The 72089-nt window shown below is 39.2% G+C and overlaps 1 long non-coding RNA gene and 2 pseudogenes across 3 annotated transcripts; 1 reads left to right on the top strand and 2 right to left on the bottom strand.

Moving 5' to 3' along the window:
* Window positions 1-6014: 6014 nt before the first annotated feature.
* LOC112673094 (uncharacterized) lies at window positions 6015-45484 on the bottom strand. 3 transcript variants are annotated; one of them, XR_007409244.1, is made up of 4 exons: window positions 45214-45484; window positions 40827-40886; window positions 17092-17201; window positions 6015-7990 (listed from the first exon to the last, which is right to left on the bottom strand). It is a non-coding gene; the product is annotated as an uncharacterized LOC112673094 (long non-coding RNA). The 3 variants fall into 3 exon arrangements; XR_007409246.1 differs by lacking the exon at window positions 40827-40886 and adding an exon at window positions 41083-41221; XR_007409245.1 differs by lacking the exon at window positions 40827-40886.
* Window positions 45485-46845: 1361 nt separating this feature from the next.
* On the top strand, window positions 46846-54274 carry LOC112673203 (60S ribosomal protein L35a-like; annotated as a pseudogene).
* A 1699-nt stretch (window positions 54275-55973) lies between these two features.
* On the bottom strand, window positions 55974-56751 carry LOC112673202 (polypeptide N-acetylgalactosaminyltransferase 12-like; annotated as a pseudogene).
* Window positions 56752-72089: the final 15338 nt, after the last annotated feature.

Genomic DNA, 72089 nt, shown 5'->3' on the forward strand with positions numbered 1-72089 from the left:
GCAATCCTATGCCTGCAAATTTGAACCAGTAGAGGGAATGGCCAGATTCCTTGGAAGACACTATCAAATCTCACACGGAAAAATAGATAACCCGAACAGTTATGTATTTATGCCCAGGGCCCAGACTTTTTCCTTGGTGAATTCCAAACAAACACTTAAAGAAAAAAAAATGATTCCAATTTTCCACCATCTCTTCCAGAATGTAGAGGCAGAAGAACATTTCCTAACTCGTTCTCTGAGGTCTGCATTTCCCCTAATAGCAAGACAGACAAAGATGATGCAGACCATGATCTCTCATGAACATTGTCATAAAATCCCTCAACAACACATCAGCAAATCGAATCCAACAATGCATGCAAAGAACTGTACACCACAAACAAATGACATATCTTTCAGGCACACAAAACCAGTTCAACATTTGAAAATCAACAAATGTAGTTCACCACATCAACAGGCTAAAGAACAGAAATCATATGATCATATCAATCGATGCAGAGAGCATTTGATAATTCAACAGACTTCATGTGAAAAGCTCTCGGTAAACTAGGAATGGAGGGGAACATCCCTAACCTGATGAAAAAGATCTGGGAAAACCCTACAGGCAACATCAGGCTTAAGGATGACAGTCAGACACTTCCCCTCGAGATAAGTCTGCTGTCATCACTCCTATTCAATATGTATTAGAATCCCAGCTTGTTACATAAGAACGGAAAGAGGAATTAAAAGGTGTACAGATTGGAAATGCTGAAATACCACAATTTTTATTTGCAGCAGACACAATTATTTACATAAAAAATACCAAGGAATCTACAAAAAAACCGTTGCATTAATAAGGGAGTTTAGTACGGCCCCCACGATATAAGGTACAATATACACATGGCAATTCCTTACCTACATATGAACACTGAACAATCAGAATTTGATAGTTTTTTAAATTACTTAAAAAAATAACTCATCAGGTCTTTAACATATCCATTTCTGAGTCTTTTCTCACTTATAGTTACTAGGTGTTGCGTTTTTTGTTTTTTGTTTTTGTTTTTGTTTTTGTTTTTTAGTTCCAGTGTAGTTAACATACAGGGATATATTAGTTTCAGGTGTACAAGAGAGTGATGCAACAATTCCATGTATTACTCAGTGCTCATCAAAATAAGTGTACTCTTTAATTCCCTTCACCTATTACACCCGACCTCCACTTGTTAATAGTCTGTTTCTTGGTTTGTCTCTCTTTTTTTCCTTTGTTCATTTGTTTTGTTTCTTAGATTCCACATATGAGTGAAATCTATGATATTTGTCTCTCTCTGACTGGCTTATTTCGCTTAGCATAATACTCTTTACATCCATCCATGTTGTTGCAAATGGCAAGATTTCATTCTTTTTTATGGCTGAATAATATTCCAGTGTGTGTGTGTGTACATGGATTCTTCTTCTGGGGTTCTGTATAAAACACACACACACACACACACACATACATAGTGTATGTGTGTATACATACATATCTTCTTTATCCATTCATCTATCAATGAACATTTGGGCTCCTTCCGTAATTTGGTTATGGCAAATAATGCTGCAATAAACACAGGGGCACATACATCCCTTTGACCTAGTGTTGTCATATTCTTTGGGTAAGTACCCAGTAGTGCAATTACTAGATCATATGGTAGGTTCTATTTTTAATTTTTTGAGGCCCCCTCCATACTGCCCTTCCACAGCGGCTACACCAGTTTGCATTCCCACCAACAGTGCTAGAGGATTCCTTTTTCTCTACATCCTCGCAAACACTTGTTGTTTCTTATGTTTTGGATTTTAGCCATTTGGACATGTGTGAGGTGATAGCTCATTCTGGTTTTGATTTGCATTTTCCTGATGATGAGTGATGTTGTGCATCTTTTCATGTGTCAGTTGGTCATCTGTATGTCTTCTATGAAGAAATGTCTGTTCATGTCTTCTGCCCATTTTTTAATTGGATAAAGGGTTAGTATCCAAATAACACCCCCTGCCCCCAAATAACCGTTTACAATAGCAACCCTACATATGAAGTACTTAGGTATAAATATAACAAATATACGCAGGATCTGTTTGTGGAGAACCACAAACAATGATGTAGAAATCAAAGAAAATCTAACTAAAAGGAGAGATATTTCATACACATGGACTGGAAAACCCATACTTGTTAAAATTTCAATTCTTCCCAGACTTACCTATAGAAACAACAGAATCCCCATCAAAATTGCAGCAAGCTCTCTGAAGATATTGACATCCCAATCTAAAACTTGTATAGAAAACCAGAGGCTCTAGAATAGATAACACAGGGCAGTCCTGGTGGCTCAGTGGTTTAGCGCCGCCTTCAGCCTGGGGTGTGATCCTGGAGACCCGGGATCGAGTCCCACCGTCAAGCTCCCTGCATGGAGCCTGCTTCTCCCTCTGCCTGTGTCTCTGCCTCTCTCTCTGTCTCTCTGTCTCTCATGAATAAATAAATAAAATCTTTAAAAAATAGAATAGATAACACTTCTTTCTGGAAAAGAAGAATAAAGGTCCAGGACTCATATTATCTGATTTCAAGGCTTACTATAAAGCTGTAGTAATCAAGACAGTGTGGTATCACCAAAGAATTGACACAGAGTTTAATGCATCACAGCAGCAAACCTGTAACAGACTTGCACAAATATGACTTAGTTGAACTTGACAAAGGTACAGGCACAATTTGATGGAGAAGGAATAGTCTTTTCAATAAATGGTGCTGGAACAATTTGGAGTCCAAGGCCATAAAAGTTTAACCTAGCCCCAGATCTGACACTCTTACACAAATTAACTCAAAAAGGAACAAGAGCTTATATTTAAAATTCAACTATAAAGTATCTTCCTTCCTTCTGAAGGAAACATAGGAGAAAATCAACATGACTTTGTGTTTGCTGCTGAGCTTTTACACAGAACACCGTAAGTAGAGCCCATGAAATAGAAGAAAAAAGAAAGAAAAGAAAAAAAGAAGAAAGAAAGAAAGAAAGAAAGAAAGAAAGAAAGAAAGAAAGAAAAAGCAAGCTGAGTTGGACTTTATTAAAAATAAAAAAACAAAAAAAATTGATCTCCAACAAAAAAAAATTTTAAAAATAAAATGTAAAGGATGACTCTGGGTGGAACCACAGAGTGCCATAAAAGCCAAAAAAAATTAAAATTAAAATTACAAAAAATAAGAAACCTTGCACTCTGCAAAAGAGGCTGTTAAGAAATGAAAGGCAATCCAGAGACTGGAAGAAAAATATTTGCAAAACTCATGCCTGAGGGATGCCTGGGAGGCTCAGCCATTGGGTGCCTGCCTTCAGCTCAGCTCGTGATCCCGGGACCCAGGATCGGGTCCCACATCGGGCTCCCTGAAAGAAGCCTGCTTCTCCCTCTGCCTACGTCTCTGCTTCTCTCTCTCAGTCTGTTTCTCTCATGAATAAATAAATAAATCTTTAAAAAACAAAACAAGGGCAGCCCGGGTGGCTCAGCGGTTTGCCTTCAACCCAGGGCATGATCCTTGAGACCCAGGATTGAGTCCCACGTCAGGCTCCCTGCATGGAGCCTGCTTCTCCTTCTGCCTGTGTCTCTGCCTGCCTCTCTCTCTCTCTCTCTCTCTCTCTCTCTCTCTGTCTCTCATGACTAAATAAATAAAATCTTTAAAATAAAAATAAAACAAAACAACCCATGTCTTGTTAAAGGACTTGCGTCCAAATATACAAAGGACTGATATAACGCAAAGACTAATTAAACAAATAACTCAATTACAAATGGACAAAAGATTGGAACATACACCTCACCAATTAAAATATACAAATGGCAAGTGAGCATATGAAAAGATGATCAAGATCATTTGGCACTTGGGAAATGCAAATAAAGTAGTGATGAGATAATGCTATGCATTATTCAGATGGCTAATATCCAGAAAACTGACAAAACCAACTGCTGGTGAGCATGTAGAGCAACATTCATTTGACTGTACAGCAGTCATTCATTTAAGGTTGGAAGCTCTGAATCATACAGCAACTTTAGAAGACAGTTTTGATAGGGTCTTACCAAGTCAAGACTCTGGTCTTACCAGAGTCTTACAGTAATAGGAGCCAATAATCGTGCTATTAAGTATTTGCCCGTTTGATTTAAAAACTTATCTCCTGTCAAATAAAAAGCAACCTCCAGAACTAATGCAGAGGTAGTAAGGAGAAACTGTTCAAAGGATTATTGTAAGGAAAAGGGGTGGGGAGAGGTACTATTATAAACAGAGAGAATACTCTGACCATAAGATCAGCAAGCATCTCAAGAGTTAGGCCAAAAGGCTCTTTATTTTCTAGAGAGGACACAGGGAACCCAGGGTGGAGGAATGGAATGAAAGGGTGGTGTGAAAAGACTGGGAATCAAGGAATGCTTCACCCTGAAGCCAGCCTACTCCCAGAAGGGGCTGTGTGCTGGCTCTGGCTGCCAGTGGGTCAAAGTTCAGAAACCCAGGGAAAGGACAGAACTTTAAGCAGAGTCTGATTAACAAGTATTTTGGCTCCAGTTTTTCAGTAAACACAAGTAGTTTGGCTAATCATTTACGAGTTGAAGAATGGGAATTTGGTGGGACCGTGTCTGGTTTTGCCACAGCAAACAAGGGGGCACCTGTGGATTCTCCTCTGAGTCATATGGGGAAGGAAGACTCCTTGCAGGAAGCAGTTTCCTGGAACACAAACTGGGGAGAGTTCTTCACCTTCTTTGTTTTCCAGGATCACAGGGCATCAGCAAAGTCCAACATCATCAGTTCGCACAAAATCCTACACGCCAATGTCTATGGCGCGTTTATTCATAATTGCAAAACAGGAAGCACCCAAGATGTGCATCAATAGGTGAATGAATAAAATGATCTTGGTGCCTCCATACGATGGAGTACTATTTGGCAAAAGAAAGGAATGATCTTTCAGGCCATGGAGAGATATGGATGAATCCTAAATTCCTATTGCTAAGTTTAAGAAGCCAGTCTCAAATGGCTACATATATGTATGTGTGTATATTTTTTCCTCTCTGTGATCCAATTACAAGAAATTGTGGAAAAGGCAAAACCAGAGATAGTGAAGTGGTCTGTGCTTGGCAGGAGTTGTGGGAGGGGAACTTGTATAGATAAAGGGGCTTTGAACCTCGTATAGATGTGTGCTATGCACTGAATATTTGTACCCCCAGCCCTCAGAATTCATATGTGAATTCTAAGCCCCAACGTGATAATATTTGGAGGTGGCCATTAACTAGGTTTGGATGAGGGTATGGCCCTCATGATGGGAGTAATAGTATCTGTAAGAAAAGGAAATGCCCAAAGCGCACTCTCATTCTGTCAAGTGAGGGAGGACATAACGAGAAGGAGGCCATCTTCAAGCCAGAAAGAGTATACTCATGGAGAACACTCTGGTGTTCTGGTATCCTGATCTTTGCCTTCTCAGTCTCCAGAACTGTGAGAAATAAATATCTGTTGTTTGAGCCACTGAGTGTATGGTCTTTTGTTATAGTAACCTGAGCAGACTAAGACTGTGTGATGTTTGATTGGTGCTCACATGACACTATGTAGTTGTCACAATCTATAGAGGCTTACAGCACACAGAATGAAATTTAATGTATCCAAAATTTTAGAACATCATTAAGGAATTCAGGAATATCAGGATGGAACGCAGAGTGTGACAGAAACTTCTAACCATATTTTGAATGCATGAAAAAAAAACTCACTGAAGGTTGTAAGGGAAACAGTGTTAACCTAAGCAACTTTGGAAATGAAAGAACGTGTTAAAATGACGAAATGACAAACTACATCCTTAGAGAGAATATTTCAAACCACACATCTTGAAAAGGATTAGTACCAGAATATATAAAACCTCTAAACTCGACAACAATAGCATTGAAAGAATAAAATACTTATGAACAAACTTAACCAATGAGGTGGAAGTTTTATATGCTGAAAACTATAAAAAAATTGCTGAAAGAAAAAGTTAAAGGACACAAATTAATGGAAAGACATACCATGTTCATTTATTGGAAGATTTAACATTATTAAGATGTCAATAGTACTCAAAGCATTCTATAGATTTAATGTAATACCTGTCAGAATACCAATGACATGTTTTGCAGATATAGAAAAATCCATCTTATAATTCATATAGACTCTCAAAGGGACCCCAAACAGTTTGGAAAAGAATGAACAAAGGTGGAGGATTCACACTTCCTAATTTCAAAACTTACTACAAAGGTACAGTAATAAAAAAAAAACAGTGTGGTTCTGGCATAAAGACAGACATATATACCAGTGGAATAGAAGAGTCAGAAATAAACCTTTGTGTATGTGGTCAGTTGATTTTTAACAAAGGTGCCAAGGTCATTCAATGGAAAAAGGACAATCTCCTCAACAAATGGTGTTGGAGAAACTGGAAGTCCACATGCAAAGGAATAAAGGCAGGCCATGAAGGTAGGCCATGTGGTGTATACGTACAGTGTAATACTTTTCAGCCTTAAAAAAGAAGCAACTTCTGCAATGTGTGACAGTATGCATGAACCTGGAGGATATTTATGCAAAGTGAAATAAGCCAGGCCAAAAAAGTACAAGTACTGCATGATTCCACTTACAGGAGTTATCTACGATAGTTAAATTCATAAAATCAAACTGGAATGGTAGTTAACAGGGACTCAGGGGGAGGAGAAAATAGGCAGTTATTAATTATTAGGCAGTTATTAATCCACAAGCATAAATTAAGTAAAATGAATAAACTGTAGAGATCTTCCATACAACACTGCACCTAATGTCAACAATAACATGCAGTTAAAATCTGTTAAGAGGCCAGATTGCACGTTAAGTGTTCTTATCACAATAGAAGTCTGTCTAAAACTTGCACTTCCTTAAACAGTCTTACTTGTGTTGGCAATAAATGCTGAATAAGCATTTATTCAGCACTACTGTGTGGTAGGCACTATGGATCTCAAAATCCAGTCCCCTCAAGGACCTCAGAGAGATGGAAGAGATAGTTGAGGGAGAGTATTCCAACAGAACACTGAGAGCATTAGGATAGCAATAAAACACTTTGAGCACTAGGAAAGCACAGAGATGGAGCATTTAACCCAGCCAGGCCATCAGGAGGCTACAGAAATCTTCTTGAGTAGATGGCATCTGAACTGTATGGAATGATAAACAGAAATTAGTACAGTGAATATCATTTCAGGTATAGGAAAGAATATTTTTTTTTTTTGGAAAGAACATTTTTTAAGTGCCCAGAAAGGAGGGTGGGCATGGTGCTTTCAGACAACTGGGATATTCCATATGATTCACGGCTCATAGGGTGTCAAGTTTGGAGAGAGTAGGGGTTGAAAACAGATAAGGCTGAAATCGTAGGAAGGGAGTATGTCCTAAAGGACTTCATATTCATGCTAAGAAGTTTGGGCCATCCTGACACCAACGGGAGTCACAGACTATTATGGAGCAAAGGAGTGCTTTTGTCCAGGTCTGTGGTGATAAAAAAAAAATCTCACAATCATTTCTTCCATTTCTAGATGTTCCCATAATGTGAATTTTGTGGTTGTGGAATGAGAGATTTGGGGATATCATACTTTGTTCTACTTACACATCTACTAGGTTGCCAGGCATTATGCCACAAATTTTTCATATACAGGATCTTATCTAATCTTCCCACTGTTGACAAGGTGTTGTTATTCCTGTTTACAGATCAGGAAACTGACGTTCAGAGAGGTCAGCAGATGTATCCACAGTTTGAGAGGTGGGAAGTAAAAGGTACGTGATGGAGGCCATCATTCCAGGTGATGTGCTCAGCCTTTCCTTAGACCTTTGCCTCTGCTATCTTCTAATTCATCACAACTCTTGTGTTCACCAGAGAGGCAACTTGGTGGGAAGCCATGGGTAATGAGGTTGAGGGATACTTTGGTATAAGGTAATAGCACTGGCGCCAATTTAGAAAACAGTGGCTAAAATTCCTGGGCTGCAGGGGTGGTTCAATATCTGCAAATCAATCAACGTGAGACACCACATTAATAAAATAAAGGATAAGAACCATACAATCCTCTCAATAGATGCAGAAAAAAAGCATTGGACAAAGTACAGCATCCCTTCTTGATAAAACCCTCAACAAAGGTAGGGATAAAAGAACATACCTCAAACATCGTAAAGGCCATATGTGAAAAAGACCCAGAGCTAATATCATCCTCAATAGGGAAAAACTGAGAGCTTTCCCCCCAAGGTCAAGAACACAACCGGGATGCCCAGTCTCTCCACTGTTGTTTCAACATAGTACTGGAAGTCCTAGCCTCAGCAATCAGACAACAAAAGAAATGAAAGGCATCCAAAAGTCAAATTTTCACTCTTCGCAGATGACATTGATACTCTGAAGTAGAAAACCCAAATGACTCCACCAACAAATTGCTAGAACTGATACAGGAATTATGCAAAGTCTCAGGATATAAAATCAACCACACAGAAGTCAGTTTGCATTTCTATACTCCAATAATGAAGCAGCAGAAAGAGAAATCAAGGAATCGATCCCATTTACAATTGCACCAAAACCATAGGATACCTAGGAATAAATCTAAACAAAGAAGTAAACGATCTATATTCTGAAAACTATAGAACACTTATGAAAGAAATTGAAAAAGATTCCAAAAAAATGGAAAAACAACCCATGTTCATGGACTGTAACAGATATTGTTAAAATGTCTATGTTACCCGAGGCAATCTACACACTCGATGCAATCCCTATCAAAATACCACCATCATTTTTCATAGAGACAGAACAAACAATTCTAAAACCTATATGGAACAAAAAGACCCTGAAGAGCCGAAGGAATGATGAAAAAGAAAACCAAGGCCAGAGGCATCACAACTCCAAAATTACAAGCTGTATAATAAAGCTGTAATCATCAAAACATTACGGTACTGGAGCAAAAACAAACTGACCCATGAATGGAACAGAACAGAGAACCCAGAAATGGACCCACAAATATATGGTCAGCTAATCTTCCACAAAAGCAGAAAGAATATCCAAGGGAATAAAAGACAGCCTCTTCACCAAATGGTGTTGGGAAAAACGGGACAAGCGACAATTCACAGGAATGAACAAACTGGACCACTTTTCCTATACCATACAAAAAAAAAAAAAAAAAGAAGTCAAAATGGATTAAAGACTTAAATATCAGACAGGAAACCATCAAAATCCTAGAGGAGAAAACAGGCAGCAACCTCCTCAACCTCGGCCGCAGCAACTTCTTACTAGATACGTCACCCGAGGCAAGGGCAGCAAAAGCAAAAATGAACTATTGGGACCTCATCAGGATCAAAAGCTTCTGCACAGTGAAGGAAACAATCAACAAAACTAAAAGGCAACCTATGGGATGGAAGAAGATATTTGCAGATGACATATCGAAGAAAGGGCTAGTAGTATCCAGAACCTATAAAGAATTTATCAACCTCAACCCCCAAAAATAAGTAATCCCGTTAAGATTACGGCAGAAGACATTTCTCCAAAGAAGACATATAAATGGCTAGCAGAACACGTGAAGAAATGTTCAACATCACTGATCATCAGGGAAATACAAATCAAAACCACAATGAGATACTACCTCACACCTGTCAGGATGCCAAACGCTAACGACTCAGGAAACAACAGATGTTGGCGAGGATGCGGAGAAAGGGGGAACCCTCCAGCGCTGTTGGTGGGAATGCAAACTGCTACAGCCACTCTGGAAAACAGTATGGAGGTTTCTCAAAAAAGCTAAAATAGAACTACCATACAACCCAGCAATTGCACTACTAGGTATTTCTCTGAGGGATACAAGAGTGCTGATTCAAATGGGTCCATGCACCCCAACGTTTGTAGCAGCATTATCAACAATTGCCAAATATATGGAAAGAGTCCGAATTGCCCATCAACTGAGGAATGGATAAAAGAGTAGTGTGTATATGTGTATGTGTGTGTGTGGTGTGTGTGTGCACAATGGAATATTACTCAGCCATCATTAAAATTAAAATCTTGCCATTTGCAGCAACATGGATGGAACTAGAGTGTTTTATGCTAAGCAAAATAAGGCAGTCACAGAAAGACAAATATCCTATTATTTGACTCATGTGTGGAATTTAAGAAACAAAACAGATGAACATAGGGGAAGGTAAGGAAAAGTAAATAAGATAAAAACAGAGAGGGGAGGCAACCTAAAAACAAATGCATAAATTCCTAGGAACATAGCTTCCAAAACTGAATGAAGAAGAAATAGAAAATCTGAACAGATCAATTACTAGGAAAGAACTTTAATTGGTAATCAAAAACCTCTCAAAAAAAAAAAGACTCTCAACAACCAAAAGTTGAGGACTAGATGGATTCACAAGTGAACTGTGCCAAATAGATATATTATTACAAAGAGTTGATACCTATTTTTCTCATAATATTCCAAAATTAGAAGAGGAAGGATAGCTTTCAAATACATTGTATCGGGCCAGCACCACCCTCATACTGAACTGGACAAAGGCACTACAAAAAAAGAAATCTAGGGCAGCCCCGGTGGCACAGCGGTTTAGTGCCGCCTGAAGCCCGGGGTGTGACCCTGGAGACCCGGGATCGAGTCCCACGTCAGGCTCCCTGGATGGAGCCTGCTTCTCCCTCTGCCTGTGTCTCTGCCCTCTCTCTCTCTCTCTCTCCTCTCTCTCTCTGTCCTGTCTGTCTCTCATGAATAAATAAATCTATAGGCCAATATCCTTGATGAACATAGATGCAAATTCCTCAACAAAATATTAACAAACGGCTCTCAACAATACATTAAAAGGATAATTCACCATAATCATGTGGGATTTATTCCAGGGATACAAGGGTGGCTCAATATTCATAAATCAATCAATATGATACACCACATTAATAAAATGAAGGCTAAAAATCATATGATCATCTCAATAGACGTAGGAAAAGCATTTGGCAAAACTCAAAATCTGCTCATGATAAAACCCTCGACAAAGTAGGTTTAGAGGGAACACACCTCAAAGTAATAAAGGCTGTCTGTGACAAACCCACAGCTAACATCATACTCAACAGTGAAAAAAATGAGAGCTTTTCCTCTAAGATCAGGAACAAGACAAAATCGTCCACTCACACCACTTTTATTCAACATGATACTGGAAGTCCTGGCCACAGCAATCAGATAGAAAAAGAAATAAAAGGCATCCATATTGGTAATGAAGAAGAAAATGGACACTATTTGAAGATGGCACGATGCTAAGCAAACTCTAAAGACTTAACCAAAAAACTGTTAGAAGTAAACAGATGAATTCAGTAAAGTCACAGGACACAAAATTAACATACTGAAATCTGTTCCATTTCTATACACTAAAAAGGAAGTAGCAGGAAGAGAAATTAAGCAAACAATCCCATTTACAATTGAGCCAAAAATAAAATACCTAGGAATAAACTCAGCCAAAGATGTGAAAGATCTGTACCCTGAAATCTATAAAACACTGATGAAAGAAATTGAAGACAACACAAACAATTGGAAACGTATACCATGCTCATGGATTGAAAGAATGAATAATGTTAAAATGTCCCTACTACCCAGGCGATCTACAGATTCAGTGCAATCCCCACCAGAACACCAACAGCATTTTTCACAGAACTATATAAATAATCCTAAGACTTGTACAGAACCACAAAAGACCCCAAGCAGCCAAAGCCATCTTGAAAAAGAAGAACAAAGCTGGAGGCATCACAATCGCAGATTTCAAGATATGCTACAAAGCTGTAGTAATCAAAACAGCATGGTACTGGCACAAAAAGAGACACATAGATTCAGAGAGCCCAGAAATAAACTCACCCATATATGGTCAATTAATCTATGACAAGGGAGGCAAGGATATATGATGGGGGAAAGACAGTTTCTTTAATAAATGGTGTTGGGAAAAACAAGACAGCTACACGCAGAAGAATGAAACTGGATCACTTTCTTACACCATCCACAAAATTAAAGTCAAAATGGACAAAAGACCTAAACGTGAGACCTGAAACCATAAAACTCCTAGAAGAAAAGATAGGCAGTAATTTCTTTGACATCAGCCTTGGCAACATTTTTCTAAATATGACCCCTCAGGCAGGGTAAACTAAAGCAAAAATAAACTATTGTCACCCTATTGAAATCAGAAGCTTTTGCACAACAAGGAAAACAATCTATGAAAGGAAAAGGCAAACTACTGAATGGGAGAAGATATTTGCAATTGATATATGCAATAAGGGGCTAACATCCAAATATATATGAAGGATTTCTACAACTCAACACCAAAGAAACAAATGATCCAATGAAAAAATGGGCAGAGGACCCGAATAAACATTTTTCCAAAGACAACATGGGAATAAGAGGCACAGCATAAGAAACGTAGTCAGTGATATTGTAATACCCCTGTAAGGTAACAGATGGTAGGTATGCTTGTTGTGAGCACAGCAAAATGTATAAACTTGTTGAATCACTACCTTGTACACTTGAAACTAATGTAACATTGTTTGTCAACAATCCTGAAAGGAAAGAAGGAAGGAAAGTAGGACAGAAGGACAGAAGCAAGGACGCAAAGAAGGACGGAAGGAAGGAATGAAGGAAGGCCATATGATCCAATAATTCTACTACCAGGCATTTCCCCTACGAAAATGAAAATACTGAATTGAAAAGATAAAAGCACCTCTATATTTACTGCAGCATTATTTGTATTAACTAAGACATGAAAGCAACCTAAGTGTCCATGGATTGATAAATGGATAAAGAAGATGTGGTGTAGATAGAAAGATAGATAGATATAAATGCACACAGGATGGAATATTACTCAGCCATAAAAAGAATCAGATCTTGCCATTTGTGACAACATGGATGGACCTAGAGGGTATTAAGCTAAGTGAAATCAGTCAGACAGAGAAAGACAAATATCATATTATTTCACTTTATGTGGAATCTAACAAACAAAACAAATAAGCAGAAACATAGCCATAAATACAGAGAAACAACTGATGGTTTCTGTGCAGTGAAGGGGGAGGATGCACAAAATGGGTACAGGGGAGCAGAAGGTACAGGCATCCAGTTGTGGAGTGAATAAGTCACAGAGATGAAAGGTAGAGCATAGGGAATACAGTCAATGGTACTGTAATAGTGTTATCACTCGTGGTAAGCATAGAATAACATATAGAGTTGTCAGATCACTATATTGTACACCTGAATCTAATGTCATAGTGTGTCATGACTCTACTTCAATAAAAAGAGAAGATTTCAAAGAATTGACAAAAATAAATAAATAAATAAACAAACTCTGGGAACTACTCAGCAACTATAGCAAGGTTGTAGAGTATAAGGTTAGTACACATAAGTCAATTTATTTCTTATATACCAGCAATGAACAATTGGAATTAGAATTAAAAACACAAAGCCATTTACTTTAACAACCCCTTCCCAAAAGAAATACTTATCTAATAAATTAGGTACAGGATATATAGGGAAAACTACAGAGGTCTGACAAAGAAAAATAAATATCTAAATAAATCTTTATTGAGAGATATTATGCGTTCATGGATTGTAAGACTCAATATTGTTAACATATCAATTCTTCCCAACTTGATCTGTAGATTCAATGCAATCCCTATCAAAATCCTAGCAAATTATTTTATGGATATTGAAAAACGGATTCTAAAGTTTATAGGGAGGGCCACCTGGGTGGCTCAGTCGGGTAAGCATCTGACTCTTGATTGCAGCTCAGGTCATGATCTCAGGGTCCTGAGTCTGAGCCCCACATTGGGCTCCACACTCAGCAGGGAGTCTCCTTGAGATTCTTTCTCTCCCTCTCCCTCAGCACCACCACCCCCCAGCTCTCTCACTCTCAAAAAAAAAAAAAAATCTTTAAAAAAATAAAGTTAATGAGGAAAGTCAAAAGATCCAAAATAGCCAACCTAGCGGTAACAAAGAACAAAGTTGAGGATTGATACTACCTGACTTCAGGATTTACTATAAAGCTACACTAATGGAGACTGTGTCAAGTATCTGTCAACAAAGGAACAAAGACAATTCAATGGAAAAAGCAGTCTTCAACAAATGGCGCTGTAGTAATCGGATGTCCACATGCCCCCCCTCCAAAAGGATCTAGATACAGATCTTACATCTTTCCCAAAAATTACCTTAAAATGGATCATAGACCTAAATGTAAAACCCAAACTGGAAAACTTATAAAATATGGTACAGGAGAAAAATCTAGATAACCTTGGGTTTGGTGAGGACTCTTTGGATACAACACCATGAAATAAAAATTTGAGAAGTGGGACTTCAGTAAAATTAAAAACTTCTATTTTGTGAAGGACCCTGCTAAGACAATGTAAAGACAAGCCACAGAGTGGAAAAAAATATTTACAAAACATATCAGACAAGGACTTATTTCCTAATACACAAAGACCTTTTAAAACGAAACATGAAGAAATCAAATAATGCCATTTAAAATGGGGAAATGATCCAAAAAATATACCTCACTAAAGAAGACATAGATAAGGCAAACAAGCCTATGAATATGAAACATCATATATGTCATAAGGGGACTGAAATTTAAAACAACAAGGACATACCCCTATACATCTACTGGAGTGGCTAAAATTTTTTTATAAAACAACTAATATATACAAAATGCTGATAAGGGCATGGAGTAACAGGAACTCTCAGTCATTGCTGGAGGAAACGCAAAATGGCACAGCCTCTTTGGAAGACATTTTGGCAGTTCCTTACAAATTTAAACATAGTTTTATCACATGATACAGAAATCGCATTCCTTAGGTATCTGCCAACCCAACTGAAAACATGTCAGAATGAAATCTTGCCACCTGCAATGACGTGGATGGAGCTAGAGTATATTATGCTAAGCGAAATAAGGCAGAGAAAGACTAATACTATGTGATTTCACTCATAATGGAATTTAAGAAACAAAACATATGAACATATGGGAAGTGAGGAAACAGGAGGTGGGGGGAAACAAACCATAAGAGATTCTTAAGGATAGAGAACAAACTGAGGGTTAATGGAGGAAAGTGGGTGGGGGATGGGTTAAATAGGTGATGGCACTTAAGGAGGGCATTTGTTGTGATGAGCGCTGGGTATTGCATGTAAGTGATGAATCACTGAATTCTATTCCTGAAATCATACTGCACTGTATGTTAACTAACTAGAATTTAAATAAAAATTTAAAAATGAAAAAAAAATGAATTCAAGCTTTAGAGTCAAAGCTGGGTTCTAGGGGCAGGAGGAAATTTTTGAAGGTGATAGATAAGTTTATGGCACTGACAACAATAATAGCTTCAGAGGTATATACAGATCGCCAAATACATCAAGTTGTAGACATTAAATATCTATAGCTCTTTGTATGTCAATCATAACCTTCATAAAGCAGTTAAAAAAGAGAAAACTTATGTCAACACGAAAAGCTACACACAGCCTTCTGTCAAAACTGGTAAGCAATTAAGATGCCCTTCTATAGATGAATGGATGAACGAAGTGTGCTAGTCCACGCGATGGGATATTATTCAGGGATAAAAAGTAATGAGCTATCAAGCCATGAAAATACACGAAGGAAGCATTAATGCATTTTGGTAAGCAAAAGAAGCCAGCCTGGCAGGCAAGAATTCTACTGAACCACCGATGCCAAAAGAAGCCAGTCTGAAAAGGCTACGTATGACTGCCTGATTCCATCTATATGATATTCTAGAAAAGGCAAAACTTATCAGTGGATAGCAGTGGTCCAGTGTAGTGGTGGTTGGTAGCTGAGGGATGAATAGGTGAAGCACAGAGGAATTTAGGATAATGGAACTATTTTGTTTGATACTGCAATGGTGGATACATGACTTTATGCATTTTAAAATTCCACTGAACATACAACACAAAGATTGAATGTCATTGTAAACTATGGACTTAGTGAATAAGAATGTCTTAGTATTAGTTTATTAATTACAACACATGTAGCACACTAACACAAGATCTTAGTAACAGGGAAAAGTGTGATGGTGGGGGGGCTATCATAGGAGAATCCTCTATGCTATCTGCTCAAGATTTCTGTAAATTTAAAACTATTCTAAAAAAGTAAGTCTATTAATTAAAAAATATGGAGTTGTGTGTCACATTGACATAACACTCACTCCCATCCCAGAGTGTGCTGGCATGTCCCATCTCACAAGGAAGTAAACCCAAACACTTTTCACAAGGCTCTGAAAAAGAAGGGGAATGGAAGGAGAATGGAGATTTTTTTTTCCAGTGATACATTCCCAGAAATCCCATTGGTTTGGCAACATCTTTGAAGCATCAGCCTCCATTCCTACTTAGCCTGATCTAGGACTTGGCCTGACATAGTTCTCCCAGTCATAGATCTGGTCAACACTGCAGACGTCCCCCTGGCTCCGCCATCTCATGCCCCTATGCCTCTCACTGTTTTGTCACAGGGCCACAGCTTATACTGTTGCTGTAACGTGTCAGGCTCTTCCTCTCCTGCCTTCATCTGCGGAAATCTTACTCATTGCTAAGACCCAGTTGAGATACCATATTCCCTAAAGCTTTACACCATTTCTCAACACAGCACCTGCCACCTTCTCTACCTCCCCTTGACATTCCAAGCTTGGGTGATAGCATCTGACACATCGCTTGGTGTTCTCCACGTAACCTTTGTTCATTTCTCTCTCCTCCCATTAAATCATTCATCCTCCTCCCTAGATGGAATGGACAGCAGTCAAGAACTCGTTGAAGATCAGGATGTTGAATCAAAGATTCTCACAACATACAACTGAAGGAGAAAATAAAATGAAAACTATAGAAAGCAAGAAATTTTGAGGTGGCTCACAAGAACAGGAGAGAAAAAATGAGGAGGAGACATTTCAGTATTTCCAAAACTGAAGAAATACTTCAGCTTTTGTAAAAATAAATAAATAAATAAATAAATAAATAAATAAATAAATAAATAAATAAAATAAAAACAATAAAAAAAGAATCCCCCAGGTAAGCACCAGAGTTAATAAAATGGGATCCACACCAAAAAATACCCTAGAAAATGTACTATTTCATAATTTCTTCACTCACTTGGTCAAGTGCTTTGGTCCTCTTCATCCTGAATTTCCCTTACATCTGGAATCCACGGCATTTCTCTTTTTCTTGCAGGCAGATCAGCTGAGGTTTAGAAATGGAAATTCCTGTAAAGAGAAAGGAAACATATAGTTGGTTAGGCTGGGAAGAAAGTACTGCCAGAGGTCAGTTCCAGCTAATGGGTAAGCAGAAACAAGACAGGAAGAAAAGAAAATATTCAAAGGGAAAGACCAAAGGAAAGGCAGAGTCTATGTGAGAATGTCTAGGTTCCTGCTATGTCTCCAGGCAAGAAGCTTATCATACTAATACTGGAACTACAAAGGACTAAACAAATATAATCAAGTGTTATAAGTGCTATCATACAAGCCAGAGACAAGATACAGACTAGCAAAAAAAGGAAATAAAATGTCCGGTAGTTCTCAAATGCTGGCCCTTGGGCTGGCTGCATTAAGACTCATGTGGAGCTTCTAAAAACAGTCTTCTGGGCCCATCAGCAGAAATTCTATTAATAGGTCAAGAGTGTGGGCTGGGAATCTTTTTTTTTTTTTAATTTTTATTTATTTATGATAGTTACAGAGAGAGAGAGAGGCAGAGACACAGGCAGAGGGAGAAGCAGGCTCCATGCACCGGGAGCCCGATGTGGGATTCGATCCCGGGTCTCCAGGATCGCGCCCTGGGCCAAAGGCAGGCGCCAAACCGCTGCGCCACCCAGGGATCCCTGGGCTGGGAATCTTTATCGGCATTCGCAAGCTCACCAGGACCACACAAAACAAAGACATCTTTCCATTTATTTGTGCTTTCTTCAAGTTTTTCATCAATGTTTTATACTTTTCAGCACACAGCTCTTTCACCTCCTTGGTTACATTTATCCGTAAGCATTTTATTGCTTTAGGTGATATTGTAAATGGGACGGTTTTCTTAATTTCTCTCTCTGATAGTTCATTGTTAGCGTATAGAAACCTACCTGATTTTTGTATATTTATTTTGTGTCCTACTACTTTACTGAATTTATTATTTCTCACAGATTTTTGTCTCTTCAGATGCATAATGCAGGCTACACGGAAGACTTGACCTTCAGGGTGCAGCTGGGAAAGAGTTAGGACATTAGATGCACAATTCGGCCCTTATCAGGGAAAAACTGAGAGCTAGTTGTTTATGCCTACTCACTCTGCTGAGCCAGAGGGAATAGTCGCTGGGAGTGCCTTTGTGCCCATGTATAATTATTACTTATACAATTTTAGGAATTTTTAAAAAGCCGAGAGATTATGGGACATGATAGAGGTATTAGCTAACACTGCAATGGCAACCATATTGCTATAAATGTATGAAATCAACATGTTGTCCACCTTAAACTTACATCATGTTATATGTCAAATATAAGTTTCAATAAACTGAAATAAATAATGTATTTTTTAAAAGCTGAGAATTTTTTAAAATTCAAAGAGAAGTAACAACTGATGTAGCACAGTAGTACAAGGGATATTAACAGACTACTATGAAAACTTAGATGCCAACAAATTGAACAGCTAAAACAAATGCATAAATTCCTAGGAACACTGTAAAGAACTCTCATCAAACCATGTCCATATTTGAGTCTTTTGTCATTTCTAATGTTCTGATGCTCTCAAAAAATAGGTTTCAGCTTCAAGGTGATTCATGAAAAGGACTTCTGAGATTTACAGATTTCTGATACCCTTTAGATCATAAAAGTAAACTGAGTAAGGATTTCCAAAACTAAACTTAATGGGAAAACTTCATTTAAACAGAACAAAAATTCATAACATGGGACTAAATGAATTAAGGAAGATGATTATAGGTTTTTATGACTCTTGTTTGAAAATATTGCTGGTTCTCTAATGTTTGCTCTTCCAGATTTAGGGAAATCTTTTCCCTTAAGGTATTCATGACTTACAGATTTTCATAAAATACTTCTTTATGAACAAATTGAAGCATTTATCTTTTCTCCCTACCTGAGCCCTCCAGAATTCAGAAACTCTCAGTGAGTATTATTTCTTTCATGGCAAGTATAATTATTTAATGAGTTCAATAAAAATCTTTTCTCTGTATAACAGGACACCATTGGAAACATTGGTTATATTACCACGGCTTCGATGAAAATGTCATATTTGAGGGAGAAATGCATAAACTCAGATATGACGAGACAGTTTTAAGGAACTCAGGTTGACTTTATGAAGCCAGTAGAGTCCCTTGGAAATGTCAGCCTGATACCTTACTTACAGAGTCCCCAGCAGCCTTACCAGCCCTGCAGACTGAAGCTAGACAGCTTGAGGTAAACTTCAGAGAAATTGCCACAATAGTTCATATATAGACAATCTCTGTGCCTGTTGCTGTAGGGTCGGTCACTCAAAAGGATTACCAGAGACATTTCAACTAGAAACCAGAAAACTCCATCAGATTGCCACTACCTACTTCCACTCCATCTGAGGCTGCGTCAAGCCTGACATCTAAAATGTTCTCCCTGGCAGCACGAGGTTAATCAGGCACTGGGTTTATAGTTTGCTCCAACCATTAATACCTGTGTTTTTCTTTTGTTTCCATAAAAATGCTTCTTATTGATTACCTTATTGCTTACTAACTAAGGCAGAGTCTACATGGTGGTTGACACCATTTGCTGCACCTATATTAACTCTTCCTTATAGATAAAATTAGGCAGCAAGTCAGTTGGCTATAAGAAGCCCTTGACTACTCTAACCCTCTTTCTAAGGTGGTTGTGACTAGTTTCCTGATCTATTCTCTTGGATACCCCCATCAATATCAGATCAATTTTAGAGGGGATAATGAGTTTAACTATACTGTTACCTTTCCTAAAAGTATACTTGGGGATAAAATTAATGATGTCATGTAGTACCAAACTATGTAGGAAAATATCCAACATCTCTGATAAGGAGCTACCTCTGATAGTTCCCCTCTGTTAGCATAAGGGACCATATGTTGTATCTTGCGTCATGTCAAATCCTTCCATTCCAAAGCCCATTGTGTGTCCCCATTTAGCTTAAAGCAGTTACAGAAGATGGACTTCCACCAATGTTACATAGAAATGAAATGAATGTGAAATTATAACAGGAAAAGAAATAAGATGTCTGATTCCATGTTGCTTCTATTTCCCTTACTGCGACCTATAAGCTAAAAGCTTTTTTGCCTTGCTTTGCACATAAGCATGTTACAACTAAAATTTTCAGAAACTGCTCTTTCTGGAAAATCTACCTCACCTGAAGAGATAAGGAAGTAGCCAGAGTGGTCATCATTTAAACTCATGAAGTTTGAGGAATGATCATAACTCAGGGGAGAATTGAAATGGTTGCCCCACAGAGCTAATTAAATTAAAATGAACAAAAATTTAAAAACTTATTTTTGGACAACTCTAATCAGTTATTGTGTTTTTTTCAGACCCCGCTAACAAACCCACTAGCTATCTCTGCAAAAGCTTGGACTCAAGGTCAATTGATATGGGTCCAGCCTATGAACAAGCAAGGCTCTGCATTCCTTGCCAGGCACAAGCCTAAGTCCCCATCCAGGTTATATCAGTTTTTGGAGCATATTCGTAGTCCCTTCTCCTTATCCTAAGAAAGCCTTCTAATATCAGGGACTGAATTTTGTTTCCTTTGATGTTAAGTTTCCACCCCAACGAGTCATGGGAATATACATTATGTTTGCTCAATGCATAAACTCCATCTTTCCTCATAAATAATTATGAATTTCTCTATACTTTTATTAAGATGTATGAAAAAGAGTCTTTGGATTTTCTTCTGAGTCTATTGAACATCACATTGGTTCCTTCAAATTGTAGTTAGTGGAATTCTTTTACTGTCCATATCTCTTTTCATAATTTTTTTTGTCAAATGTAAATGTATGTATATTCACATCTAACATGTGGGATTTGATGGACCCAGAGCAAACAAGCCAGTCACCTTCGCACTGAGGTACATAAAATAAGGTTGATCATCAGTGCTTTCTGAGGAAAGATTATTGACCTAACGTGAGAAATGTAGGAAATTTTTAACTTTCTTTTTTTTTGGAAATTTTCAACTTTTAATGTTTGTGGGTTCTGCTCCTGGGCTCCCAGGGAACCTCTACTTTTACCAAGGTCGGAATGACTTCACCAAATTTCAAAGCCTGGGATCTATTTCTGCCCCCAGAACACATTGTACATCTGTTTCATTAGCAAAGAACCTAAAAGAAACATTTCAAACTAAAGAAAGGAGTAAAAACCTCCCTATGTTCCATTCCCGTAGCTCTGAAGCCTAAAAACTTGCATACACTAAAAACATAAGATAAAGTTTATAATTTTCTGGAATGTCCTTCATCATGGTGATTTGTAACACCTGATGTAACAAAAAACATATAACTCTGTATTAAACATTCCTTATCAGGCTCACTGTCTTCTTTATGCAGATTGTGTATCCCTCACTTAGACTCAAATAAAACTCTCTTCCTTTTTTTTTCTAAGATATTCTAAAGATATTTGTTCATTTTACATCAACAAGGTATATGACTGCCACTGTGCTTAACACTGCACCAAGCCATGTGGCCCCAGTCACTAGCATGTGCTGGTCCAAGCCACAACTAGCCGTGGTGGCAGCCTTGTGCCCCCAGCTGTCCCAGCACATAGCTCTCAGCCACTGCAATGCTTCAGGGAATCTGGCATAGGACTAATGGCCCAATGCAAATGTAGCTAACACCACTGTCCTGCTCCCAAGTTCCCTGGCAGGCATGCTCCCTCAGAGCTGGCCTACCTGGGTCCCACTAACACTACAGAGAGTAAGCCCAGCCAACAACCGGCAGAGAGTCAGTTCATATGACTGCACAAAAAGGAAAAGTGACTCAGACACAACAAGACATAAACAACACACTCTCTTGATGTATCAGGTTCTGTTGAACAGGGGACACTGCACTGCAGAACACTGCAGGATCTCCTCTTCATAAAGCCATTACTTTCAAGAGAAGAAGGCATATATGACTTTTAGCTCACAGAAACAGACACAGAGAGGCAAACAATATGAGGAGACAGAGAAATATATCCCAAGTGAAACAATAGGACAAGGCCATGGACAAAGATCCAAGTGAAACAGATATAAGTAATATGTCTGATAGAGAATTTAAAACAATGTTCATAAGGATACTCTTTGGACTTGAGAAAAGAATGGAAGACATGAGTGAAACCCCTAAGATAGAAAAAGAGAATAATACAGCAGAGATGAAGGGCACAATAAACAAAAGGCAAAACACATTTGATGGAATGAAAAACATGCTGGAAGAAGCAAAGGAACAATTTAGTGACCTAGAAGACGAGGAATGGAAAATAATTAACCTGAACATAAGCAAGAAAACAAGGGAAAGGGGGCAGAAAATTTATTTGAAGAAATAATAGCTGAAAGCTTCCCTAATCTGGGGAAGGAAACAGATGTCCAGATCTTTGAGGCACAAAGAAACCCCATCAAAATCAACAAAATCAGGTCAACTCCAAGAAATGTTGTAATTGAACTTGCAAAATACAGTAATAAAGAAAAAATACTAAAAGCAGCAAGACAAAAGAACTTAGTAATTTACGAGGGAAAACCCATACGACTAGCAGGAGATTTTTCAAAGGAAAACTGGCAAGCCAGAAGGGGTGGCATAATGTATTCAAAGTGCTGAATGGGAAAAATCTGCAACCAATGATACTCTGTCCAGCAAGGCTATCATTCAGAATAGCAGGAAAGATAGTTTCCCAGACCAAAGGAGTTAGTGACCACTAAACCAGCTCTGCAAGAAATATTAAAGGGGACTCTATTTTTTTAAAGTAATCTCTACACCCAATGCAGGGCTCAAACTCATGACTGAGATCAAGAGTTGCATGCCCTACTGACTGAGCCAGCCAGGCACCCCTAAAGGGGACTCTTTGGAAAGGAGAGACCAAAAGTGAAGGTATGAAGGTAGAAAACACAAAAGGAATAGGAATGAATAATCTGTAAAAAAACTAAGTGAAGCTACTCAAAAAATAAAAGGATAGGAAATACAGTAACATATACCTAAAACAAGGAGAAGAGAGAAGAAAAGAATGGGTTCAAACTTCAACAATCATCAACTTAATTGACTGCTACATGCGGAAGAGGTTATATACAAACATAATGGTTACCGCAGATCAAAAACTAATAAACAGGCAAGAATAAAGAGAAAGAAATCCAAATACATCATGAAAATCGGCAAAACATGAAAGAGACAAACACAGGAAAGGATCAGAGAAAATCTTTAGAAACCACCACAAAACAACTAATAAAATGACAATAACTACATATCTATCAATAATTACTTTCTAAATGGACTAAATGCTCCAATCAAAGACATAGGGTGGCAGTAGATTAAAAAAAAAAAAAAAAAAAACGAGACCCATCCATATACTCCGTATAAGAGATTCATTTAAGATCTAAAGACACTTGCAGATTAAAAGTGAGGGGATGGAGAAACATCTATTATCAAATCGATGCCAAAAGAAAACCAGAGTAGCAATACTTAAATCAGAAAAAAAAAAGACTCTAAAACAAAGACTGTAATGAGAGACAAAGAAGGATAATATTTAATAATAAAGGGGACAGGGGATCCCTGGGTGGCGCAGCGGTTTGGCGCCTGCCTTTGGCCCAGGGCGCGATCCTGGAGACCCGGGATCGAATCCCACGTCGGGCTCCCGGTGCATGGAGCCTGCTTCTCCCTCTGCCTGTGTCTCTGCCTCTCTCTCTCTCTCTCTGTGACTATCATAAATAAATAAAAATAAATAAATTTAAAAAAAATAATAAAGGGGACACTCACACAGGAAAATATAACTATTTTAAATATTTATGCCCCCAACATGGGAGCATCCAAATACATTAGACAGTTACTAGCAAGCATAAAGGAGTAAATTGATAGTATTACAATAATAGTAGGGGACTTTAACACCCCACTTACAAGAATTGACAGATAATCTAAACAGCAAACAAACGAGGAAGCAATGGCTTTGAACGACACACTGGACTAGATGGGTTTTTTAAAAGATTTTATTTATTTCTTCATGAGAGACACACAGAGGGAGGTAGAGACAGATGCAGAGGGAGAAGCAGGCCCCCCACAGGGAGCCCGATGCAGGACTTGATCCCAGAACCCCAGGATCATGACCTGAGCCAAAGGCAGATGCTCAACTGCTGAACCACCCAGGCATCCCTGGACTAGATGGGTTTAACAGATATTCAGAAAATTCCATCCTAAAGCAACAGAACACACATTTTTTTTGAGTGCACATGGGACATTCTCCAGAACAGATCACATATCAGCCCACAAAACCACCCTCAACAAATTCAAGAACATCAAAATCTTACATCTTTTCTGATCATGCTATGAACTACAAATCAACCACAAGAAAAAATCTGGAAAGACCAGAAATACGTGGAAATTAAATAACATCAATGAAATGATCAGGAAATCAAAGAAGAAATAAAAAATACATGGAAAGAAATTCAAAGGAAAACACAACAGTCCAAAACCTTTGCAATGCAGCAAAAGCAGTTCTGAGAGGGAAGTTTTAGCACTATAGGCCTACTTCAAAAAGCAAGAAAAATCTCACATAAACAACCTAACCTTCTAACGAGCTAGAAAAATAAGAACAAACAAAACATAAAACCAGCAGAAGGAAGGAAGTGATAAAGATTGGAGCAGAAATAAATGATATAGAAACTAAAAAATAATAGAACAGATCAATGAAACCAGGAGCTGGTTCTTTGAAAAAAATCATAAAATTGATAAAGCTCTAGCTAGACCTATCAAGAAAAAAGAGAATGACTCAAATAAATAAGTGATGAATGAGAGAGGAGAAATCACAACCAACAGCACAAATATATAAACAATCATAAGAAATTTCCAGCGAGGAAACTGAATCAGTAATTAAAAAAAAAAAAAACCCAAAAAACAAAACCTCTCAACAAGCAAGAGTCCATGGCCAGATGGCTTCACAGGTGAATTCTACCAAACACTTAAAGAAGAGTTAATACCAATTCTTCTCAAAAAATTCCAAGAAAGAGAAAAGGAAGGAAAACTTCCAAATTCATTCTATGAGGCAAGCATTATCCTGATATCAAAACCAAATAAAGACACCACTCACCCTGGTAAAAGTAAGTGCAAAAATCCTCAATAAAATTCTAGCAAACCAAATCCAATGATACTTTAAAAGAATCATTCACCATGATCAAGTGTGATTTATTCCTGGGTTGCAAGGGTGGTTCAGTATTTGCAAATCAATCAACATGATACATCACATTAATAAAAGAAAGCATAAGAACCATATGATCATTTCAATAAATTCAGAAAAATCATTTGGCAAAGTACATCTACTCATGATAAAAGCCCTCAACAAAGTAGGATTAGAGGGAACATACCTCAACATAATAAAGGCCATATATGAAAAACTCACAGCTAACATCATCCTCAGCGGGGAAAAGAGAGCTTTTCCTCTATGGTCAGGAATAAGACAGGGATATCCACTCTCACCACTATTATCTAACATAGTGCTGGAAGTCCTAGCTTCAGCAATCAGACCAAAAGAAAAAAAAAAAGAAATAACAAACCATCCAAATCAGCAAGGAAGAAGCAAAACTTCCACTATTTGCAGAGGACATAATTCTCTCTCTCTCTCTCTCTCTCTCTCTCTCTCTCTCTCTATATATATATATATATATATATATATATATATATAGTATGTATATATACATGCACAGTATGTAGTATGTATATATATATAATATGTATATATATATGTATATGTATATAAAATCTGAAAGACAACCAAAATCTGCTATAACTGATAAATGATTCAGTAAAGTTGTAAGATACAAAATCAATGTACAGAAATATTTTGCATTTCTATGCACTAAAGAAGCAGCAGAAGGAGAAACTAGGAAAAACATCCCATTTCCATTACACCAAAAATAATACCTAGGAATAAACCTAACCAAAGAGGTAAATGACGTGTACTCTGAAAACTATGAAACACTGATGAAAGAGATTGACAGAAAGACATTCCATGCTCATGGATTTAACAAATATTGTTAAAATATCTATACTACCCAAGGCAATGCAATCCCATCATCCCTTGATTATCTTTTATGCTCCTTTACTGGTATACCCTTTTCTAGTATATCCCTTTCCATGTATGTTCATATTGCACATTTAAGGCTCTATTAATTTTTCTTTATGCTTGTTTTTCTCTGATTTTAGGATTGCCTGATCTCTACCAATCTCTCTTCAAGTTTACTTTCTTCTGCCAAAACAAATTTTACTCTTGAGACCCTCTTGCAAATTTTTCATTTCAGTTATTGTACTTTTCAAATCCAGAAGTTCTTCATGTGGTTTCATTTTATAAATTCTCTTTCTGGATAGTCTCTATTTTGAGACATTGTCATCATACCTTCCTTTAAGCATAGTTTCCCTTAGTTATTTGACCACACTTATTATACCTGCTTTGAGGTCTCTTTCTGCTAGATCCAATTCTGCATCCTCTCACGGGCAGTTTTTGTTGCCTGAATTTTTTTTTAACCCAGTGCATAGTACACACTTTCCTATTCCTTTCTAGGCCCTCCAATTTTTGTTGAAAACTGGAGAATTTAGGTACTATATGGTAGCAGCTCTGCTCTTCCTGGACTTGTTGTTTGCCTATTTGTGGAATGATATGGCTGGAACATATCAGTGAAGCCTATTTCCCTACAGTGTGCAGCTTCTTTTAATATTTTTTAATGTATTTATTAATGAGAGACACAGAGGCAGAGACATAGACAGAGGGAGAAGCAGGCTCCCTGCAGGGAGCCCGATGCAGGACTCGATCCTAGGACCCCAGGATCATGACCTGAGCCAAAGGCAGATGCTCAACCACTGAGTCACCCAGGTGCCCCCAATGTGCAGCTTCTGATGTCATCACTAAAAGGGCATGGCCTTGGGCATGCATACAGTCTCCCTGACTCACCTTCTTCCCCATGGGTAACTGTTGTTGGGCCAGGATGTTTTTCACTGTCTCTTGTCCTGATAGTTTCATGAAGCTTCTGGATAGACTGCCTCTGCTGGTTTCAATTCCATCCGCTAGCCGCCATTAATTTCCAGCTGATTGCTTTCTTTTTATTGACAATGCCCTCCCTGGGCAATAAATGGATCCATATGCAGTGCCTAATAACTTTGGGACCCTTTGCAGGGGTAATCTTTCAGGTCACTCTTTGATGCCTGCTCCAACTCTAGGAGGACTCTTCTTAGGGATCTCTTTCCCTCTTTCTCTCTGTTAAACTTCCAAATGCCCTGCTGTTTGGCTTGTTACACCCACACAGCTACCAGTCCCCTCTTAAATGCTCACTATCAAGATTGCCATGCTTATCAACATTACCCTTAGGCCTGCACTTTCCCAGGATTTTGCAAATAATTCAGTCCCCTGAAGGACAGCTCCCCTTAGAGAAAGCTACAGAGGTCTCTGTAGTTATAGCCTGCCTGCCTCTCCCCTTGGGCGGCACTCCTGCTGCTCCAGAACTAGTAGTGGGGACAGTGGCTCTCTTCCCTCAGAGTAATACCCTTGCTCTACAAACCACCCTCTAGGCCGGGCTGATAGCTCTTCATCTGGTCAGCTTTACTTTCCCGATGTGGAAATTCTAACTTATAAGCCAGCTGGGGCAAGGGTGATTAGGGCCCCATAGTCTCAGCCTGTCACATCTAGAGTAGATCTTTGTCCTATGAATCAGGTCCAGGTGGGATTAAGGGAGCAGCAGATCTCCCACCTGCACTTGCCTGGAATAGAACTTCTGAAACGTGGTGCTGAGAATGATGAGAAGAAATTCTGGAGGCCTGCCTCTCTCATAGAGAAATAGTAGCTCTGGAGGGAGGGGAAGGGAGGAGAGGGAGGGAGGGGGAGGGGGAGGGCAGGAGAAGGAGCTCCACCTTCTTGGCTATAACTACCCCCACTAGAGCTTCCCTCATACTGAGCCAGGGAGAGGAGGTGAAGAGAAAATTTGTGGCTCATATGCCACAGTTGCTCATTGTTCTTTTTTTCTTTTTTTTTGTCTCATTGTTCTTACCGAAATTTAGTACATTTGTGTGAATTAATGTTTCTCTGTTTGCTATATACTCCTTGAACAATTTCTAGACAGTTAACAATGATTGTTCACCAGTTTGATTTTTTTCCTCTGGCAAATGATCTATGGAGCTCCTCACACCATCATTCAGGAATTGGTTCTCTTTTCTACTACTTTTTAAATATTATTATTATTACATTATAACACATTACATTATTATATATGATATTCTTATTATAAACATGCATGTTTTTGAAAGAAGGCAAATAGAGTGGTTTTATATTAAGGGAAGCAAAGGATGACCTTTGCTTGCACCAGCCCTACTTATCAGGGGTAGCAATCTGCTAGTATGTTTTCATAGGTATAGGTATATCATATTATATTCAATATAAGCTCCAGCAGTAGACTCATAAAAGGAATTAAATTTTAAAAATTACCTCTCACACACTACCACTGAATATATTTCTCCTATTTCCCAAAGCCAACAAATACTTCCAACTGATGTTAAAGATCAGTCAATTGATATGCACCTGCATATAAAATTTTGTCAGCTGAGAGGTTAATTCAATCCACTATCCCCATGGAACTTTTAATACATGTCTCAGAAAGTGAGCAATCAGGCAGGAAAAAATTTAAATACAGAAAATTTGAATAAGAAAATTAATATGCTTCTTATTCAGATGAACGAGAAAATACAAAATATGTATTAGATCATAACAGAAAGCTTAATGAATGTCAAAAGGCAGACAGTCTATACTTTACAATAAAAAACTAACAACAACAGATCAATTTAATTGGGAGGAGAAGGGCTATCTGCCTGAACAGATGTAAATGCTTTGCCAAGAAAATTCTCAGGTTAAGAGAAATCTAAAGCAGCAATTACACACTAATACACCATAGGCTTCCAGTTATGGAATGAATCAGTCACGGGAATAAAAGATACAGACAGCATAGGGAATCTTGTCAATGATATTATAATAGCGTCGTGTGGTGACAAATGGAAGCTACACTTGTGGGGAGCACAGCATGATGTTTAAACTTGTAAATCACTACACTGTACACCTGAAACTAATGTAATAGCGTGTGTCAACTACACAAAAATTTTTATAAAAGTAAATAAACCACAATAAAACAGAACCAACAAATCCTGTGCGTTCATACCAAGAGTACTTAGAGTGACCTTTGCAACCTTAAGCACATTTACTACAAAGAAAGACATGAAAAAAATCATTCAATTTAGGAAGCTCGAAAAACACCAACAAAATAACTACAATGAGGAGAGAATTAAGAAACATAAAACAAAATTAAAATAGTAATCCATTCAACCAATATCTGGTTCTTTGAAAAGACAATCAAATAGAAACACATCTGGCAAATGCGATGAAAACTAAGAATGGAGAAATCATTCAACATGATCAGAAATTAGAAGGGAGATTTTGAGGATTTTTTTAAAAATTTAAGAACATTTGTGCTAATTGATACCAGCAAATTCCACTAACATAACTATTGCAATTGGCCTAAGAAAAAGAAACCTGAATACAGCAATAATCAATAAAGAGACTGAAATCAGTAAAGAAAAAAGACTCCTAAAGGTACTATAATAAATACCACAATTATAGTACAGCTGATTACGATACAGATAATTACCACATTACATAAATCGTTTCATTGCACTACAAAATGCAAAGGCCACCTAGATTATTTTTCTAGTTTAGCATAACCCTGATGCCAAAACCTGACCAGAATAAATCTCAATTTAGAAAATGGATGCCATAGTCATTACAACAATTGGATACTGATGCAGAAATAGACTAATAGGTCAGTGTTAAAAGAATCTTCTGGGCATATATGAGAATTTAATTTACAATAAGGCTGCCACTTCTAGTCCACGGAGACATGCTACAATGAGACATTTCTAGCTATCCATTTAAAAAACTATAAACATTCTTTAAAAAAACAGGGCATTGGGTGGCTCAGTCGGTTAAGCATCCAACTCTGGATTTTGGCTCAGGTAATGATCTTTGCAACCTTCTCAGAGTTGTGAGATAGAACCCCGTGTCAAGTTCCGTGCTGGGTGTAGAGCCTGCTTAAGATTCTCTCTCCTCCTCTCTCTCCCTGTACCTCCCCATCCCCCCCTCTAAAAAAAGAAAGAGAACAGAAAAATATAAACATTCCTGTAACAAAGCATCCACACACATAGAAAAATATCCCAGTTGATTAAATGTACTTACTATGATAAAGAAAATGTTAAGAGTGTTAGAAGAAAAATTCAGGTTGTTTTTATAATATTGGGCAGGAAAGGCCTTATTGAAATAATACACAGGGGGAGGAAGCAAGATGGCGGAAGAGTAGGGTCTCCAAATCACCTGTCTCCACCAAATTACCTAGAAAACCTTCAAATTATCCTGAAAATCTATGAATTCGGCCTGATATTTAAAGAGAGACCAGCTGGAATGCTACAGTGAGAAGAGTTCGACTTCTATCAAGGTAGGAAGACGGGAAAAAAGAAATAAAGAAACAAAGGCCTCCAAGGGGGAGGGGCCCCGCGAGGAGCCGGGCTGAGGCCGGGGCGAGTGTCCCCAGGACAGGAGAGCCCCGTCCCGGAGGAGCAGGAGCTGCACCGACCTTCCCGGGCAGAAAGGGGCTCCGAGAAGTTGGAGCAGGACCCAGGAGGGCGAGGATGCCCTTGGGTTCCCTGGGACAGTAACAGCAACCGCACGCCCAGGAGAGTGCGCCGAGCTCCCTAAGGGCTGCAGCGCGCACGGCGGGACCCGGAGCAGCTCGGAGGGGCTTGGGCGGCGGCTCCGCGGAGGGGGCTGCACGGCCCGGGAGCGCGAATCCAACAGCGCAGGCCCCGGAGCACAGGGCGCCGGGACACAGCCCAGGATCCGGCCTTCCCCGGGACAGGCAGAGGCCGGGAGGGCCCAGGACAGCAAGGACGCTCCTGCCCCAGCTGAGCAGATCAGCGGCCCCGCCCCGGAGCCTCCAGGCCCTGCAGACGGAGAGCTCCGGAGTTCCTGTGGGGGCTGAATCCAGGTTTCCAGAGCTGGCCCCGCCACTGGGGCTGTTGCTCCTGGGGCCTCACGGGGTAAACAACCCCCACTGAGCCCTGCACCAGGCAGGGGCACAGCAGCTCCCCCAACTGCTAACACCTGAAAATCAGCACAGCAGGCCCCTCCCCCAGAACACCAGCTAGACGGACAACTTCCAGGAGAAGCCAAGGGACTTAAAGTACACAGAATCAGAAGATACTCCCCTGTGGTTCTTTTTTTGTTGTTGTTTGTTTTTTGTTGCTGTTTTGTTTTGTTTTGTTTTGCTTTGCTTTTTGATTTGTTTCCTTCCCCCACCCTTTTTTCCTTTCTTTTTCCTTCTCTTTTTCTTCTTTTTTTTTCTTCCTTTTTTTTCTCTTTCTCTCTTCTTTCCTTCTTTCTCTCCTCTCTTTTTCTCCTTTTCCCAATACAACTTGCTTTTGGCCACTCTGCACTGAGCAAAATGACGAGAAGGAAAACCTCACCTCAAAAGAAAGAATCAGAAACAGTCCTCTCTCCCACAGAGTTACAAAATCTGGATTACAATTCAATGTCAGAAAGCCAATTCAGAAGCACTATCATGCAGCTACTGGTGGCTCTAGAAAAAAGCATAAAGGACTCAAGAGACTTCAAGACTGCAGAATTTAGTTCCAATCAGACAGAAATTAAAAATCAATTGAATGAGATGCAATCCAAACTAGAAGTCCTAACGACGAGGGTTAACGAGGTGGAAGAACGAGTGAGTGACATAGAAGACAAGTTGATGGCAAAGAGGGAAACTGAGGAAAAAAGAGACAAACAATTAAAAGACCATGAAGACAGATTAAGGGATATAAATGACAGCCTGAGGAAGTAAAACCTACGTTTAATTGGGGTTCCCGAGGGCACCGAAAAAGACAGGGGGCCAGAATATGTATTTGAACAAATTCTAGCTGAAAACTTTCCTAATCAGGGAAGGGAAACAGGCATTCAGATCCAGGAAATAGATCCCCCCCCCCCTAAAATCAATAAAAACCATTCAACACCTCGACATTTAATAGTGAAGCTTGCAAATTCCAAAAATAAAGAGAAGATCCTTAAAGCAGCAAGAGACAAGAAATCCCTGACTTTTATGGGGAGGAGTATTAGGGTAACAGCAGACCTCTCCACAGAGACCTGGCAGGCCAGAAAGGGCTGACAGGATATATTCAGGGTCCTAAATGAGAAGAACATGCAACCAAGAATACTTTATCCAGCAAGGCTCTCATTCAAAATGGAAGGAGAGATAAAGACCTTCCAAGACAGGCAGGAACTGAAAGAATATGTGACCGCCAAACCAGCTCTGCAAGAAATTTTAAGGGGGACTCTTAAAATTCCCCTTTAAGAAGAAGTTCAGTGGAACAATTCACAAAAACAAGGACTGAATAGATATCATGATGACACTAAACTCATATCTGTCATTAGTAACACTGAACGTGAACGGGCTTAATGACCCCATCAAAAGGCGCAGGGTTTCAGACTGGATAAAAAAGCAGGACCCATTGATTTGCTGTCTACAAGAGACTCATTTTAGACAGAAGGACACCTACAGCCTGAAAATAAAAGGTTGGAGAATCATTTACCATTCGAATGGTCCTCAAAAGAAAGCAGGGGTGGCCATCCTTATATCAGATAAACTAAAATTTACCCCGAAGACTGTAGTGAGAGATGAAGAGGGACACTATATCATACTTAAAGGATCTATCCAACAAGAGGACTTAACAATCCTCAATATATATGCCCCGAATGTGGGAGCTGCCAAATATATAAATCAATTAATAACCAAAGTGAAGAAATACTTAGATAACAATACACTTATACATGGTGACTTCAATCTAGCTCTTTCTACCCTCGATAGGTCATCTAAGCACAACATCTCCAAAGAAACGAGAGCTTTAAATGATACACTGGACCAGATGGATTTCACACATATCTACAGAACTTCACATCCAAACTCAACTGAATACACATTCTTCTCAAGGGCACATGGAACTTTCTCCAGAATAGATCACATACTGGGTCACAAATCGGGGCTGAACCGATACCAAAAGATTGGGACCGTCCCCTGCATATTCTCAGACCATAATGTCTTGAAATTAGAACTAATCACAACAAGAAGTTTGGAAGGACCTCAAACACGTGGAGGTTAAGGACCATCCTGCTAAAAGATGAAAGGGTCAACCAGGAGATTAAGGAAGAATTAAAAAGATTCATGGAAACTAATGAGAATGAAGATACAACCATTCAAAATCTTTGGGACACAGCAAAGGCAGTCCTGAGGGGGAACTACATCGCAATAAAAGCATCCATCCAAAAACTGGAAAGAACTCAAATTCAAAAGCTAACCTTACACATAAAGGAGCTAGAGAAAAAACAACAAATACATCCTACACCCAGCAGAAGAAGAGAGTTAATAAAGATTCGAGCAGAACTCAACGAAATCGAGACCAGAAGAACTATGGAACAGATCAACAAAACCAGGAGTTGATTCTTTGAAAGAATTAATAAGATAGATAAACCATTAGCCAGGCTTATTAAAAAGAAGAGAGAGAAGACTCAAATTAATAAAATCATGAATGAGAAAGGAGAGATCACTACCAACACCAAGGAAATACAAACAATATTAAAATCATATTATGAACAGCTATATGCCAATAAATTAGGCAATCTAGAAGAAATGGACACATTTCTAGAAAACCACATACTACCAAAACTGGAACTGGAAGAAATAGAAAACCTGAACAGGCCAATAACCCGGGAGGAAATTGAAGCCATCATCAAAAACCTCCCAAGAGGGGATCCCTGGATGGCGCAGCGGTTTAGCACCTGCCTTTGGCCCAGGGCGTGATCCGGGAGACCCAGGATCGAGTCCCACGTTGGGCTCCCGGTGCATGGGGCCTGCTTCTCCCTTTGCCTGTGTCTCTGCCTCTGTGTGTGTGTGTGTGTGTGTGTGTGACTATCATAAATAAATAAAAATTTTAAAAAAAAAACCTCCCAAGACACAAAAGTCCAGGGCCAGATGGCTTCCCTGGGGTATTCCATTAAAAGTTTAAAGAAGAAACCATACCTATTCTACTAAAGCTGTTTGGAAAGATAGAAAGAGATGGAGTACTTCCAAATTCGTTCTATGAGGCCAGCATTACCTTAATTCCAAAACCAGACACAGACCCCACCAAAAAGGAAAATTATAGACCAACATCCCTGAGGACCACAGATGCAAAAATTCTCAACAAGGTACTAGCCAATAGGATCCACAATACATTAAGAAGATTATTCACCATGACCAAGTGGCATTTATCCCCGGGATGCAAGGCTGGTTCAACACTCGTAAAACAATCAAAGTGATTGATCATATCAGCTAGAGAAAAAGACAAGACATGACCCTTTCAATAGATGCAGAGAAAGCATTTGACAAAATACAGCATCGATGCCTGATCAAAACTCTTCAGAGTGTAAGGATAGAGGGAACATTCCTCAGCATCTTAAAAGCCATCTCCGAAATGCCCACAGCAAATGTCATTCTCAATGGGAAACACTGGGAACCTTTCCCCTAAGATCAGGAACAAGTCAGGGATGTCCACTCTCACCACTGCTATTCAACATAGTACTAGAAGTCCTAGCCTCAGTAATCAGGCAACAAAAAGAAATAAAAGGCATTGAAATGGGCAAAGAAGAAGTCAAACTCTCCCTCTTCACAGATGACATGATATTCTACATAGAAAGCCCAAAAGACTCCACCCCAAGATTGCTAGAACTCATACAGCAATTCGGCAGTGTGGCAGGATACAAAATCAATGCCCAGAAATCAGTGGCATTTCTATACACTAGCAATGAGACTGAAGAAAGAGAAATTCAGGAGTCAATCCCATTTACAATTGCACCCAAAAGCATAAGATACCTAGGAATAAACCTAACCAAAGAGGGAAAGGATCTATACCCTAAAAACTACAGAACACTTCTGCAAGAAATTGAGGAAGACACAAAGAGATGGAAAAATATTCCATGCTCATGGATTGGCAGAATTAATATTGTGAATATGTCAATTCTTCCCAGGGCAATTTACACATGTAATGCAATCCCTATCAAAATACCATGGACTTTCTTCAGAGAGTTGGAAAAATTATCTTAAAATTTGTGTGGAATCAGAAAAGACTGCAAATAGCCAGGGTAATTTTAAAAAAGAAAACCATATCTGGGGGCATCACAATGCCAGATTTCAGGTTGTACTACAAAGCTGTGGTCATCAGGACAGTGTGGTACTGGCACAAAAACAGACACACAGATCAATGGAACAGAATAGAGAATCCAGAAGTGGACCCTCAACTTTATGGTCAACTAATATTTGACAAAGGAGGAAAAATTATCCACTCGAAAAAACACAGTTTCTTCAATAAATGGTGCTGGGAAAATTGGACGTGCACATGCACAAGAATGAAACTAGACCATTCTCTTACATCATACACAAAGATAAACTCAAAATGGATGAAAGATCTAAATGTGAGACAAGACTCCATCAAAATCCTAGAGAAGAACACAGGCAACACACTTTTTGAACTTGGCCACTGCAACTTCTTGCAAGATACATCCATGAAGGCAAGAAAAACAAAATCAGAAATGATTATTGGGACTTCATCAAGATAAAAAGCTTCTGCACAGCCAAAGAAACAGTCAACAAAACTAAAAGACAACCTACAGAATGGGAGAAAATATTTGCAAATGACCTATCAGATAAAGGGCTAGTATCCAAGATCTATAAAGAACTTATTAAACTCAACACCAAAGAAACCATCGAATCATGAAATGGGCAAAAGACATGAACAGAAGTTTCACAGAGGAAGAGATGGACATGACCCACAAGCACATGAGAAAATGCTCCACATCACTTGCCATCAGGAAATACAAATCAAAACCACAATGAGAGTTACCACCTCACACCCATGAGAATGGTGAAAATAAACAAGACAGGAAAGAACAAATGTTTGAAAGGATGTGGAGAAAGGGAAACCCTCTTGCAGTGTTGGTGGGAATGTGAACGGGTACAGCCACTCTGGAAAACTGTGTGGAGTTTCCTCAAAGAGTTAAAAATAGATCTGCCCTACGACCCAGCAATTGCACTGCTGGAGTTACCCCAAAGATACAGATGCAGTGGAACGCGGAGACACCTGCACCCCAATGTTCATAGCAGCAATGTCCACAATAGCCAAACTGTGGAAGGAGCCTTGGTGTCCATCGAAAGATGAATGGGTAAAGGAGATGTGGTCTATGTATACAATGGAATATTCCTCAGCCATTATAAATGACAAATACCCACCATTTGCTTCAACATGGATGGACCTGGAGGGTATTATGCTGAGTGAAGTAAGTCAGTCGGAAAAGGACAAACATTATATGGTCTCATTCATTTGGGGAATATAAAAATTAGTGAAAGCGAATAAAGGGAAAGGAGACAAAATGAATGAAAATATCAGTGAGGGTGACAAAACATGAGAGACACCTAACTCTGGGAAATGAACCATGGGTAGTGGAAGGGGAGGTGGGTGGGGGGTTGGAATGACTGGGTGATGGGCACCGAGGGGGGCACTTGGTGGGATGAGCACTGGGTGTTATGCTAAATGTTGGCAAATTGAACTCTAATAAAAAAATTTTTTAAAAGAAAATAAAATAAATATATATACATATATAAGTATATACATATACATATATACATTTATAAGTGTATATATACATATATAAGTACGTATATGTATATATGTATATGTATATATATAATGGAATATTACTCAGATGTCAAAAACAATGAAATCTTTTCATTTTTGACAATGTGGATGGAACTAGAGGGTATTATGGTAAGCGAAATAGGTCAGTCAGAGAAAGACAAATACCATATGATTTGACTCATATATGGAATTTAAGAAAAAAAACAGATGAATATAGGAGAAGGGAAGGAAAAATAGAATAAGATTAAAACAGAGAGGGAAAAAAAAACAGGGAGGCAAACCATAAGAGACACTTAAGTATAGGAAACAAACTGAGGGTTGCTGGAGGGATGTGGGTGGGGGATGGGGTGATTGTGTGATGGGCATTAAGGAGGACACTTGATGTAATGAGCAGTGGCTGTGTAAATGATGAATCACTAAATTCTACTCCTGAAAGTAATATTACACTATATGTAAACTAAATTGAATTTAAATACAGTTTTTAAATTTTTATATAAGTAAGTTCTGACTACAGAAATCAAGCAAGAAAAAGAAAGATTAGAATCCAGATTGGAAAGAAGAACTAAAGCTATCTTTATTTGCAGATAGCATGATGCAATACATTAAAACTTCTATGGATTCATCTTTCGATGGACACTCAGGCTCCTTCCACAGTTTGGCTATTTTGGACATTGCTGCTATAAACATCGGGGTGCAGGTGTCCCGGCGTTTCATTGGTTTATGTATACAATGGAATATTACTCAGCCACTAGAAACGACAAATACTCAGCATTTGCTTCGACGTGAATGGAACTGGAGGGTATTAAGCTGAGTGAAATAAGTCAATGGGAGAACGACAAACATTATATGGTCTCATTCATTTGGTTAATATAAATAATAGTGAAAGGGAATAGAAGGGAAGGGAGAAAAAATGGGTAGGAAATATCAGAAAGGGAGACAGAACATGAAGACTCCTAACTCTGGGAAACGAACTAGGGGTGGTGGAAGGGGAGGAGGGCAGGGGGTGGGGGTAAATAGGTGATGGGCACTGAGTGGGGCACTTGACGGGATGAGCACTGGGTGTTATTCTGTATGTTGGCAAATTGAACGCCAATAAAAAATAAATTTATTATTTAAAAAAATAATAAATAAATTGGTAAAAAAATAAAAATAAAAAATAAAACTTCTATGGAATCAACAAAAACACTGCTAGAACTAAAGAATGAGTTCAGCAAAGTTTCAAGATACAAAATCAATACAAAACCCAACTGTATTTCTATAAGCTGTCAATGAGAAATACAAACATGAAATTAAGAAAACAATTCCATTGGTAATAGCATTAAAAATGTATGATATAGGTGGTTCAGTTAGTTAAGCTTCTGACTCTTGGTTTTGGCTCAGGTCATGGGTTGTGGGATTGAGCCCCATGTCGTGCTCTGTGCTCATCAGGGGTCTGCTTGAAGATACTCTCTACCCTTGCCCCCACTCATGCTCTTTCTTTCTCTCTCTCACATAAATAAATACATCTTTTTTAAGAAGTATAAAACACTTGGAAATTATTTTTTAAAAATTTTGTTAATCATTTGACACACTGATAGAGAGTACAAGTAGGCAGAGTGGTAGGCAGAGGGAGAGGAAGAGGGAGAAGCAGGCTCCCTGCTGAGCAAAGAGCCTGATATGGGGCTGGATCCCAGAACCCTGGGATCATAACCTGAGCCGATAGCAGATGCTTAACCAACTGAGCCACCCAGGTGAACTGAAAATAATTTTTTGAATATTTTATTTATTTATTCATGATAGACATAGAGAGAGAGAGAGGCAGAGACACAGGCAGAGGGAGAAGCAGGCTCCATGCCGCAGCCCGACACGGGACTCGATCCCAGGACTCCAGGTTCGCGCCATGGGCCAAAGGCAGGCGTTAAACCACTGAGCCACCCAGGGGTCCCCTGAAAATAGGTTTTTAAAAATAGAGTGAGATTCAGAATCCATCCTCCTTGGTATTTAACCAAATGAGTTGAGAACCTATATCCACACAAAAACCTGCACATGGTTTATAGCAGCTTTATTCATAACTGCCAACACTTGAAAGCAACCAAGATGTCCTCCAGTAGGTGAAGGGACAAATAAACTATGGGACAGACAATGGGATATTATTCAGCACCAAAAAGAAATGAGCTATCAAGCCATGAAAAAACATGGAAAAACCTTAAATGCATATTACTAAGTGAAAGAAGCCAACATGAAAAAGCTACATATAATTCAACTATCTGGCATTCTGAAAAAGTCAAAACTATGGAGACAGTAAAATATTTTATGGTTGCAAAGGGCTGGGAGGAGAGAGGGATGAATAGGCAGAGCACAGAGAACTTTTAGGGCAATAAAACTATTCTGTATGATACTATAATGGGGGATAGGTGTCATACATTTGTGAAATCCCATATATTGTACAACACCAAGCATGAACCCTAATGTAAAATAGAGACTATGAGTAACAATGACGTGTCAATGTAGGTTTATCAATTGAATAAATGTACCATTCTTCTGTGGGATGTTGATAATAGAGGAGGCTCTGCATATGTGGAAGAAGGTAAATGGGAACTCCCTGTACTTTCTGCTAAATTTCACTATGAAACTAAAACTGCTCTAAAAAATAGATTCTATTTTTTAAAAAATATAATACTTCTACACTAAAAACTATAAAACATTACCAAAATAAATTAAAGACACAACTAATTAAAAGGTATTTCATGTTCAGGTACCAGAAGACTTAATATTGTTAAGATGTCAATACGCCTCAAATTGATATACAAATTAAATGCAATTCCTATTATATCCTATCTGAATTTTTTATAAGAAATTAATTCTAAAATGCACACATGGGAAACTGATGCTAAAATTCACATTAAAATGCAAGAGACAAAAACAAAATAATCCTGTAAAAAAGAATAACGTTGGAAAATTCATTCATACTATTTGATTTCAAAACTTACAACAAAACTATAGTAATCAAGACAATGTTGTACTGGCATAAAGATTGATATATAGATTAATGGAATGGATTTTAGAGTCCAGAAATGAACCCTTAAATTTATGGTCAATTGATTTTTAAAAAGAGTACCAAGAAAAATCAACAGGGAAAGGATAGCATTTCTTTTTTTAAAAAAATTTATTTATTTATTTATTCATGAGAGACACAGAGACAGAGAGAGAGAGGCAGAGACACAGGCAGAGGGAGAAGCAGGCTTCATGCAGGGAGCCTGACGTGGGACTCAATCCCGGGTCTCCAGGATCATGCCCTGGGCTAAAGGCGGCGCTTAACCACTGAGCCACCCGGGCTGCCAACGAGTAGCATTTCAACAAATGATAAGGGACAACTTGATATTCACATACAAAAGAATGAATTAGGCTCATTCCTCATGCTGTATGCAAAACTTAACTCAAAATTGATCAAAGGCTGAAATGTAAGTGGTAAAACTATAAAACTCTTAGGGTTAGGCAACAGCTTCACGAGTAAAAAAAAAAAGGAAAAAAAACTAGATGAATTGGACTTTATCAAAAATAAAAACTTGTGTGCTTCAAAAGACAAACTCAAGAAACTGAAAAGACAACTCACAGAAAATATTTGCAAATCATATATCCAACAAAAGATGTACCCAGAATATGTAATGCTCTTGTAACTCAATAATAAAAAGACAAATAACCAAATATTTTAAGTGGGTAAATAATCTGAGTAGACATTTTGCCAAAGCAGTTATATAAATAGCCAATAAATACATGAAAAGATGCATATCTCCTAGGAAGACTATAATAAAAAAGACAGGCAATAACAATTGTTGACAAGGTTGTGGAAAAATTAGAACCCTCATATAATGATAGTGGGAATATAAAATAGTACAGCTTCTTTTGAAACAATTTGGTACCTCCTCAAAACTTGAAACATAAGAGTTTCCATATGATCCAACAAGTCCACTTTTAGGTACCTACCAAAGAGAAATGAAAACATACGTCTAAACAAAAAACTTGTACACAAATATTCTTAGCATCATTATTTATAGTGGTCAAAGGCTGTAAGTGGCCCATGTGTCCACTAGTTGATGAATGGATGGATAGACTATGGCACATTCCTTCAGTGGAGTATTGTTCAGCAATAAAAAGGAATAAAGTACTGATACATACCATAATATGGATGAACTTCGAAAACATTATGCTGGGTGAAAGAAGCCAATCACAGAAGACCACATGTTATATGATTCCTTTTGCATGTAATGTTCAAAACAGGCAAATCTTTTGAGTCAGAAATTTGATTTGTGTTTGCCTAAAGAAGGGGTGGAGGATGGAAATCACACTCTTTTGAAGGTGATTATAACATTCTAAAATTAATTGTAGTGATAACTGTACAACTCTATGAATAATACTAAAAAACATTGAATTGTATACTTTAAATGAGTGAAATTTATGGTATGTAGATTATACATCAATAAAGTCGGATTTTTTTAAGTATCATTTATTGTCCGCTAATTTGGAGAGACTTTTGAAAAATACAGGTCTGTTTGGGGGAAATTAAACAAAAAAATCAGTGGTAGTCCAGTATGGCAAGAGCTGTGACCACTGTGAATCTTGGTTTCCTCACTTTAAAGTAAATGTAATCAGGGGCACCTGAGTGGCTCCATGGTTGAGCATCTACCTCCAATTCAGGGCATGATCCTGGGGTCCTGGGATCGAGTCCCACATCAGGCTCCCAACAGGGAGCCTGCTTCTCCCTCTGCCTATATCTCTGCCACTCTCTCTGTGTCTCTCATGAATAAATAATAAATAAAAATCTAAAGAAAAATAAAGTAAATGTAATCACAACTACTTTACATAATGTGAAAACTAAGTCAAATAATGAATACGAAATATCCAGCTTAGCATTTGGCACTAATAGTAATTACAGAAAAGGTGAACCTCATATTACTTGTCAGAGTGAGGGGGGTTTTCATTAAAAGAGTAATTTTTTTAATGCACTGAGGCTACTATGTCAACATTTTTGTCCTAAGAGAAAGCAACGTTCAAGGCATTTATGACATGGTACTGTAAGTGTAAGTGCAACCATTGAAGTTATAACCAGATTAAGGTCCTGGCTCCCACTTACTAGCTGTGGGACCAAAGGAAAGTGACTGGAATTCTCAATTTCATTGCCTTATCTGCAAAACAGGGATAATTTTACCTTCCCTGGAGGACTGTTCTGAGAATAAGAGATTAGAAGGATAAAAATTGTCTGATTCTCTCCTACATTTTCACTTTCTTCCTTTTTAATGTGTTTTCCTCATTCTAAAAAATATATTCAAGTATTTTCTGTCCTAAATAACCTTCCCTTGCATCCCCTCTCTAACTACCAAACTCTGCTCCTCCTTTCCTTCCAAATGAAGGACCATCAAACAAAATAGCTTTCCCCTCCTCATTCTTCACTTTAATCCAGTCTCGCTTTATTCTCTTTGGGCCCCCAGCTGCCACAACTGACACAGCCCTCAATAAGGTAACAAGGATGTCCTAATTAAAGGAGTCATTTCTCAGTTTCATTTGATCTTACCTCTTTGTAGCATCACACCCCACCCCTTCCTTTGTGTCTATGATTCTAATGTTTTTTTTCCTGGTTACTTTCCTATGCTTCTGAAATTTCTTTTTCAATCTCCTAGTACTTCCAAGATCCCATCCTTGGCCATCAGCTCTCTATTTCCTACATCTTTGGATGAATTAATTCAAACTCATGGTTTCATCTGATATTGATAGTTGAGGTGACTTCCAAATATATATTTCTGGTCTAGAGCTAATTGCTGACCACTAGACTAAAATGTCTACTTGCCTCCTGCTCATTCTGGATGTTTTTACAAGCATCTCAATCTCAGATCTCACCTCAATGCACTTCCTTTACCTGCAAATATGTGCACACCTCTGTAGTCAATTCTTCATTTAAGGGCACTAGCATTACTCAGTCACCCTCAGAAACCTTCCTGTAGGGATCCCTGGGTGGCGCAGCGGTTTGGCGCCTGCCTTTGGCCCAGGGCATGATTCTGGAGACCCAGGATCGAATCCCACATCGGGCTCCCGGTGCATGGAGCCTGCTTCTCCCTCTGCCTATGTCTCTGCCTCTCTCTCTCTCTCTCTCTCTCTCTCTCTCTCTCTCTCTGTGACTATCATAAATAAATAAAAATTAAAAAAAAATTTAAAAAAAAGAAACCTTCCTGTATTAAAATATGGATGAGGGGCAGCCCTGGTGGCTCAGTGGTTGAGCGTGCCTATAGCCCAGGGCCTGATCCTGGAGACCCGGGATCAAATCCCATGTCAGGCTCCCTGCATGGAGCCTGCTTCTCCCTCTGCCTGTGTCTCTGCCTCTCTCTCTCTCCTCTCTGTGTATTCTCATGAATAAATAAATAAAATCTTTTTTAAAAAATAAAGTATGGATGAACCCAGGCCTGCAGTCAAGTAGCAAGCAGGCTTCTGGTAAAAAAAAAAAATGAATAGAGAGACCAGTACCATGTATAATGACAGACATCAACCTCAATCAAGCCCTAAGTAGTGTCCAATAAATTTACTGTATTTTTCTAATCAGCTCTCTCTCCAAATACTAGTAATGACAATTTCAAACTTAAAAACTCTTCAAACACCTGGTTTCCTCTCCTGTCACTCTTGGAAGCTGACTATACCTCTTATTTTACTGAGAAAATAAAAGTCCTCAGGAGGAACTATCTCAACTTCTTAACCAAATCCAAAAACATGCCTACATCTATAATTGTTGCTTCCCTCAAAGAACTTCAAAGTCAGTATAACATGATCTTCACTTTCCCACTCCCAACCTGGTCCTCCTTTGGTTTTAGCAGATGGTATCACTATCTGTACACCAGTTGTACAGGCCAGCCCTGGGAGTCATCTTTGACGTCCTCTACAACATTAAGTTCTGCTGACTTTAGCTCCTATATATCTCTTATATCTCTCCACTTTTCTCCATCTCTACTACCACTACTCTAATACAAGTGACTAGCATGCCATATCTGAACTACTACAATATTGTCCTATTGATCTACTCACATCAGGCCTGCTCTTCCATCTCTTATTTATAATGTAGACAGAATTTTCTGCAAAACTGATATCATACTCTAATTTAAAATTCTTGACCACTCTTTTTTTAAAGATTGTAATTATTTGTTCATGAGAGACACAGAGAGAGAGGCAGAGACATAGGCAGAGGGAGAAGCAGACTCCTTGCAGGGAGCCGGATGTGGGACTCAATCCCAGGACCCCAGGATCATGCCCTGAGCAGACGTTCAACTGCTGTGCCACCCAGGTGTCCCTCTTGATAACTCTTTAACAAAAACATCAAAATCCATAATGTGACCTACAAGTGCTATATGGCCCAACCACACACACCTTCTTTCAATCTCTCAGTACAGCAAAAGTCTCTCCCCTTTACCAGGACTTTTTAAAATGCTGTTATTTCTAGAATGTTGTGCCTAGAATAATCTCCATCTCTGCTCCCTTTTTTTCACCTAGTTAAAGCCTACTCTTTCTTCAAATCATAGGGCAAATGACTTACCTGGGGAGGTATTCCTTGGCCCCTCAAACTAGGTTAGGTCACTCTGTTATATAGCACTAGGTGCCTTTCCTTCATATCACATACCACAATGAATTAATACACATAAAACACTTAGAACACTGCTTGACATACAACAAGTATTCAATAAATCTCACTATTATTATAAACATATAATTGTGTCTTTTCCCCAACTATTATTTCATTTTAATAAAATTAGAGTCGTTCTAGATGTTAGAGATAGAGCAGTAAACAAAAAAGATTCAAATGTTATATTTGATTAATGTGCGTGTCCCCTCCTGGCTGCAAGATTCTGTGAAGGCAGAGACAAACACTGATTCCTTCAGAGCCTATTAGAGGGGTGCAGCTAAACGCAGGCTGAAGGGGCGCTAAGAAATCCATGCTAACTTTTAAAACAGAAACCCCATCTGCACAGGTGTCCATACTACTGTCCACAGCTCAAAAAAGCCAGGTTCGGTGAGAACCTCTCCTTTCCCCGTCATTATTCCCTTTGATGTGAGTGATCCTGGTGAAAGAATCTTCCTGTTTCATAGAAAAGAGTGTGATTATGTCCCTGAGCTGGGCGACCACCCCTCAGAAGTTAGGTAGAGTGGCCAGAAAGACAAAACCTCCCAGCGTCCTGCCCCCAACCCATCCCAAATCTCCTGACAAATCGCCACTCCCCATCCCTGCTGTTAAAAGAAAACAGGCTGGAGAGAGTCAGCGCAGCCAAAACTCACCAGAGTCAGAGAGAAAGTGCAGAGACACCAGCGGAAGTGCTGCCCCTCCTTCCCACCGCCGCCATTTAGAAGAACTTTCCGTGTCCCTCTAGCATGCTGGGAGGTCTGGTTTTATCCGCGTTGCTTTGGTTACCTCAGATTCCTTAGACATCTAACGTAGAGGAAAGACAGGCAGAACTGAAGGGATCGGGAGGTGGAGCTGAAATTCAATAATAGGGGTTACTTCAGGGGTTAAGTGCATAGTCTTTGGTGTCACACTGGCTCCAGCATCTTTCCTTGCCACTTGGGATATAATGTGGCTTTAGGCAAGTTACTTAACCTCTTCAAGCCCCTGCCTTTTCATTTGTAGAATGGAGGTAATAATCCCTCTACTGTTAGATTGCTGTGAAGATTAAATGTCATAATGTATGTAAAGCACATAGCACAATGCTTGGCACCAGTAACAACAACAACAAAAAAACCCTCTTAATAAAATTTTGAAAATTTAAACAGCCAATTTTCTCTTTAAAAAAAAAAAAAAAACGCCCTTCCTTTAGCTTATGAATCCTCCAAAAATTGTTCTCTCCCTCTCTTCACAACCAGATGTCTCAAAAGAAATGGCTCTGTTGCCATTATTCCACCTACCTCTTAGCTCTCAGCTTATATCTGACTTTTCATTCCATCACTCCCTGAAATATCTCTCACTATTTAAAATAACCAATGACCTCTGGAATGCTAAAGGCAACAAAAAATTTCCAGTCTTCAATCCCTTGACCTTCCTCCTTCCTCTGATCCCACAGAACATGCTTTTCTCCCAGAAACACTCTTTTAACTTCAATGACACTAGATTCCTTGTATTCTTCTATTCTTTCTGGCTATTTATCTATCTCCTTTGTAAGGTCACCCTCCTCTTTCTAGGCATTAAATATTTGAGTTTCTTCAGGCTTGATTCCAAGGCCACTTATTATCATTTTATGCTCTCCCTAAGGCAATGCCAATCATACCTTAATCTTTAATCACCATCTGTAAGTTACCGAGGACATTTATTTCTCAGTCCATACTGTTATCAGAACTCCAGACTAAAATAACCAACTTTCTATAAAATACATCCCATCAAATATCTCAAAAGCATCTTAAACTCCACATGACAAAGGAGAAATGCATGCTCTTTCTCCTAAATTCCATTCAGCATTATCATCTCTTTCAGTGTTATCACAGTCTATTCATTAATACACATCAAAAATCTAGGCAATGTCCTTATTATCTTTCACCTGCCTTTCACATGCTATTCACTGTCAAGTCCTGTAAGTTTTATTCCTAGATATTTATCAAAACTGTTTATGTCTTTCTATTCCACTGCCACCTTTTTTGTCCAAGATCTAACCTCTCATACTTTGACTATTTAAACTCTTTCCTAACTGGCCACTATATACATTGATTCCCTCCAATCCATATCTTTTTTCCCAAATGATATTTGCAAAACAATTGTTGCAGCATGTCACATGCATGCCCCATTCACTCCACCTGGTTAAAACTCTCAGAAATTTTCCCTTGCTCATTAGAGAAATATCAGTCTTTAACGTGGTCTGCATGGTCTGATCTCTCACTAAGCCAGGACTAAGGTGAGAAAAGATAAACACCTAGAATGCGGAAATGTCAGGGAATGCCCAAACTCAGAGTAGTCTAAGTACAGAGTCAGCACCAAGAAGTGAGTACCTTTTTAAATTTTGCACAGCTCTTATCTCATCCTACTCTCAGCACTGCCATCCTTGCCTGACCATCACACTCCTAATAACAGCTAACATTTAGTGAATGTCACTTGTAATCAGTTTTTATGATCCTATGTACTTTATAGACTTTATGTCACTGAATTCTCACTTTAAAAAAACCTATAAAGAAATTTTCAATCATGCCCCAGTATAAAGATAAGGCACAAAGAGGTTCAGGAATTGGCCCCCTGTTACACATTTGGTAAGTGATAGAGCTAAGGGCCGAATACAGGTAGTCTGATTACACAAACCACACTACTCAGCTTTATACTTCTTTGCCTCCCCATCTCACAATATTCACCTACTTGTAACTTGCACTCCTATCACATAAACCCCTTTCAGTTTCTTGAACCTATTGCAATTACTCTGATCACAGGGTCTTTCCAACATGCCATGCCGATGGTAAGGACTGACAGGCCATTAATTAATGTCCCATTCATTCTTCAGATTTGACTTTAGTGCTTCTCAATTGTCCCCTATCCTCAAGTCTAAATTAAATTCCTATTATCTTGAACTCACAAGAACGTGCTTCTTATCATCAAACCAGTTAAATCATTTTAGAATTCCATAACAATGGTCCCTGACTTATGATGGTCGACTTTGGATTTTTTGACTTTATGATGGTACAAAAGTGATACGTATTCAGTAGAAATGAAACTTTGAATATTGAATTTTTATATTTTCCTGGGCTAGAGATATGTGGTAATATTCTCTCTCATGATGCTGGGCAATGGCAGTGAGACACAGGTTCCAGTAAGCCATACAATCACGAGAGTAAACAGCCTACACACTTAAAACTGTTCTGTATACATACAACCATTCTGTTATTAACTTTCAGTACAGTATTCAATAAATTATGTGAAATATTGAATACTTATGATAAAACAGGCTTTGTATTAGGTGATTTTCCCCACTGTAGGCTAATGTAAGTATTCTGAGCATGTTTAAGGTAAGCTATGCTAAGCTACAATGTTTGGTAGATTAGTGTATTAAATGGATTTTTGACATACAATATTTTCAAATTATGATGGGTTTATCGAGACATAACCCCATTGTAAATTAAGCAAGATATTCATTAATGTGATGTTGAATGAACTTTTATCTTATCTGATTCACAGGAAGCAAAGGAGATATAAGACAATGTCTGTTTTTGATCATAGCAGCATTCCCTGTAACTAACACAATGCTTGACACAAGGTAACTTTTCACACTTATTTGTGGGAGTAATTAATTAATTGTAGAGATATTAGTAAGGTTAAGGAGGTTAGGAGAACAGTGCTCTAGGTAGAGTGAAGAGTATGTGCAAAATCCCGCGGCAAGAAAGAAATTAGCATGCTGGATAAAATAAAAGAATAGCTGATATTATATATGTCAACACCTTCCAGCCAAAGAGCACAGGAATACACAGACAGTTTTAAAAAGGTGCGTTGATTACTCATTGCAGTGAAGAAATGCATGATGTGGGAACGGTGCACGTATTTCAGGAAGATTATGCTAGAAAGAAACTATTATAGGACTTGAGTTTTCCTTGGGTGATTTAGTTGTTTATATCCAATGAGAGAACAACACAGTTTAGCCATGAGTGACAAGCCATGTTATCAGCAACACTAAGATTTCCTTGTAAGTATAAGATGCCAGTCACTACTTTTCTTTTCCATATGACTCAAGAGCAGAGATATTTGGGGGAAAGTAGCACAAGAGCCTGGAGAGAGAGGCAAGGCCAGGCCATGCAGAGCCTGTAAAATCGTATTTGCAGAGTTGACCTTTATCCTAATGCAAAAATAGAGTGATGTACTTAAGTCTGTGTGCCAAGGACTGTGGAAGGTCTGAGGCTTTATTCTACTTGCAAGCTCACAACTTAATTTGCCGCAGATTGACCCTGACAGAAGATGGAAGACACCTAGATGAGAGACAAAGGACTTTATTATTCACAGCAAAAGCAATAGCCAGAGCATCATGCTTGTACTGGTTCTACATGTGCCCTAAATCCCCTGGGGGTAATACAAGTAGACTTACCTGAATGGCTATACATGCAGAGGGTTGTGATACAGGAGGAGAACCCTGAGCTTGGGAGATGTACTTCTTTTACAGTGAGCAGCAGCAATTCTGCTCTTTGGGGAAGTATTACCTCATCCCTCAATTTGCTCAAAAGACAACCGTGAGAAATTTCCTGAGTAAAGAGTGGTTAGGGCTTTGAATTCTTGGCATACCCAGCACAAACTCAAGGGAACACTCAGGGTCCATACTGGATTTCATCTCCCAACTTTGTTTTCTCAAAGGTCAACATGTGGAGAACTGGCTCATTATATAGAGCAAGCTAACACTGAATTACTACCTTTCACCATATTTGATCCATCCTTCAGCTTACAAACATGTCCTAATTTCTCCTATGTTGATCCCCACATTCTCCTGCAGCTACTTCCCCAGCTGGTCACCCTATAAATGGGAAGGAGAAAGCTAACACACCCTGGGATAATGCCAATGAAAAGAATAAATACAGGGATGGTGGTACTTAGGTAAGTGAAAAGAAAAGATAGCAAACCTCATGAGGAAAGAAGGACAGGTAGAAGCAAGGAGAATGGTGTTCTGGGTGGGTGACATAGGAGATACCTGAACCATGGACACTGATGCTCCATGGAAGCATGAAAACAGTGCCCCAAAAGGTGATTTTTTATGTAGGCAGTGTGGGCCTGGGGTAACGTAGCTAGTATCCAGAAGAGAGGTACAAACTCTTCCCACCAACTTACAGGCCTACCACTTAGAGAAAGCCTCACCTTGTATTTGCAATGAACTGAGTCACATTACTTTATCCAAAACTGTAGGAGGAATACTCCTGTTTAACCTGTTGTAGTTCATGTTTCTATCTGTTGTGATGCTTGCATCTGTTCATTAAGTATTTTAATAAAGCATTTAATGATTTCAAATTCCAATATAATATTAACTCTTTGTTAGTTGATAATGTAATACAAATTATAATCTCAATAATTTAATAATGCTTAACTTGTAATGATTTATTACAGTGTGCTAGGTACTATGCTAAGCACTTTACATATAAAATCCCATTGAAGCCTCAAAAAGAAACCTATGAGGTTTTTTTTCCTTTATGCTCCATTCTAATGTAGAAGAAACTGAAGCCCCAGAGAAGTTAACTAACAACACACAGGTAAGAAATGGTAACAGGGCCACCTTTAAGGACCTGAACCAGTGTAGTTGGTCCCCACAGGGCCCATGCTGATAATGGTTGTCTGGGCTTGTGGATTAATGTTGATTCTCCAAATTCTTAACCTTTTTTCTTTGAATTTATGTCTTGTAAGTGATGTCCCATGAGACAGTACAGCATGTGCTAGGAACCTGGACCCTCAGCTCTCCTATGATCCAGTTCTACCAGCTCCTGGCTTCACTGGGACGGGTTCTCTAGTGTTCATTCATCCGTGCACTCACCCAGACTCCCTCTCTCCCTCCTGCCCAAGTGATTGCTACTGCATTCTGCCCTCTGATGGGGTCTAGGTGTGCTTGCAGAGAGATTCAAGACTGCAGTGCCAGGCCTGGGGCATGGCCCCCGATACCTCTGAGGAACTTCACAACATTAAACTACGATTACAAAATACAATAACAGGTCAAATAAGAGGCTGTGGAAGAAAGGGGGGAAAGCTTTTCCCTGATTTTTTAATGAGAAACCCCACATTTTCAGTTTGTACATTATACAGCTGGATAGGCATGGTGAAGGTCACAAATGCAGATTGCATGGCCCCTAAGTCTGTGTCATTGCTTTTTATTTTCTGTTCTTGCTTTTAACAAAGAGAAATAATTGACTATGTGATACATGCATTCATGATATAAAATTTGAAGGTTTCAAAACAGTGAATTAAAAGTATGCCTTTTACCCCAATTATGGAATCATCCAGTTCCCTTCCTCAATAACAAACACTCTTTTCAACCAGATCCTTAGATATCCATCCTTGCAGAGTTACATTACACATATATAAACATTTACATGTATTTTAACCACTCCCTTTTTATACAGATAGTTTAATACCAGTGTTCGGGACCTGCATTTTTATTTTTAATGTATCTTGGAGATATTTCTGTGTGATCATAATGAGGACAAAAACTACATGCTGTATCAATTTAAACCCACACTAAAAACTCAGTCATATTTCCCTTTCCCAACACCCTCATGAAAACAGTGTGTTTCAAATGATTATATATTTGGCAATATGATAGAAAATAGATGGTATCTTACTGTAATTAAAATACACATTTCATTTACCATGTGTGAGGCTGGGCATTTTGAAAATGCATAGAGGAATTTGTATTTTCTGTCCTGTGAACATATTTGTCACGCCAATAGCAGGGACTGACTAGCTGTTCTCCAAACTCATTTTCTTTTCCTCCTGGAGTTTCCCAGTCCTGCAGCAGGTAACTGTGGCTAGTGGATTGAGTCCTGGTCAAGGAAAAGTGGAACTAAGTGATGTACAACACTGACCAGCATGACTGCCAAAAGCTCCCTGTGAGATCTTTCTATTTTTCCTATTTTTCTGTCTTACCCTCCCTGCTGGCAAAAATGTTGCCACCAAGAAAATCCAGAAATAAACCCACAACTATATGGTCAATTAATCTTCGTCAGAGCAGAAAGAATATCCAATGGAAAAAAGGCCAGTCTCTTCAACAAGTGGTGCTAGGAAAACCGGACCACTTTCTTACACCATGCACAAAAATAAACTCAAAATGGATGAAAGACCTAAATATGTGACCTGAAACCATCAAAATCCTGGAGAAGAACACAGGCAGTGTCCACGTTGACACTGGCCATAGCAAGTTCTTTCTAAATGTATCTCCTGAAGCAAGGAGAAAAAATAAACTATTGAAACTTCATCAAAATTAAAACCTTCCGCACAGTGAAGGAATCAACAAAACTAAAAGCAACCTTACAGAATACATGAAGATATTCGCAAATGATATCTGATAAAAGGTTAGTATCCAAAATATATAAAGAAGTTATAAAACAACACACAAAACCACAAATAATCAAATTTAAAATGGGCAGGGGCACCTGTGTTTCTCAATCAGTTGAGTGTCTGACTCTTGGTTTCTCTCAGGTCATGATCTAATGGGTCCTAGAATTGAGCCCATGTAGAACTCCACACTCAGTGAATCTGCTTGAAGATTCTCTCCCTCTTCCCCTCCCTCTGCTCATGCATGTGTGTACTCTCTCTCTCTCTCTCTCAAATAAATAAAAAAATTAATCTTTAAAAAAATGGGCAGAAGATATGAACAGACATTTCTCCAAAGAAGACATACACATGGCCAACAGACACATGAACAGAGGCTCACCATGATGTAGCATTTAGGAGACACAAATCAAAACTACAATGAGATATCACCTCACACCTGTTAGAATGGGTAAAATCAACAACACAGGAAAAAACAGGTGTTGGCAGGGATAAGAAGAAAGGGAAACCATCTTGTACCACTGTTGGGAGTGCTAACTGATGCAGTTACCCTGGAAAACAGCAAGGAGAATCCTGAAAAAGTTAAAAATAGAACTACCCTACAATCCAGCAATCACACTACTGAGCTACCCAAAGAATAAGAAAACACTAATTCAAAGGGATGCATGCACCCCTATGTTTATAGCAGCAATATTTACAATAGCCAAATTATAAAGGCAGTTCAAGTGTTCATGGATAGATGAATGAGTAAAGAAAATAGCATATATATATATACATATATATATATATATGAAAGTATAATGTTAAGCAAAATAAGTCAATCAGAGAAAGACACACACCATATGATTTCACTTATATGTGGGACTTAGGAAACAAAATGAATAAAGGGGGGAAAAGAGAGGGAGAGAGAGAGAGAGACAAATCAAGAAACAGTCTCTTATTATTATTTTTATCCAGAGTGTGTGTGAGTGTGGAGGGAGGGACAGAAAGAGAGGGAGAGAATCTTAAGCAGACTCCATGCCCAGAGTGGAGCCTGATGCAGGGCTAAATCTCACAACCGTAAGATCCTGACCTGAGCCAAAAATCAAGAGTCAGACACTTAACCAACTGAGCCACCCAGGCACCCCAGTCTTTTAATTATAGAGAATAAACTGATGGTTACCAGAAAGGAGGGGATGGGAGGACAGGTGAAATAGGTAATGGGGATTAAGAAGTGTATGTATCATGATGAGCACCAGGTGATGTACAGAATTCTTGAATCACTGTGTTGTACCCCTGAAACTAATAAAACACTGTATGTTAAAAAAATTAAAACAATAAATATATATTCCCCCCCCCACACACACACACAAAAGACATTCTGTTTGAATTATATGTGCCATAGACCAGGCTTAGTCACATGGACATGCATGAGTTCATCAGGGATGTATAATACTCCCACTACGGAAAGTCACTTCAGGGTGTGGTGGTGAATATCTTGTAACAATAATACAAATGGCAATACTTGGTATAATCTATCTTTTTGAGTGTTGATCCCTCAACATTTGCAAATTATTCGACATAGATCTGCCTTGGAAATTCAGCATGCAGTTGATTTTGCTTTGTAATCCAATGAGAAAATACTGTTATGAATTCCTGACAGTAGTGTTGAATTTCCCAACTATAACTATGAATTTGTCTATTATTCCTTTCAGCTCTGTCAGGTTTTTGTTTCACATATTTAGTAGTTTGCTTCTGACTACATACATGTTTAGGAGAGCTATGACTTCTTGCTGGATAAATACTTATGCCATCATGTGTGCATCATGCCATGCCATGTGTGCCTAGTAATTTTATGGCTTTGAAGTATACATTCTTTAATACTGAAAAAGCTGCTCCTGTTTAAATAATTAGTGTTAGCATGATCTATTTTTCCATCAATTTACTTTTAATCTGTGTAGCTGTGTTTAAAATGCATTTCCTGCTCTTTTTCCACCATCTTGGAGTTTGTGGAGGCCTGCTGGGAACAAGACTCCTAAAGTGACGAATATGTCTGGAAGGCTTTTGGTCCAAGGCCATTTTTGCCAGCTATAAACAGGGTCTCCGGAACCAGAGGGAGCACACAGCTCTACTTAAGATTGAAGGTGTTTATGTTCGAGATGAAACTGAATTCTATCTAGGCAAGCGATGTGCTTATGTGTACAAAGCAAAGAACAACACAGTAAGTCCTATGACAAACCAAACAAAACCAGAGTAATCTGGGGAAAAGTAACTTGTGCTCATGGAAACAATGGCATGGTTCATGCCAAATTCTGAAGCAACCTTCCTGCAAAAGCCATTGGCCACAGAATACGTGTGATGCTGTACCCCTCAAGGATTTAAACTTACTGAAAAGTAAATAAATAAAGGTATAGATTTGTTCTCTTGTAAAAAAAAATGCATTTCCTATAGACTGAATATATTTGGGTCACTTTTCTTTCATCAGTGCTGCCCATCTCTATCTTTGATTGTGTACTAGATAATTTATATTTAAAGTAAATACTCGTACATAATGGCTTCAGTCTACCATTTCAGTTTTTGGATTTTGTTGCTCCCTCTTTTTCTCCTTGAGTTTCATTTTTTGCTCTCCTCGGGTTACTTGAGTATGTCTGAGAGTTCCATTTTGATTCCTTTAGAATGTTCTTGAGTATATCACTTTGTATCTTAATTTAGCAGTTGCTCTAAGTATTATAATGTACATACATGTATAACCCCTATTTACAAGTATTATGTTTTATAGTTTTGCATATACATAGAAACCTTACATCCATTTAGGTCCATTCACCTTTCTAACTTTGAAATTTTAAATAATTCCTTTGCATGCACTAAGAAACAAAACAGATATTCTAATTTTTGCTCCAACCATCACACACAATTTAACAACCTCCAGAAAAAAAGGATAGTGTACCTTATTTATGCCTCGTTTTATCAAACCCATTTTCTTTTTTCTTTTCTGAACCACCACTTTTTCTTTGGTTATTCCTTCTTTTTTTTTTTTTTTTTTGGTGGGGGACGAGAGTGGGGAAGAGAGCTTCTTCAAGCCATTGTATAAGGGTACATCTACAAATGACAAATTATTGTGCATTTCCTTATTCTGAGTATGCCCTTTTTCTCTTGATTCATGCAGGATAATATCTCTAGATGGAAATTCTAGAATCATCAGTTCCTTTCTTTAGAACTTGAAAAATATTGCTCAAAGGGCACAAATGTTCAGTTATAAGATGAACAAGTTCTGGGATTCTATACCTAATAATAGTGTACTGTATACTTGAAATTTATTAGAAGAGTAGATATTAATTTCCTCACAACACAAAAAGATAATTATGTGAGGTGATGTATATGATAACTGATTTGATAGTGATAATCTTATCACTATGTATATGAATATTAATTCACCACTGTACACTACAATCTCCGAAAACAAAGAACTTGAAAAACTAGCATGTCACATCCTTCTGTCCACCACAATTTGAGAATAAAATCTAGTACCAAATAGAATTGGCTGTCCACTATAAATTTCTGTGTCATGTCTCTGTGCTTCATCTCTTGTTTATTTCCTTGACTTGAGTTTCTGTAATTCGAACGTGTTGTGGGTTGACAAGGATTACGTTGGGGTTTCCCTATTTGGGGGTCACTCACTTTTCTGAATCTGTAGTTATATGGTTGTTGGGTTAGGGATTTTTCCTTACTCAATTTTGGGAACTTTTGAAACACTGTTTTATGAGTATATCTTTTTTATATTGACAGAAAAATACTTAAAGGTTTTAATTCTCTGAATAGCAAGAGTTAACATTTTATGATTACCCTTTGAGAATAGAGTACTTGGGAGCAATTTTGAAGTTTTCAAAATCCGTACAAAGCTTGTCAAATCCAACATCACTTTCACAGACTGCAAAATGACTTCCTTATAAAAGTGGAGCAGCCAGGATGGGCTCTCTCACTGGGGTGAGGTCTCTCACTGTACTCAGCTAAGTCTGTGTTGGACACAGAGTCCAGGGGCATCCCGCTCCCTCCATGAGCTCGTTGGTACAGTGACGCTTTATTACATGTGTTCCCTGAAGAGCCATTTCTAATGTTCCAAATCCGTGCAGTCCCATAAGGATGGTATGAAACTGTCACTGAATGCCTTCCTCTCAGCCTGAACGAATTCATTGGACTGTATGTGAAATAAAGAACCATCCTCCTGCAAGATGAACTTCTGATTCCCTGTGGCAGTTTCCTGGCAGAGATGCATGATGAGAAGATCCGTTCCTGCGTCCACAGCTATGCAGACCTCTGGCTGGTGGGTGTCACAGTGTATTTCATTCTGGGACGTGTATTCAAAAACTGGTTCTGACCTATTCCATGATAGAGGTTAGAAGGACCTGGCGTCCCACGATTTGGTTTTCACTGGGAGGGTTAGAGTCAAAGCAGTAATCTTTCAGTCCTCTGTTCCAGAGCATCCCAAAGAAGGCAGGCCTGTCATCAGGCACGTGCAATTCTGGGTACACGTTCTCCAAGAACACCTGAAATCCTTCCGCTGGAGCTTTGCATGGAGCTGCCTCCTCTCTGTCACATCCCCAAAGGGTTCCACGCGGGTGTGGGGGTTGTGATGGTCGTTAAGCTCTTTAAGTTCATCCATCCACACTTGAGTTATTCGGCTGCTGCTGGCCACAGCCTTGTTGTGGTAGTAGGGTTGAGTATACTTTGTAAAACACTGACACTTTATGTCTAAAAACATCTGTCCAGACAGCCTCAAGATGACTGCAACTCCTGCAACATGGTAGCAATGTGCTTCTTGAAAGGAAATCTTACTTTTTAAAGCAGTTTCAGGCTTAGAGAATTACTATGAAGAGAGTAAAGACAGTTCCCATATACCCGACAATCACATTCCCTATTACGATCATTTAATGTTGATGTGGCACAACTGTAACATTAATGAACTGATATTGATGTGTTATCATTAACCAAAGACTACACTTTATTCAGACTGTCTCAGCTTTTCTCGAATGGCCTTTTCAAGTTCCAAGATCCCATCCAGGATACTAACTCCTATTTAGTACTTATACCTTCTTAGGCTTCCGCAGTTGTGACAGTTCTGTCATTTCTGTTGAGTTTCATGCCCCTGACAGTTTGAAATTAATAGAAATACTCCACAGGTCTTTAGCTTACTGTTAGCATGGTATGTCTTTCTTCATCCCTTTACTTTATTTAGCCTCTCGGAATCACTCTCTTAAAAATAGGTGCTTGCAGACAATATACACTGGTGAATTTCTAAAATCCACTCTGACTTTGGATTGCTATTTATACGCCATTCCTTTTTTTTTTTTTAATTTTTATTTATTTATGATAGTCACACACACAGAGAGAGAGAGAGAGAGGCAGAGACACAGGCAGAGGGAGAAGCAGGCTCCATGCACCGGGAGCCCGACGTGGGATTCGATCCCGCGTCTCCAGGATCGCGCCCTGGGCCAAAGGCAGGCGCTAAACCGCTGCGCCACCCAGGGATCCCTATACGCCATTCCTATTTAAAGTGGATACTGATATACTTGCATCGATATCAACCATGTTTGTAGCTGTTTTCTATTCATTACAAGAGGCTCACTTTCCTGCCTTCTCTGGTTTTAATTGAGCATGTTTTATATAAAGCCAGGTTTTTTTGCACCTCTTAGTGTATAGATTATAGGTGTTTAAAAACATTTTAGAACTTCCCTTAGAGGTTACATATACATTGCAAACTAATGTAAGGCCAGCTTCAGATGACACTATTGACAAACTGAGCAGGTAACTTAACAATACTTCTGCCCTTTTTTTACATGACTGTCATTCTTTTCACTTACTCCTTGCAATACTCACCGGCTATGCTTAAGTCTCATTATTTAAACTTTTTTTTTTTTTTGCCATTTATCAAGAATAAAATAAATTTTATTATTTAAACGAGTTACTTTTCAATCTATTAAGAACATGAAAAATTAACTTTATTTGCCTTTCTGTGTTTCTTCTCTGGTGCACTTCCTTTTTAATGTAAATTTTTTTAAATCCAATTTTTTTACCTTTACCATTTTTCTTCTTCCTGAATAAAATCTTTTCCATTTTTTTTTTTTTGCAGTATAAATGGTGACAATTTCCTCTATTTTTCTGTCTGAGAGAAAAAGTTTTTCTTTACTCTGCCGTTTTTACAGAATATATTTTACTATATATATAATGATCCTAGGATGGTGAATTATTTTTCTTTTGGCACATTAAACTGTCCCCTTATACTCTCTTCTTGCTTGCATGATCACTCACAGGACTTCATTGTAATTTTCTTGTTCCTCTAGGGGTAATGAAGTTTCCTAGTTGTTGTTCCTGTTGTTCTTGAGAGAGAGAGAGAGAGAGAGAGAGAGACAGAGAGGGAGAGAGAGAGAGAGAGAGAGAGAGAGAGAGAGAGAGAGTGTGTGTGTGTGTGTGTGTCTTGGTCTTCTTTTCTTCAAGATTCCTTCTTTGCCTTTTCTTTAATTCAAATTTATAGTCCATGAGGTAGCCTTTCTGGTTTTAATAACTTGCTGTCCTGTGAGCTTTCTGGGGATCTGATTCAGTGCCTATCAGTAATTTGGAAATTGCACAGTCATCATTTTTCAATTTTTTTCCTGTTCTCTTTTTCTCTTGCTTCCACTTCTGGTACTCGAATTATGTGTATGTCATATATTTTGAAATTGTTCCACAGATATTGGATGTTCTTCTACTCTGCATTTTTTCATCTTTTTTTCTATTTGCGTTTCACTTTGGGAGGTCCTTGTTGGCCATTCTTCAAGGTCACGGATTCTTTACTTGGGCAGGTCACAACTACTGAGGATCCCATCAAAGACATTTTTCACAGCTATTGCAGTAGTATGAATCCTGGCATTCCTTATTTGTTCACTTTTACAGTTTCCATCTATCTACCTCCATTACCTATCTATTATTGCATGTTGTCTACTTTTCCCATTAGAAATCTTAACATATTTATCTTAGTTGCTTATCTTCCCTGTCTGATCATTCCAGCTGCTATGTCATATCTGAATTGGATCTATATTGCTTTGACTGTTTGTTCTTTCTGGAACTCAGATGATTCAAATGTTGGCCCTTCAGCTTTAGTCCCATAGCTCCCAAACTCTCTGTTCATGTTTGTTTGCTTGTTGTACCGTTTTCCTGAATACTATGTTCTGTTGATCTGTCCTCAAGTTCACTGATTTCATCTTCTGTCATATCTACATTCCACAATGGATCCCAACCAGCAAGTTTTTTATTTTCCTTATTCTATTTTTAAATATTTAATTCCCATTTGGTACATTTTATAACATTTCTGTGACTTGGCAAAGGTTTGCTATCTTTTTTTTTTTTAATTTCACAGTAATCCATAATTACTCCTTCAAGAAATTTTATATTGGCTACTTTAAAATCGTTGCAAACTAGTCCCCACATCTGATTCATCTCTATGGTTGTCGGGGATTGTCTTTTCTCATTTAAGTCTTGACTTCACTGGTTCTACACAGGGAGAATGATTTTTTTTATCATTGACCTGCACATATTGGATATGCCACAAAAAGACTCTTGATCCTTTCATAGTAAGTTGCCCTGTTTTAAGGTTTGGCCTGTCTGTTCTGGCCTACTTTGGTGGGCTGTAATTCCATAGTCACTTAGTTTCATGAGCTCTTGCAATGCATTCTGAACCACACTGATCTGAGTCCACCTGCTTTTCTGATGGGTGATTGCCAGAGATGCCCGTGGTAGCAGAAAATGCTTCCGTGGGCCATAGGGTGTCATTAGAGGGGGATATGGGATTCAGGATCTAAGGGATGTAGAGCATTTCCCCCTTGCCTGTTTTTCAGTCACCCAGTACCACTGGCTTTCCTACTCTGTATCTGCCAGTATACCCTGGGGAGGGAGGCATCTGCCAGGTCATCTGCTGCTGGGTGGAGTGTGGAGGCACCCCCAAACTAGTTCACCTCTGGTGCAAATACCAGACCTAGTTGCTTTCTGCCAATGAGTGGAGGAACTGCAAGTGCCTGACCTGGTGTTGTTTAGCAGGGCAGAATGCCATGAGCCACCATAACTAGTTGGAAACTTTCTGTTGACTGGAGTATAGGGAGATGCTGGCCTTGGATCACCTTCCACCATTGAATAGACACCTAGGAGACATGGAGCCTACTGGAGTCCCCTGTGCAGGTGCTGAGGCACACCTGCAGTAATCTTGAGAAGTGTGTGTGTGGGGGGGAGGGGGACGGATAAGGCCTCTGAGAAGCAGCTATAGGTGCTGCTTTGGGAAGGTGGATCCTGCTGTCCCCTTCATTTTGGGGGGCAGAGTGGGTTGACGTGCCCCACCCCCAAGGCGAGGACTAGCTCTTGCAAATGCTGTAGATAGTTCCTCTTGGTGCTTCTATTGTGTGTCCATCTCTCCTTTATGTCACAGTCGAGCTCCCATTTTTCCTGATGTTCACCCATTGAAAGCAGGCTCTGCTTTTGTGTGTGTGTCTATGTACTTTAATTGTTTCTACTGTCTTCCTCTGCTTTTCCATGAGAATTGGCATTTCTTTGTTGCACATCACTGGAACTTGAGTCAAGACTAGACAGCGGTAAAAACAAAGGTCAGGGAATCCACCACAGCGTAGATATTCAAATCCTTAGGTTCCTAGCTAGACCACCTTTTCCTTTCCACCGGTTACAGCCTTTTTGTAATGATTTGTTGAAATATTTCCAAGGAAATCATTTTAATTTGGAGGGTAGGAGCAGGAAGAAGTGAGTCTATTCTATCATCCCCACAAACCAAAAGTTCTTTTGGTATTTTTATAAGTAGGATTCTCTGCAATGCTCCTAATCTCCTGTCCTTTAGACGTTCTTTATTAATGCCTGGCTATGATCAAAGAAACAGAAAATCCTTCCCCCCTCTTTCCATCCCTCCATGTTTGCCTTAAAAATGTTAGTTTTATTCACATCAATTTCACTTGATTTGTTAGTTCTATGAAGATTTACTTATCAATAACAGCCCCAATTTGCCTCAGGTTTTCTATTTTATTATTGACTGAGTTCATACCATACCAAATTCCTGAAGGCAGAGAATAAACTTAGAATAAACATCCCTGAATTAGCACTAGCACATGCTTACAATCTTCTGCCTATTGTTTTTAAACTTCAATGACAGATTGATTGTAGAAAAAATTGTTAGGTCACACTTTTTTCCTTGATGATTTTGTAGTTTTGCTTTGCCAAAATGTATCTTTCAAACCCCAGCATTCTACTGATACCTGGTGGGACAAGCCTCTGATATTAATATCCTTTTGGAATGTAGTTTAGAGCTGGATTTGCATATTTATTTTAGACTTTAAAAAACGACTGGAAATAAACTTAAAAATCATCTTTGGATCATTTCCGCTTCCACCTATGGTCCTGAAGAAAGAGCTTGTTGCAGTCCTATTACCTCACAGAGAAAAACCAAAATCTGGGTAAAGGCAGGGAGAGGGGGAACCAGACCTTGCTTGAAGGCATCAGAGAACGTCTTCTCTGCCCAGCACATCAGGGTACAGGAATCTGGAGAGTAGGGAAGCTGTGCAGGGGAATGCAACAATCTTGTGCTCCTTTTCTCCCTCGGGGAGAAGGCCTGAAGGCCGCACTACCCTGAGTGACAGGGCATCATTCTATAGACAAAGCAGCCACTAAGTGAGAGAAGACAGCAGCTCCTCAGAAAACTCATGGGGCTAGGGAGACAAAACTTGGAGTTCAACTTACAAAGCAGTCAATATTTGAGAAGTCAAGACCTTAAGAAGAAGAAAGGCAGCCAGATGTGATGCCTGCATTGGGTGGTTTTCTCCCTGGAGGCATTTGTCTGTACCAAAGCTGCATAGGGCATGCGACTCTGAAGCTGAGCAGACAGCTGTTAAAAGTCTCAACAGATTTCTCAGCAGTCCCAGGGTTTAGGGAAGTAAAAAAGATGAGTGCAGAACTTACCAGCGCCCTCAGGAACACCCCAGTTCCTGGGACCCCTCAAGTGCTGCCATCTGGGAGGGGGGAATACCTGAGGTAGTCTAAATCATATAAAGCCCTGAGCACCTGTGAGTCAGCTCAGCCACTGTCTGGATTGATGTCATTGCCTCTACACTGGATGCTTGCCAGGGAGAAGGTGAAACTTCTATGGAGGGACAAGCATCAACTTTTCCATAAAGAATGCCTGACACTTCATTAAACCACCAGACATATCAAGAACCAGATGAAGAGAAAGAGGAAGAGAAAAACATCCCCAGAATACCCCCAATGGCATACTTATTAGATGCGGGCTGTGAAATCATTATGATTAATATGTTCAAGACTATGGATTGCAAACTTGAGATTTCATCGGAACGCTAGAATTTCAAAATCAATCAAATGGATACACTGAAAAATGGAAAGCTAGAAAATACAATTGCTGACATTACGAATTCTACAGTTGAGTGTAACAGCATATCGGAACCAGCAGAATGGAGGGAGAGGAGAGAGAAAAGTTCAGGGAAAGGGCAAGCAGAAGGCCGACAGGTGCATAGGTTTGTCCGTGGGACCTCAGAGACACAACTCGTGCATAGAAGGAAAAGGACAGGCGATGGTTTAAGCAGCAGCTTTTACCTATGGCGCCCTTGCTGGATACTGGACACTCTGTCTGGGCTCTGCAATCATTATCCAGAGACAGACTTAGGTATCCCTTCTAGAGGGCTGCCTCTGGCCCTCAAGAGACACTTCTGCCTCCTGATCCAAAGCCCTAAAAGTTTTTTGTTAACTTTCCTCGACATCTTAAAAGCCATCTACGAAAAGCCCACAGCAAATATCATTCTCAATGGGGAAGCACTGGGAGCCTTTCCCCTAAGATCAGGAACAAGACAGGGATGTCCACTCTCACCACTGCTACTCAACATAGTATTGGAAGTCCTAGCCTCAGCAATCAGACAACAAAAAGACATTAAAGGCATTCAAATTGGCAAAGAAGAAGTCAAACTCTCCCTCTTTGCTGATGACATGATACTCTACATAGAAAACCCAAAAGCCTCCACCCCAAGATTGATAGAACTCATACAGCAATTTGGTAGCGTGGCAGGATACAAAATCAATGCCCAGAAATCAATGGCATTTCTATACACTAACAATGAGACTGAGGAAAGAGAAATTCAGGAGTCAATCCCATTTACAATTGCACCCAAAAGCATAAGATACCTAGGAATAAACCTCACCAAAGAAGTAAAGGATCTATACCCTAAAAACTATAGAACACTTCTGAAAGAAATTGAGAAAGACACAAAGAGATGCAAAAATATTCCATGCTCATGGATTGGCAGAATTAATATTGTGAAAATGTCAATGTTACCCAGGGCAATTTACATGTTTAATGCAATCCCTATCAAAATACCATGGACTTTCTTCAGAGAGTTAGAACAAATTATTTTAAGATTTGTGTGGAATCAGAAAAGACCCCGAATAGCCAGGGGAATTTTAAAAAAGAAAACCATATCTGGGGGCATCACAATGCCAGATTTCAGGTTGTACTACAAAGCTGTGGTCATCAAGACGGTGTGGTACTGGCACAAAAACAGACACATAGATCAATGGAACAGAATAGAGAACCCAGAAGTGGACCCTGAACTTTATGGCCAACTAATATTCGATAAAGGAGGAAAGACTATCCATTGGAAGAAAGACAGTCTCTTCAATAAATGGTGCTGGGAAAATTGGACATCCGCATGCAGAAGAATGAAACCAGACCACTCTCTTTCACCATACACAAAGATAAACTCAAAATGGATGAAAGATCTAAGTGTGAGACAAGAGTCCATCAAAATCCTAGAGGAGAACACAGGCAACACCCTTTTTGAACTTGGCCACAGTAACTTCTTGCAAGATACATCCACGAAGGCAAAAGAAACAGAAGCAAAAATGAACTATTGGGACTTCATCAAGATAAGAAGCTTTTGCACAGCAAAGGATACAGTCAACAAAACTAAAAGACAACGGACAGAATGGGAGAAGATATTTGCAAATGACATATCAGATAAAGGGCTAGTTTCCAAGATCTATACAGAACGTATTCAACTCAACAGCAAAGAAACAAACAATCCAATCATGAAATGGGCAAAAGACATGAACAGAAATCTCACAGAGGAAGACGTAGACATGGCCAACATGCACATGAGAAAATGCTCTGCATCACTTGCCATCAGGGGAATACAAATCAAAACCACAATGGGATACCACCTCACACCGGTGAGAGTGGGGCAAATTAACAAGGCAGGAAACCACAAATGTTGGAGAGGATGCGGAGAAAAGGGAACCCTCTTACCCTGTTGGTGGGAATGTGAACTGGCGCAGCCACTCTGGAAAACTGTGTGGAGGTTCCTCAAAGAGTTAAAAATAGACCTGCCCTACGACCCAGCAATTGCACTGTTGGGGATTTACCCCAAAGATTCAGATGCAATGAAACGCCGGGACACCTGCACCCCGATGTTTCTAGCAGCAATGGCCACAATAGCCAAACTGTGGAAGGAGCCTCGGTGTCCATCGAAAGATGAATGGATAAAGAAGATGTGGTTTATGTATACAATGGAATATTACTCAGCCATTAGAAACAACAAATACCCGCCATTTGCTTCAACGTGGATGGAACTGGAGGGTATTATGCTGAGTGAAGTGAGTCAATCGGAGAAGGACAAACAGTGTATGTTCTCATTCATTTGGGGAATATAAATAATAGTGAAAGGCAATATAGGGGAAGGGAGAAGAAATGTGTGGGAAATATCAGAGAGGGAGACAGAACATAAAGCCTCCTAACTCTGGGAAACGAACTGGGGGTGGTGGAAGGGGAGGAGGGCGGGGGTGAGTGTGTGACGGGCACTGAGGGGGACACTTGACGGGATGAGCACTGGGTGTTATTCTGTATGTTGGTAAATTGAACACCAATAAAAATTATTTTATTAACAAAATAAAAAATAAAAAAATAAAAGTTTTTGTTGTTATACAAACATATGTAGAGTGTGAAATGGTCACTTTCATCATTTTAAATGTACAACTTAGTGGCATTAGTTAGGTTCACAGTCTTGTGCAACTGTCACCACTCTTGTCAAACTTGTTACTACTGAAACAGACACTGGGTGCACATTGATCAATAACCCCCTCTCTACTCTTCCCACCTAGTCCGTGGTATCCTCTACCCTACTTTCAACTTCTATCATTTTGCCTCTTTTACACATTCCAAATCTGTGTAAAAAGCCTAAGATATGTGTCTGCTTGTGTCTGGGTTATTTCACCTAGTATAATGTTTTCAAGGTTGACCATCTTGTAGCATGTATCCTAAAGACACTTTAAAGGTTAGAAATAACAAGATTTCCATCTGCTTTTGGGTTGGCAAGAAAGATTTGGAACTGACCTTTGGTATCCCACTGTAGGCATGTGCATAAGTCACTGCACACCTTTTCAGGCACACCTCCGATAATTTAGGGGTGAGTTTAGGCAAAGATCGAGTAAGAGTCCCCTTCCCTGACAACTCTGCCAGTCAAAGATGTATTGTTGGAATAAGTGAGTGAGTGAGATGTTCTCAATTCTGTGAGACAGAAAAGAACTAAAAGGGGTTTTCATCACAGAACCCTCATTCTCTATTCAAGATGAAATAAGGAATTATCGAGACTGGTTTCTGAGACATCTGATGGTCAGGTTTCTTTTCTTAGTGGATGAATTACTTCAAGATCAGAGCAGAGAAATTGTACGCTCTTTTCTAACTCTTCATCAAAGGAACTCAGCCATCTCCTATGGGAAAGAAAACAAACAAACAAACAAACATTGTTTTTTTCCCAGGTTCGGGGTTTGGGACACAACCTGTTCACTGTCTCTCTCACACCAGGTGACTCTTTTCTGATATGCACCCAATATAATTGACAGAGACAGCACCCAGCCACCACACTATTCCTCCTTTCTCATTTGGGTATCTGACGGGGTTTGCTTCATCTATTGCAAGACAGATTTTATAACCAATAGGCAGGCATGGAACCATCAAGAGGATAATAATAGAATTAATAATGGTAAGGCATCCTCCTGTGCCCTTGCTCTTACTCGCCTACAAGGATCTACTATGAGCAGGTATGTTTCTTACCTTCAGTGCCTTGATTTTCTAGGAAGGGTCGAGTAAGTCTACAATACGCTTTCAGAGAAAAGAGGAAACGTCACATGTCAACAGGTGAGTCTGCAGGATTATGATGTCTCAGTCGAGTTTCTCATGGCATATGAAAACATTGGTAGAAATTTAATGGAATATTTTTAAAACATCCAAAGACTAAGTCCTGAGTTGCTTTAATAAGGGGAATTTCTGGGGATCCCTGGGTGGCTCAGTGGTTTGGTGCCTGCCTTTGGCCCAGGGCACGATCCTGGAGTCCCGGGATGGAGTCCCGCATCGGGCTCCCGGCATGGAGCCTGCTTCTCCCTCCTCCTGTGTCTCTGCCTCTCTCTCTCTCTCTCTCTCTCTCTCCGTGTGTGTGTGTGTGTGTCTATCATGAATAATAAATAAATAAATAAATCTTTAAAAAAAATAAGGGGAATTTTCCTCTCCCCAGTACTCTTCAGAACAGACTCACACAACAAGAACTCGTCAGTCTACAAATAGCATTGAGCCACATGCATCTACCTAACTAGAGAATAGTGTTCGGTTGGCAGGATCCTCATCTCAGGAAACACAAGTCTGAAAGGATGGGCATTAAGGACAGAGGAGAACTGAGTCACAACCCTCTGGCATGGGGTAAAACTCGGTAGGGGGAGCAAAGCTGACATAAAAAAAGAACAATTCTTTGCTTTTGTGAATGGCAACCTATTATTGGCATGAAGTGGAGTGTGGGGTGTAAGAGAAAGGCCTTCCAGGAACTTTCTTTCATGTTCCGGCAGGACACCGGCAGGCCTCTGACGTCATGACAGAGGCACGTGGAACCAAATGCACATCAGATGCATTCTTTGTAATTATGGTGGGATGTGCTGGCAACACGACCAGTGTGGCAGCTACCTCTGAGTATGGTAGGATTGCTAAGACTCTAAGACAGTTTCCCTAGTAGCGTGGCAGGCCTCGAACTCTTCCTGTGTCAGTGCATGGTTGAGTTCACATGACCCCACATATCACCTTTGATCAGGCTGTGCAGAATGGGCAGCAGGGATAGTGTGGGGTAGTGTATTAGTTTACAAGAGCTGCCACAACAAAATGTCACCTGCTGGGTGGCTTTAGGAACATAAGTTTATTTTCTCACAGTTCCAGAGTTAGGAGGTTCCAAGATCAAGGTACCCATATGGCTCACGTTCCCCTGAAGCCTCGCTCCTTGCCTTGCACATGGACACCCTCTTAGATGCCTCTTCACATGTCGTCCTTCTGTGTTCACACACCGCTGTTTTTTTTTGTTTTTTTGTTTTTTTTTTTGTTTTTTTGCGTGTGCCCTAATCTCCTCTTCTCAGAAGGACGCCAGTCAGATTGGAGTAGGGGCCACCCTAACAGCTTCATTTTAACCCAATCCCGTATTCAAAAGCCCAATCTTTGGGATGCCTGGGTGGCTCAGAGGTTGAGTGTCTGCCTTCGGCTCAGGGCATGATCCCATGTCCCATGTCCCGGGATCGAGTCCCGCATCGGGCTCCCTATGGGGAGCCTGCTTCTCCCTCTGCCTGTGTCTCTGCCTCTCTCTCTGTGTGTCTCTCATGAATAAATAAATAAAAATCTTTAGAAAACAAAAACAAAAGCCCAATCTTCAAGTACAGTCATATTCTGAGGTCCTGGGGGTAAACGTTTTAATATAGGAATTCGGAGGGCACACAACTTAGCCCAAAACAGGCAGGATCAGTGCTGAGACACCCTGTCAGCCCCATTTGTGCCACCATCTTCCATCATCAGAGAAGTGGCCAGAATTAAAAGTGTGTCCCTTCCCCTGTTTATGTTTCCCTTAGTTAATGTAGTAAGTCAGAGGTCGAACGATGATCCAGGATAGAGGGAAAGTAATGTGCCATAGAGGCAATAATCAGAACCCCAAACAAGCCACTCCACCTCTTCTCTAGGAGTTTGTGGTCCCTCATGCATAACAAGGAGATTGATGCTGGTTACCTGTGTCATAGGATTATTGGAAGGACAGAACATGAAAGGACAGTTATGAAAGTGCCTGGAAACAGTTTGTGGCTAATCTTCGTGAATTTATCCCCTTCCGTGCATATTCAATCCTTACCATGGAGCGTGTTTTTGATCCTAGGAGCTCTGCCTCTCCTTCTCACTGGATTTGTTGATCTCTGGCCCAACAGTCTTTCCTACCAATGTCCTATTGTAAGAAAAACTGGTTTTGTTTAAAAATGCATCCTGCCCGATCCCAGTGCAGTCATGGCTATCCCATTCCCCTTTGCCGGGTGATGGTACGTCCAGCCTCCTCTACACCTAATGGTGGTGGCCATGTGACCCAGCTCTGCCCACGGAACTCGATGGGCCATATGTAGGTGTCTTCTGTGGAAGATTCTGTTTCTTGAGAAGAAGGACATATGTGCAGTGGGATGTTAATTCAGTCATCAGAAAGAAGGAAATCCTGCCATTTGTGACAGGGATTTAGAGCTAGAGCCTTCTTCTGATCTAGTCTGCATATTTTGGCAAGTGTGAGGCAGAGGCAGTGTTGCAGGTTTCTCTCGGGAGGCACAGATTGGTTGGCTCTCTCTCTTTTTATAATGCCAGCATGGGGCGCTGGCGCCCTTTGAGGCTTAAAATTGAGATATTTTAATTCTATGTACCCTTCTCTTCTTTATGTATTACATGGAATTCTTCTCTGATGAGCAACTTCCCTCATCCACTCTTTGGGAACCAGCGTTACACTTCATATGCCAAACATGGGATGATTGTTTCATTATTTGCCTCTGCTCACCCAATTTCAAAATAATGAATTTACGTCCCAGCATTTAATAATGGTGACTATGAGGTCTTTGTTTCTTTAGAATCACTATGGACTCAATGTTGATGTGTTTAGGTCCATCTTAGTTATTATTCTTGCTGACACTCAGTTTGTCCCTAAGTGATGCAGACTCCATCTGAATCTGCCTACACAGGGGCAAGCACACAGCAGGTGCTTAGTAAATGTGTGCTGAAAGTATGTCAAACAACTGAGTGAGGTGTATTGATAGCATACTTGATTGTTTTGTCATAACATTACAGTACTGTGCCCGCCACCTCCAGCAGATGTTTGAGGCTGACATGACCCCTTTGCTCTCTTTGGTGTTTTTCGAGTAGTGCTACCCTAGGATCAGAAAATTGATCACTCACTCTTCTTCATTGGAAATTTCTACTTTGACGGGGGCGTGGTCAGGGACAAGTGACCTCAACTCATGGATCTGATTATCTTTTGGCTTCCAAAATTCATTTCCTCACATGGCCATTAAGCCTCACTCACACTGTTTTCTCCGTGCTCACCTGTGCCATCATCTGCTATTGCTGTAATTCCCAGAACCCTGCAGAGCCCAGATTTCTTCTTTCCCTAACACAGCTCCTCCTTATTACCGTCCCAGCACTCCTATGGAAGTAGTTTGTCAGCAAATCAACAAATGTCTTTATTCTGCTTCTTCATCCAGTGGCTTTTCCAGTTATGGCTGTGCATGTTGAAGGCTGAGTGTTTGACCTTGGTCACGTCAAAGGCCCTTTGGTGACAAGCCTCCGTTTCCTCAAACTTCAACTTTCCAATTTCTAACATGGGGCTAAGAGCTAGCTTGCTCTCCTGTGTCTGTGTGAAATGAGTTCCACAGAAGATTGCTAGAACATTATAAATCATACAACGTCTGGTTGTGTGAATTTTTGGTACCCACAATTGCTTGAATACAGGCTGCATATAAGAAGTGTTGGATTAAATGTGGGGGAATTAGACAACACCTTCAACCTATCCCAGTACTCTTAGAGACGGCAGTAATACTTACACATGAATCACTGGATTATAGCCAGGATTCAGTTGGCCATCGTGTTAGCATATAAGGATCCTTTTTTCTCCTTTTAACCCCCAGATTTGACTACCTCCTGGGAGGGCTACTCCAGCAGTTGGCTATTGGGCAACTCAGTTCTAGCTGAGTTTAATTACCCATACTTTATTATTTGTTTTTTATTGATATAATTGACATTTTTCTGTTTTTATTGCAATATAATTGACATATTATTTTACATAACCTTAAGGTGGGCATATTTCCTTAAGCATGTTTTATTTTATATTTATGTATATTTATGTATATATATATATATATATATATATACGCACTCATAGTTTCTTGATTAGTGTTAACTAATATCACCATGATGTCCCATAATTATATTTACTATACGTATGCTTCCTTGAATTTTCCTACAGCATTTTGGTACTCATCAAATTGAACAATGTTGAGTGTAAATAATCTCTGTGTTTGGAGTTTTTCACGTTCCCCTTAATTGTGTGCAAATTTTTCTAAATGTAACAGGATTACTTCATCATCTTTGGTTTTGTACTTCTGTTCTTACCTAGTATTGGAACATTGGATGAATAACTTCTCAGAGTGTATGGTGTGGACAGTGCAGGCAATTGGGAATGCCTTAGAATGGAAATACATTTTTCCCATTTTAACTTTAAAATTAGTCTATTTTCTCTGTGCATACCCCCAGGCTTGGCTATCAGGCACTTCAATCATGATTGATGTTGCTTTGCCACATTTTACTATAGTAGTAGTGTTTGAGGAATAATGAAGCTGCTAAAGTATCCTGTAATTTCAGACGCTGTGGTTCTTTGTACCTGCCATGCATCCTTGCACCTAGCACCCCAGTGTGACCATGTGAATATGGATTCATCTCCACATATCTAAGGAAACTGAGGCACAGATTGGTTAAAGAAATTTAACAGAGTAAAAAAAAAAAAAAAAAAAAAAAAAAGAAATTTAACAGAGTAAATAGTTTGAAATGCCAGGCCTTGAATTTGAACCTCAACTTTTTTCACACTTCTACTAGTCAGTGTTCAGTTGCTGTTAATAGAAAACACTCTATGTTAATAGCACAGGGATTAATTGGGGAGTTAGAGGCTTTTAAATATTGTCTTTCTAGGGCCTGGAGATTTTGGTCTATTCGTGGAGTCTCAGAACGATGATTACATACATCAGAATTGGCCCCCAATATGAGTTGTCATTGTTGCCACAGTTGAGGAGTGTGGAAATCAGTATATTTTCAGTAAAACTTTTGGCTTTAGGCATAGTGCTTTTAGTTGCCTACCTGGAGGCAGGAAAGTCTACCAGAGTTGTTATCCTAGGGAAGATACTTCTTCAGCCGGATGCATACCTCCAAATCAAGCCTGCTTTACTCCACAACTCTCTACATTTAAATTGGCTTTAAAGTAAATCTGATCACTGTTCATCAGATTGACAGAAGGTAAAATGTATTGGGAACCGTGGTAGCAAAAACTATAGGAAATGGAGACTTAAACTTTGCATTTTCTTTAGTATAGAGAGGTAAAATTTTTGACAGAAATCAAAGATATCCTGAGAGAACCAATATAAGGCATCCAACACAGTCTTCTTAACCCTGTGTTCATTAGCCCCTTGATATTTTCTTGTTCTCCTTTTAGCCCATCTCATACTACTATTCCTCATTCCTGGATGAAACTTAAAATTTAGCTTGTGTTCTAGGCTGCTCAATGATGCTAGATGTATATTGGGGGAAAAGGAAAATCTCCAAACCTGGAGTACTGTATTATGTTTTTCAGTCTAAACTGCTTTTGTTTAATTGGAATTCTTAAAACAATAATTCTACTACTCCCAAGTCAGCCACCTCACCTATACTCCAAAAATCTATTCTATATCTTGCCCCATTTCTCATTTTTCTTATTACAATCTTCCCTCAGAATCTCCACAGGGTAATCTCTTACTTCAGGAAGAAAACATTAGTCCTAATAAAAGAATGCAACTGAATTATCCTTTCCTTTTTAAATTCATCCATATTTCCATTGTCTTCAGATAATCCTAAGACTTTATTCACTTCCTCCATTTGTGATTTATACCCATCAAATCTTCTGATCCCTTTCTTAATATATAATAGATGCTACAAGTCAGTATGGCCTTAGAATCTTTTTTTTTCCTTAGAATCTTTTTGTCCATGTCTGAACACCACTATTAATAAAGTTCACTAGTAAAGAGTGGACTCACTATTTACTAGCTTAAATAG

Source organism: Canis lupus, chromosome X (assembly GCF_003254725.2).
Source record: "Canis lupus dingo isolate Sandy chromosome X, ASM325472v2, whole genome shotgun sequence".
Taxonomy (NCBI): Eukaryota; Metazoa; Chordata; class Mammalia; order Carnivora; family Canidae; genus Canis; species Canis lupus.